General features: G+C 41.1%; 1 long non-coding RNA gene across 1 annotated transcript; it reads right to left on the reverse strand.

The window, feature by feature from the left end:
- Nucleotides 1–13,171: 13,171 nt before the first annotated feature.
- LOC309659730 lies at nucleotides 13,172–34,457 on the reverse strand. Its single transcript, XR_014262918.1, has 2 exons — nucleotides 20,834–34,457; nucleotides 13,172–14,169 (listed from the first exon to the last, which is right to left on the reverse strand). It is a non-coding gene; the product is annotated as an uncharacterized lncRNA (long non-coding RNA).
- Between the last annotated feature and the right edge of the window lie 37,632 nt (nucleotides 34,458–72,089).

The raw sequence follows: 72,089 nt of genomic DNA on the forward strand, positions 1-72,089 counted from the left end.
CTGGAGCAGCCTCAGCCATGGGAAGAGCTACTGCCAGCCCAAGAGTGAGGCCAGATACTAGATGCCCCAGAGCCAGCTCAGCAGACCAGCCAGGACTCCTCCCTCCTGCCCTCTAGGCTATTTCAGGCCTTGAGAACATCCTGAGTTGGGTTTTCTGTTTTTAGCAACCAATCACATCCTAATACAGGGGAAACAGCAAGTGTTTAAAGATATACTGGCACCTGACAGAGACTTGAGGATTGGGAGAGAATGGTAAAGGAGTAATATCTGTATTGATTCAAGGTCGTCTAATGGCATGTATATCCATCAAATAAGGTTAACTTAACGGCATACAACCCTCACTTGGGAAGTATTTGTCCTAGGTCGGGAGAGATTGATGGCTTAACAGAAACAAAGCTTCAATAGGCTATGCTTGACTTTTGTTTACTTCTTGATAACTTTTCTCAATAAGAAAATCCAAAGTGCACGTTGCCAGCTGCACTTCAACTCCCATAGGAGTCTTTGAAAGTGTGGGCTGGGGATGGGGGAAGAATAACTTATCAAAATAGTGTCTGTGCCTCTGGCATTAAGCATGGAGCTCTCTGAGCATTTCCTAAGTCATATCCTTTAATATAATCATTTTATTTGGGGGAATCTAATCTTAAAAGTAGAAAAAAACTATGCAGAAATATTTTAAATTTCTATATATTTTATGATAATGAAGTGATCTAAATGCCCAGCAGTAGGAGAAGATTAGGTAAATTATAGTACATCCACTTGGTGGCATATTAGACTACTAATTACAATGATGTTTCCACTAACAATACAATGCCATATAACCACTTCTCTATTAAATTGGTCGGTGGAATATGCAGAAAGAAATATTATACAGTATTTTTTAAACCTTTTGACCACAACCCAGAATAAAGAGTTAACTGGAAAAAAAAAATGCCCAATCTAAAAGTGGCTAGCTATGTTTTATTCAGGGACCTTACTGAGGACTGTAATTGGGGAGGCAGCCTCTCAGATAGCTCTGAGGAACTGTTCCAAAGAGGTAAGGAGGAGCTGGGATATATAGGAGTTTTTGCAGGGGGATGGGGGGGACAGTAGTGGAACATCAAAAGATCACTGCTAATCACAAAACGCAGACATCTCAAGTTAATGATTTTAGTGCTTTTCTACCTATGGGAAGATGAAAGAGTCTGGGCTCATTGAAACTATTCCTTTGATATGCATCTGAACTATCTAGGGTCAGTATCCTGTTTTTCCTCCATCCTGAGTCCTGAACTCCCGGCAGGGCGCATCGTGGTTGGTGGTAGTGCCCTGGCTGATGGCTTGATGGCAGCCAACGTTTGTTGTTTACTGGAATGACAGACAACCCTCTCTGTCCACACAGTTCATTTTGCCTCTTAACCCAGGACATCTTATACATACTTTTATTACTAACACAACGGCTGCAGGAAACCACGCTTGCCAATGCTGGGTGTCATGCATTTTGGCATTTTATATGAGTTTCCACTGGGTCTTTTCCAGTTCTAGTTAGACCCACCACATGGGTTTCATCACCAGTGATGGCTCGTGACCCTTCACGGATTGAGCATGATCCCAAAGATGGAAAAAGAACAAATGACAAAAACGTATGTCTAGAAAACATGCTTGGGGAGAACGTGCCAAACTGTCAACAGGCTTGCAACTCCAAGGGATTTATTTATATTTTCCAATTTGTCTCTAATAAACTTTACTACTTTTTATAATAGAGATAATATTGCCATAGTAATTCTTAAGTTGTTCCCAAGGCTTCTCCTCTCCAAGCTAAGTAATCTCAGTTCCTCGCAATCCAATAAATTCACTTTATACCTCCTGATAAACTCCTGAGACCAAAGGCAGGGGTGGCAGCCAGAACCACAGGCAGCTTGTGAACCTGAACCACACCCTGAACAGCTCTGGGCTTTAGCACTTCCTGACTCAGTGCCCCACGTGACCACTGCTGAATTATGTACACTTTAATGAGGAGATTGATGTCACAGTTATCTGAATCCTTGACTTCTCCTTTCCTTCCTTTCTTCCACCACAATCTTATTGAGTGCCTGTTATGTTCCAAATACTATTCTAAAGCTATATAAAAATATGTTTGTATTTTTCAGTTTTTCTATAATGAGCATGGATTTCTTCCATAGTTAGAAAAAAATACACATTGTTTTAAAGGAAGACCTTAAGACATAGATCTTGCCTTCAGGGTGCCCACAGCCCAGGAAAGAAGCAGTCAGGTAAACAAATATGTCAGTATGGGACTTACCTCAGTCCCTTGCACACTTCCTGCTCCAGCCAGAAAGTGGCTCCTCCGAGTAGCTTTTAATTATTAGAGGCAAAGGGGTTTGTCTTTCTCCTTGCCCAGGACACCGTGAAATTCGTCTGACTCCCATCTCTGCCCCCCACTCCTTAAATCTCCATTTCCATTTGCTGGTTGAGAGAGAGAGAAAGAGCAAAAGTGGAGAGAAGAAAGAGAGAGAGGAGGGAGAGAGAGGCGCCTAGCCCAGCCAGAGCTGTTTGGATCTGAGGTGGATTGTACCTTGGCCGTAAACATCTGACTGAGGTTAGTGTTGGGGGAATCCTGTGGTGCTGGGAACACCTTGTAACTTTGCACCCTTCTGAGCTTGAACAGTGTAACGCAGGTTAGGTGGTCCATCAGAGTTTATTTCCCTGGTTTTCCAAGTGTGTCGTGGATGGCCTGGCTGGTGACCTCTGGAGGAAAGAGACAGCGGCTCCATGTTGGTCTGGCATCAATGACTGCAGCCAGATCTTTCTGGTTATTTTCAGGTTTTCTCAGTTAATGAGTAATGTTCTGATGGTAGCTTCTCTTCAGGACATTAACTTCTGATTCTGGTATTTCCCCGAAGAGGTTCAAACAAGTTCGCAGACAGCAAGCTGGATAAGTCACTAGAGAAAACTGCGTAAGACTCTTAAATCTATGCTCCAATGGCCGCTGCTCCTGGAGAATAATTGATTTATCACCATCTTGTTGAAGGAAGTGTCTGTTTGTTTTCCAACATGGGCGGCCTGTCAAAATGTAATATAACGCCAGGGGCAACTCCAGTCAGTCAGGGATATTTTAACTCAGCAATTCCTTAACCTTTTGGACTCTTGCTGTAATCAGAAAAATTTCCCCTCAGCATATTCTTTTAATAATCCCTTGGACACAGTCGTGGCAGATTGTGACACGTCTAACCATCACAGACTGCCCGGCCTGAGTGTTCACACAGCGTATGTCCACCTTCCAGGGCCACGGTTCTGCTGAATCGTGTTCTTCTGATATTTGTGGGGCTGCTCAGGGAAACAAGAGGTGTCCAGGAGGCTGGGAGGCAGGTTTCAGGGTTCTGGAAAACCTGGCGAAAAACATTTCTCTCCAGTGCCTCTTTTGTTTGCACCTCATGATAAATATTCCTTTGGCCGTTTTATAAACAGACTGCTAAAATGTCACCTTTTTAGAAGTGTGAGCGGCTCATTGCAGAGGACTGCTGGGAGTCAAGCAGACCAGGGGCAGGAGGTGCCTTGGCCTGAGTTGGCGATTTGACAACAAGCAGGCTGTTTGTCCGAAGAGTTGGCCAGGACTGGAAAATTTTAAGGTACCATCTTTCACGCAGACAGAAAAAACAAAACAAAGCAAAAACAAAAAACCCTGCTGATCCTCTGAAAGTCAAACAGGGGTTTCTGGGTGCACTTCCGTCTCCATGAATGTCTCTCTGTCCTGTGTGTGAGAAGCATGGAGGACAGAGCAACAAAGGTAGTCTTAGAACCTGGAACAGGAGGGGCCAGCTGGTCTAGAAAGGGGGTAACCCCACTCTCCTCCCCCAGCCTTGTCTCTCTTAGGAGCAATAAACAATAGCTCATGGAATGAAGCAGACAGATAAAATGGGGTATTTACCAACCCAAACAGCCGGTCTGTAGAGTGCGAATGAATTAGGTCATCTTGGTAATACATTTGGGATCCCCAGAAGCTGAATATATTGTGAGACAAAGGAGCATATTATTTGAATTCACGCTTGTTCGATTACTGCAGAAATTAGTTGTAACTGGTTTCAGGCCCATCCAGCCCAGAGAGAAGATGGAGCCTGTCCTGGTTCGCTCATTAACACACCATTGATGGAATTCCATCTGAATTCCAGAAATTCCCCGGAGACTCATAAAATATACCTTAGTTGCTATACAGGACACGTTGGAAACCGGGAAAATAAAAGTCTTAATCTGTAAACTGAGGAAAAATACTGGACGCCTCAGGAAAGGAAAATGCCCAGGACTTCCTAAGCTAATGGGAGCTGGTCCTCCAGACCGAAAGCCTGTTTCCATTCAGTGGCTCCCAAGGCCTTATGTTCAGCAGGCCCAGATTTTTCTCAGCTCAACGGAGCAATGCTTGTTGACAGACACACCTGCTTTACATCTGAATGGTTCCGACGCAGCAATTTTTCACTGGAAGCTTACAGATTATAGTCACAACCCATTGCCTCCCATTGGTAATGAATGATTTAAGAGCGGTGCTGTCCCATACAGTGACCAGCGGCCACATTAAGGACTTGCAATGTGACTAAGTCCCAGCTGACATGTGCTGGAGGAGTACAATACACACCCGGTTTCAAAGACTCAGGACACACCTGAAAATGTTGCCTAACTCAGTGACGTTTTATATCGATTACACGTTGACGTGATAATGTTTTGCAAAGAGTGAATTAGATAAAGTATATTATTAAAATTAGTTTCACCTGTTTCTTTTAATCCTTTTTAATGAGGCTCTTAAAAAATTTAGTCACTTATGTGCATTATAACGGATAGCACAGTGTTAATGGTTTCATTTCAAGTGTGTAAAGAGTCATCAGCTCCATTTCCCACACCCCGTCAAAAATCTTCTTTTGGTCTAATTTTGAAGTCCTTTTAGTGAAACACCAAGCTTTTTTTGTTGCCAGAATTAGTGACAACTTTCAAAATCCAGTGGCTTTTAAAATGGGCAATGACTACTCAGTAGATGTGCACTAGGAAACCAGGAAAGAAACATTGGTCAAAGGGACAGTCCCACAAAGATGTTTCCAGTCAAACATTACATTTTCTTCACCAACCTCTTTCCACTTCTCCACCTGCCATCACCCCAACAATGCACAAAATGGAGGTTTGTCTGAGCCCCACTGCACAGGTCTGACACAAACAAATAATTGTCTAAGAGTTATACCAAAATTTTACATACCAATAGGGCTGGATTCCTTTCAGACATAAAATACTATGGGCAAAAAAAAAAAAAAAAAAATACTATGGGCAAAAGGAACACGGGAATTAGTAAAGAGACTCTAAACCTGGAGGCAATGGAAGGACATGATATCCATGAAATCCTGCAAGTATCCAGCCATTCACAGCCATCTCTCTCTGAGGAGACAGTGTCAGCACCTAAGAAAGGTCAGATTCCAAAATTTCTGCCTAGATAAATTCATTTTAATGCTCTTTACATATTATCACTCCGTCAAGCTCAGAGGTACATGAGAAAGAGCCTAGGAAGAAGTTGAACCAGAAGGATACTGTATTCAAGAACCAAGATGCAGGGCTTCCCTGGTGGCGCAGTGGTTGAGAGTCTGCCTGCCAATGCAGGGGACACGGGTTCGAGCCCTGGCCTGGGAAGATCCCACATGCCGCGGAGCAGCTGGGCCCGTGAGCCACAATTACTGAGCCTGCGCGTCTGGAGCCTGTGCTCCGCAACAAGAGAGGCCGCGATAGCGAGAGGCCCACGCACCGCAATGAGGAGTGGCCCCCACTTGCCGCAACTAGAGAAAGCCCTCGCACAGAAACGAAGACCCAACACAGCCATAAATGAAATAAATAAATTAATTAATAAAAAATAAATAAATAAATAAATATGATCAATTAAAAAAAAAGAACCAAGATGCAGATTTGGGGGAAGTGAGGGATTAAGTGAAAGTCTGCTAACTGAAAAGTGAGACCTTGGAAGTTCCCAGCCCCGTACTCCAGGAAGTCAAGGGAAGCTTATAAATACCACCAAGCTGGAGATCAGAGGATCTTCTCTGGAGAAACTGAACCACCACAGAATAAAGATATCCAGAAATTGCCTTTTTTAGGGTCACTGTGAAAAAGCCAGATGGCCATACAATTGCCCCACAGTAAAGCCCACCAACCAACAAGCTCCATTCAAACACACAGTGTAGCTTAAGCTGAATTACAATATCCAAGGATGACAGCCTTTTAAGGAAAGCCTCTGGTATGAAAGGGAAAAATCAAAATTAAATATGAAGCCAAAAGTTAGAGGAAAAAGAGAGGATACAAAAAAACAGAATAAAACTTTAAATCCAGAAAGAGAGAATAGAAAAAGAAAATACTGGAAAGGAAATTATATATTAAAAACTAATAATAATATAAGAAAACTTATCAGAACTGAAGGACATGAGTTTTCAGATTGTAAAGGTCTAAGGAATGAATGAAAAAGAGCTATGTATCAAGGCCCATCACAAAATTAAGGGTCTCCAATGCTAAATAGAGGCACTCTAAATCGTCCAGAGAGAAAGCATGTCACATATAAGAATTGGAGGTCAGAATGACATCAGATGTCTCAACCACAGCATTTAAAAATAAAAGACAATAAAGCAAGTTCAAAATTTTGATGGAAAATTATTTTCAACCAGGAATTCTATACTCAACGCAAATTAGTATCTTAATATGAGGATAAACTAAGGACATTTCAGACATGTTGTCTCAAAAATTTACTTTTGATGCTTCTCAGAAGCTACTAAAGGAAATGCTTCATTAGGATGAGATAGTAAACCAAGAAAAGAAGAAGACATGGGGTCCAGGAAACAGGGGAACAGGGAGAGAAGAGAAAGAGAGAAGAGGGGACTCTGAAAGAAATATCCCTGGGAGGAAAATGGATTGGATGGACGGACTATGTATCAAGTTTGACAAAGTGGGGCATTGTACTGAGAAATGTCTTACAGAGCTATTTGAGGTATGGGAAGAGGTGTGGGAAGACCTAGCTAGTAAACAAATGAAATGAACAAACAGAAAAAGAGACACTTAATAACTCCAGATAAAGCAAGTTTGTAAAGGAAAGTTGTGTGTGTGTACTATAATTGGGATTTACCTGCATCTAGTAGAGAAGGGGATAAAAGAATGAGGGGCCTAAGAGAGACAGAATCCCATTTATTATAACAATGTCTAAAATCATTATCCTTGATTCTGGGGAGGAGAATTAAGGGAGAAGGAAGCGTGAGTAACTAGGCAGAAGGTGATGTCACTTGCTGAGACAGAGAGCAATGGAAAATAAGCAGATATGGGGAATGCGGAAGCACTAGTTTGTCTGCTTAATTTTGGACATGTTGCATTTGAGGTGCTTATAGGTCATGCAGGTGGAGATATTGAGCAGGAAGGGATATACTGGATATACTGGTCTGGAGCTCAGAAGAGAGGACCAGGCTGAGGACATCTAACTGAAGGTGGTATGGGTATGTAGATGGTAAATGACACTGCTGACGTTACCTGGGTAGGGGATGTAAGGTGAGAAGAAAATAGGGTCTAGGAACAATTCCTGAAGAATGACACAACATCAGGGTGAGAGAAGGGGAATGCATCTGGCAAAGGAGATTGGGAAGGGAGGTAGGAGAGGTAGAGAGTGTGAGAGTGTGGCTTCTTCATGGAAACCAGAAGACTTCCGGACCTAATACGAGGGTAGACCCCACTCCCCATAATATGTTCTTTTCTAGTTGTACTTTCCTTCCTGTACTATAATGAGATGAAAATTTATGCAATCTATTCATTTGTTCATTGAATAAATATTAAATGAGCACCTACTATGTGCCAAAACTGTTCTAGGATGTAGATACAGCAGGTACAAAACAGACAAGGCCTGTGTTTTCATGAAGTTTATCTTCTAGGGGGGATTAACTGGTGGAGATAATAAGGAAGGAGGAGAGGAAGGGAGTGGTCAAGGGTGTGAAATGCTTGTAAGGAGTCAAGAACGACGAGGACTGAAGAGCAGCCACAGGGTTTAACCACATGGAGCTGAGTTCACAGGAAACATTAGTGTGGGGGACAGAAACCAGACCAGAAGGGCTAAGGAACAAATGATGAACCCATCAAGAGAGGAAATGTGGACAACTCCTGTGGGACGAATGAGCAAGAAGGGTGGGAATAGAACAGTGCCTGCATGTATCTTCTTACGGGGAAGACTTCAGTCAGGAGTGATTGCTACATGTTTAACAGATGACAGGAAGGATCCAGTTTTGAGAATAAGATTGAAAAAGTAGATAAAAATAAGGGCAGATACTGAGTAACGTGAAATTTCTTAGAAAAGGGGTGGAGGGAGGGACCAGAATGCATTTAGAGATTTGTCTTTGAAAGCAGAAGGGACTTCCTCCATCATATTAGAGTGGCAGAGATTTGAGGAAAATGGTGAAATTCAAATAGCAGTGACAGAAAGTGTGTTTGGAGATGTGAAACATGTGCATGTTTAATTCCCTGACCTTGAGGGAGGGGCATTCATTGTCTCAGGAGGAACAAAAGAGGAAGAGAATGAGAAAGGCAGGTGGAAGTCAACAAGAGCATTCAAGCAAAGGCACTGGAAGGAGAGGAGGCTGAGGGCCAGAGATGGGACGCTTGAATCACTGAATTTAAAAGATTTGTGGGCAGGGATGGGTGAGCTGGAGTCTAGGGAAAGATCATTGGAAATGAAGTTCAGGAAGTGCGTGGCCGAGGAACTGAATGATCCTGCAGGGTGGTGCTCGTGTGGCCAGGAGGATGGGAGGAGATGGAGTGGAGAGGAGGGCGGGGCCAGGGTCCTCAGTGCCAACGCCTTTAGGTGACTGGCCTGGTTCCTGAGAAGTGAGACTCCACTCAGGGACTAAAAGGGGAAGAGGTGAATCCCTGAACAAAAATCTTGGCAGTCGGAAGAAGGTGTAATGCATCCTGGGAGGAAATCCCCAAATGTTGGCCATGGGTTATTGACTGTGGTCCTAGGTAGACGCTCTGTGTGAGACCAGCCTGCCTCATGGGACCAGCCCTGGAGTTGAGCCCTGGGACTTGTTGCTCCCTTCTACCGTAAGGCCCCACGGTTTTCACTTACATGGTACTTCACCGTTTAAACAGTTCACCCAGAGGCCTGGGTGTTGTGTCAACAGTGGCTTCTGTCTTTCGACAAAAGCCACAGGTCTCAAGCAGTGTTTGGGGCAGGTCAGGCTTGTGTCCCTTAAGCTGCAGGTAGAGGGATGCAGCCCTGACATTTAGAACAGTGTTTCTGAATAGTGCTGTAGCTTATACCAGAATCACCCGGAGGCATGTGACAACGTGGATCGCTAGGTCCCGCCCGCACCCAGAATTTCTGTTTCAGAGAGTCAGGGGTGGGGTAGGAGAATTTGCATGCCTAACAAGTTCCCAGATGCTGCTGCTGATCTGGGGACCATATTCTGAGAACCACTGGTGTTGAGCACTGTTTCTAAATTCTGGCTGCACTTTGGAATCACCTGGGGAAATTTAAAAACTCATGTGGTCTGGAGTGAGGCTTGAAAATCAGGAATTTTCAAAGCTCCCCGGATGATTACAAGGTACAGTGAGTGTTGAGAGCCCCCGATTTAGAGTATGGGCCCTGCCTGAGAAAAGCACATGGGACAATTGATTTCTTCCACTCTTCAAGCAGCCGTAGATAATTACTTAAGCTATTTGGACAGTCACTTTCCAAGAGATAGTTCATATAATGAACTACCATATCTGGGATTTATTTCCTTATTTGACTTTGTGGTTTTTTTTTTTTTCCAGATCATCATAGAGTGTGGTTTTCTAGTGCAGAGGGGATTGTGATATTTGTTTATCTGATAAAGATGAATCTGCAAATTAAAGGGACATTGGAAAATGTGGTATATTTCATTTCATTAATGGAAGTGACATGGCTCATTAAGTCCCACCAGTAAGTTTCCACTTGAAAACTGTGTAACTTCCTGGTCAGGCTTGTGGGGCTTTGTGTCCTTGAGAAACACATTTCACTCCAAGAATTTATAATTTGGAACCCACAGAACTTGCTTCTAGGTTGTCTGCTTTAAGGAGCTAATAGCAACCTGGACAAAAGTGCTATGCAGTGGTTTTTGCACTCAGGAAGCCATCATTTTTTTTTTTTTCCTATTTCTCAGTTGATGTATACTTGGCTAATTAGTGCTCTGCTGTTGACCAGTTATAGCTCCTTCTCTAGGGTCCATGACTCTGGAAGTTTAGAGTTGTGGCCAAGTTATAATGAGGTCCTTCCAGTATTCTTATAATCAAATTACATTAAACAAACTTCAAGGGCTAACTCCATATTCCTCAGCACTTTTTTTCTTTCTTTCTTTTTTTTTTTTTTTTAAAGCCTCCAATGTAACGTTGTAAAACCTGTTTGCGGTGCTATTGAGAAGTATGGATTTTGGAGTCTGAATAGCAGGGTTTAGTTCCTAGCTAAAGCACTTTACTTTTAGGATAAATTACATAACTTCCCTGAGTTTTCATTTCCTTATCTGTAAAATGGGAATATTAAATGACCTGGCTTAACTACTTCACAAGTTATTGTATCAAAAGACACCACGCGTGGGAACGCTTTCTGTAAACTGTGAAACAAAATACAAATGTTAATTGATGGATTTCTACCACAGTGATCACAGAATGTAAAATTCTGGAAAGTGAGTTCTTAGGGACAATTGAGGCTTCAGTGTAAATATTTTCATTTCAATTAGAGTGGAAACAAACACACTTTCCTCCTGTGTTCAGCGATCCTGGGACCAGACCAAATAATTTACCTGCTTGCTCCAGGAAGTATTTGCTCCTGGAAAATAAGACTGGGAGCCAGTGAAAATGACTTACTTACCAAGCGTTAACAACTCGCCCATCAAGACTCTTTAAGACCCTGTCCTGCCTGTGCCCAACAACCCAAAGCTACTGTGTTGTAAACTCTGCCCAATCCGTTTCCTGCCTTCCAAGACTTTTATCCCCAAGTCATTTATCCCTCTTAAAATCCTCTAAATATCCCCCCCTTGAGTTTCCCCTTTTGAGACACAATCTTGTCTGTCAAGGTGATGTTCTCTCTTATTACAATAAATCTAAGTAAAGCTTGGTTTTTCCTAATTAACAGGTTTTTCTGGTTAAAAAAAAGGAAGTTGACACTATTGTTGAAAATCTCTCTATCTGTATATATGTATGTCTATATATATATGTATATCTATATCTATATAGATATGTATATATATATGTAGTATTCCAACTTTCTTCCATAGCAGGGATGGCTTAGTATGAAGAACATAAAGGAATTTAATCTATTTCCAGATGCTATTCAGTGCCCTAGATGATCTTATAGATGATTGATTTTTCATCTAAATGCATTGTCCGCAAAACAATGATTCCAAACCTCTGGATAGTTGAGCCTTGGTGAAGTGAGAGCAGAATGGAGTAGGATTCAAAGCTGGCTGACTCAGAATATCTGGGACTGGAGCCCAGAAATAAGATAATTCAAGTTCCATGGGGCTTCTGCTGCTCAACCAGGGCTGAGATATTTGGTGTAATGTATTATTAATTATGCAGAGTTGAGGTTCTCAAACCCCGATGTACATAAAAAAATCTTCTGAGGAGCTTATTAAAAATGCAGATTCCAGAGCCCCATCCCCAGAGATTCTAATTCATAGGAATAGGGTGGAGCCCCAGAATCCAAATGCTGATTAAGCATCTATAGTCTTCTATAGCTAACATTTTGAGAAGTGCTGATTGATGTAGGGGAAGTAATATTCTCAGAGCGGCAGGAAACTGTTTATGATTAAAGTCTTTAGATAATAGCAAATAATGAGATACCATTTCCTGAAATAACACTTTTTTATTCCGGGCTTTATTTTCCTCATCTGCAAAATGGGATTGATAAGATTTATTAACCATAAGACGTGCCCATTTTTCTCTGTGGCAGGACCCTGACTAAAATCTGCATAATGAAGGAACAATTGACAAACTTATTAATTAAGATCCTGTTTTGAACTATATTGTGTTAACATTGCTAAACTTCTTTAAATTCAACGTGTTGCCTTGAATAAAATACCCATTCTCTAGGAATACGTCAAAGTATGTATAGGTTTCTCAAATATATTTGATTTTTGTTCATCTTGGAATTTGAACTTAACCAGTGTTTTCATAAGTTCACAAGTAGCATACAAATTCTTAAGTTAACAAACAATTGAGCTACTAAAAATACCAGGTACTATAGGATATGAGTAGAAGAGATGTGACAGGGGTGTAATAATTATAAAATAAGACCAACCATGACAAATAAACAACAAAAAAGTTATGGGTCCAAAGGAGAGGGGACAATTACAGGAGAAGATGGCACCTTTAAAAAGTGAAAATTATGGTATGTGAATTATATCTCAATAAGTCTCTTATTAAAATGCATATTTCGACCCCAATACCACTTCTGGGTATATATCCAAAGGAGTTGAAATCAGGATCTCAAAGAGGTATATGCACTCCCATGTCCATTGCAGCACTATTCACAATAGCTGAGATACAGAAATAACCGAAATGTCCATCAACAAATGAATGGATAAAGAAAATATGGTATGTTCATGCAATGGAATACTATTTAGCCTTGAAAAACAAAAGAAGGAAATCCTATTATATGTGACAACATAAATGAACCCGGAGGATATTATGCTAAGTGATAAAAGCCAGAAGGACAAACACTGTATGATTCCACTTATAAGAGGCATCTAAAATAATCATATTCATAGAAGTAGAGAATAAAATGGTGGTTGCCAGGGGTTGGGGAAGGGGAAAATGGGGAGTTGTTCAATTAGTATAAAGTTTCAGTTATGGAAGGTGAATAAGTTATAGCAATCTACTGAAAAGCATTGTGCCTATAGTTAAGAATACTGTATTGTGCACTTAAAAATGTGTTGAGGATGGATTTCATGTTGTGTTCTTACAATGACAACAACAATAACAACAACAAAGAGGTACAGGGAAACTATTGGAGATGGTATGTCTATTACCTTGACTGCAACAAGTGTTTCACAAGTGTATGCATATTAAATTGTATACAATTTATTAAATTGTATACATTAAATTCATTAAGCTGTATACATTAAATACATGCAGTTTTTGTATATCAATTATACCAAAATAAAACTGTTAAAAATGAATATTTGGGAAAGTATAATAAAATACAACAACCAAGATAGAAGTTTGTTTGTTTCCTATATAAAACAAGCCCCAAGATAGTCAATTCAGGACTGATGTGGTGCTCCATGGGGTCAGGGAACCAGGCTCTGTCTTCCTCAGCATGTGGCTTCCATCCATGGTTTAAGACGGCTACTTGAGTTTCAGCCACCACATCTGCATCCCAGCCAGCAGGAAGGAAGAAGGGGAGGGCAAAAAAGGTATGGGTCTTTTCCCTAAGGTACTTCCCAGAGGTTGCACACATCACATCTTACATCTAATTGGCAGAATTAAGTCACATGGCTCCCTAACTAAAAGGGAGGCTGGGAAATGTAGTCTTTATTCAGAACAGCCCTGTGTCTGGCTAATATTCAGTAGGAAAAGATTGTCTCTTATTAAGAAGGAGGGAGAGGACAAATTGACAATCTCTGACACATGGACATTCTGTAGAGGGCCTTGAATATCATGTTAGAATAGTTTGTACTTAATTTTTCAAGCAATTTGGAGACAGTAGCTTATTTTGAGGCAAAAAGCAACATTATTTTAGGGATATAATCAATCTCTGGCAGTGATGTGTAAGATGGATCGAAATGAGGAAAAACTAGAAGTAGGGAGGCCAATTAGATGATCACATTAGACAAGCAAGAGGTAATGTAATGTGGACAGATTAGGACAGCAGTGGGAGGACTAGGGCGGAGACACTCAACTGAAAGAGAAGAACCAGAGAATTTGACAACTGAATTTATCATGCATATGGGCAAGGAGGTGAGAGAGATTGCCAAAGTTTGATCACGACTTCTCAGAATGGGGGTTCACAAACTCAAATGTCTATAGGGATCCCAAGGGTCCAATAGATAAGTAATTGAGCAAAATGTACTCCCACCTCCCCAAAAGAAGGCAAGGAAGTAGGTGGGGGTCTTCTGGGTGCCGAGCATCAGGAAAGCAGTTTAGGCCCATGGAGGCATGTAGCTCAGATTCTGAACACGACTGTTAAGTACCCTGTTAAGGAAGTATAAAATACCAGACTGTGACTATGTAATCACTTCTACCCTCAGCCCCTAAGATGGGTATTAATTATATAATAAAGCCAGCATTTTTTTTTTTTGGCCACACTGTAGGGCATGCAGGATCTTAGTTCCCCAACCTGGGATCGAACCCATGCCCCTTGCAGTGGAAGCACAGAGTCTTAACCACTGGACCACCAGGGAAGTCCCCAAAGCCAGCATTTCTAAATGCCCTAAAAATACATAAGAGATAACATTTATGTACAGTTTCGTGGTTTTTAAAGTACTTTTTAAAAAATCCATTTAATTACTCCCTTAAATGTAATTCCCATTTCACGTGTGAGAAGACTGGGAAATAGTCACGTTGGATAACAGTCAACCTGGTGGGAAGGGTTGAGACCAAGATCCTAATCAAGGTCTTCCTACCTCCTAATCCCAAGGTCTCCCACCTTTGCTACGTGAATGAGCAGGAAAATGGACGTTTCTAGATTGTGTGTGTGTGTGTGTGTGTGTGTGTGTGTGTGTGCGCACACTGTGCACTGTGGTTATTGCAAAGAACTGAGAATGCCCCCAAGTGATCTGGGAATCATGATTAACTTGTCATGTTAGAAGAACTGTTCCAGTGTAGATGGGTAGCCAGTGTTCACTGTGATATGAGAGCTGTCTCTCCAGCTGGGACACTGAGCCCTGGTGATGTCTCTAACCTTCCTAAATAACTTGTACATATTCTCTTGGTTGATGTGACAACTGTCTCCTCTTGTTGCTACTGATTTATGCAGGTGCTTGTTGCTGCTGATTTTTCATGGTGTTCACTGAACTGGCTGAGACTCTGGATTGGCTCATGGCCCATCTATGTTAAACTCTTCCTATCTAAACTCACAAAGAAATAAACCATGCTTTGAGCTTCATTAAGAGAATTAAAACTCTGCTAACCTAGAATAAAATATATCTGGTAAGTATAGAAAAGATGAAGTGTGCTGCAGTTATTGATAACATGAGGAATTTGGGAACAGCCCAAATATCTCATAGTAGGGCCTTATGTGTCCTATTTATTTATCGTTATGAGCAAATAATGATAGATCTACCCAATGAAATGTTATTTATTCATTGAAAACTGGTAGTTATAAAGACTACATAGCCACACAAAACAATATATTATATAATGAGGGGGGACGAAGCAGTTAAGAAATTGAATGTGCCCTGCAGTTTTTATCATGTGAAGAGGATCAGGATATGCCACCCCACAATATGCCACTTTGGCATAGTATTGCTATGAGCCGAAGGCAATAAAAAGCAGCAATACAGAAAGAGCTCTCTGCCCTTCCTTTATTTGCCTAAAAGCAGGATATAAATTTTGCTTTGTGAAGATGTTCCCCCTCCTCGCTCCTGGACCAGGAGGAGAACAACCATTATCACGGGAGACAGAAAGTCGGCCCTGAGATGGGTCTGCACAAACAAATCTTACTGAAATAACTTATCTTCCATTAGTTTCCCCATATATTTACTTTCTTACAATTTACCACTGCCAGGAGCCCAATCCCCTTTTCCTTTGTCTTGCACTTCCCTACAAATTTATCACCCTTTGTTAAAATGGTATATTTGCCCCAAATTCTAACCACCCCTCGGAGTCACTCACTACTGGGTTCTCCAGTGTGTATGAGCATTGCACACATAAATAAACTCTGTTTTATTTTCCTGTTAATCTGTCCTTTTAATTTGCAGAGCCCCAGACACTAAACATGAGAGGGTAGAGGAGAAACTTTTTCTTCCTCCACACATGTTAAATAAAAAGGAAAATGGCAGAAAGGAAATATACCAGCATGCTAATATTGGTTATGTAACATTCGTAGCACATTCAAACAGAAAAAAGTCTTGTCAAAGCAACATTTTGTAAGGACTGCAAATTAACTGAACACCAGCATCTCTACTGTTACAAACAGATTTGGTTTAGGTGTTGATCAGTAATAATACCTGGAGGGGTACTTTTAGGACTTGATAAGGAGAACAGAACTTGAGAATGACTGAACCCAGGCTATGAAGCAAGAAATATACACAGTTTTACAAGAGAGTTTACAAAAGCATGATGATGAGTCAGGTTCTGAAGTCAGATTATTTACTATTTGCAAGTTACTTAACCTTTTTGTGCCACAATTTCCTCTTCTTTAAAATAGAGATAACAGTAACTTCCTGCTGTTGCTGAGGATTAAGTAATACTGCCTGTATATGATAAGTACTCAGTATAAGCTACTAGAAACATTTTGATAATGATTCTCTTTCTTTTCTTGCTAAGAAAATGTTGATAATCCTTAGCCATGTGTAGCAAAAGAATGGCTGTATCAAGTGTTTGGCGACTTGATTGCCCCCCCCTCCCCCGCCCTGTTTGATAACCTGGGTGACATAGCCCTGGAAGTTTCTCTCTCTGGTCTGGGAGATCTGTGGTCTCTCCTTTGCGTGGAAAATTAACTCTATGTGTGGGATCCAAAATGAAGATGATTTCCACAAGTGGGCAGAAAAACAGACACCATGATATTTCCTATGAGACTCTGTCATATGCTCTTTCCCACTCTGCAGCACACAAGGGTATTACAGCTTTGACACGCACCCTGCATCACGTTAGGCATGAATAGTGGGTGGGATGGAAGGGCTACGGGTGAGTCAAATGCAGGAGGCAGAAAGTGTCAGGGGACAAAATAGAACGATGGACAAGCAGTCATGCCTTGTGACCTTGGGCAAATGGATTCACTCTGACCCTTAGTTCCTCTCCAGGTAAAATGAGGGGACACGGCTGGGTAGATTCCTTCTACCACTAACATTCTATGAGTCATTGCACCCCTCCCAGCAACCAATTCTTCTGAAAAGACAGAGGAAACACTGCGGGTCCTGATAGCCCTCCGCTGACTCATGTTATCCCAGGCAGATTGCAATGTCCCTCAAACCTTTTCTTTACCAGTTAGTCTGAGTAATACTCAAGGCTGAATTTAGGCTGGAGTTGGGAGCAGAGGACCTGAGCTCCCACTTGTACAGGCTGGGCACTCTTCATTTATTGGTTGTCTTCGCTGTCCTGGGCAGTTGCTGCCTCATCTCTGAGAGACTTTCATGCTGTTAACTCTGCCTCTTTCTTTCTCCCAGCACCCTGCGGAATTGTGCTGGCTGATTTCTCCATTTACTTTTCATAAGTTCAGTTTGCTTTTGGCTTTAACTTGGAGTTTTGGTGCTGAAAGAAAGGAGACAGTATTTCCTCCACCCAGAGCTATATTTTCAGGGCACAGCTGCCTAGACCCATGAGAAATAAGAGGAGGGGGAATTCCCTGGTGGCCCAGTTCTTAGGACTCCACACTTCCAGGGCAGGGGGCCTGGGTTCGCTCCCTGGTCGATTCCACAAGCTACACAGCCAAAAAAAACCAAGAGGTAGCTAAGAGATTGAGATCATGGGCAAATCCCACGCGGCTCCCTCCTGGTGGGAGAAGAACCCAGTGAGAATTTAATCTCTGGAAGGTGGAGTCCGAAGAGTTTTGTGGGTGGATGCTTTGTGCTGGTGTCTTATCAGCGATGGGTTGAAGGGAGAGCTCTTTTCTGGGTGATGGGTAGAGCTGCCCATCAGCTGCCTTGCTCAACTCCCAAGTTCCTGTGACTGACTGCCTGCGGTCTGGAAGAGGCCTTAATCTTTGACTGATGGGATGTTGGAACTAGAGGGTCCCCGAGAGCTGTTGGGCAGTGTGACCCTGAAGGCCTGTTTGGTGCTACCCTGGAAAACTGTAACACCAATGCTGATGCAGAACTCACTGTGGGAGGCCTTCTAGGTGGATTAGGGACCTTGTGATTTCATATGCATGTTGTGTGGTCAGTACACATACACCCACAGACTCGTGTGCAAAGCAGGTGACTGGAGAGTGGATGGCCTTTTTACCAAGGCATTTGAAATATTCTCTCCAGGACAGCAAATAGCAGTCTGGAAATAATAGCTACGTGTACACAGTATTTATTGAGCTCCTATGATATGCCAGGCACTTAATCAGGATTATATCATTTAATGTTCACTGTAATCTCATCAGGATGGGGCCACTTTTATCCACATTTTGTGGATGGGAAAACAGAGGCCTAGAAAATTTAAATAACTTCCCCAAACTCACCAAGCTACTAAGTAGCGAAAACAGAATTTTAATAGAAGTAGTCAGTCTATGGAACCCCTGCACCTGTCAAGAAAACTGAGTTGCTTCCCCACATGTGATCTCTGTCCCAGTGACATGGTTAACACCATTTATTCTACAATAAATTTCATTCATTGTAGATGAAGAACCAGGACTTTTGGAACCTTACTGCCTGGATTCAAATCCTGTTTTGCCATCTATTGATTGTTGTAATGTTGGATGAGTTTCTTAATCTCTGTGCCTTCATTTCCTCACCTATGAAATGGAGATAATAAGAGTGCCAAGTTGATGGGTTGTTGTGAGGATTAAGTGAGATAACACAGGTAAAGCTCTTGGAACATAATAAGTGCTAGCCCTTCTTATCATATGTTAACTATTTATTTTATGACAAACTGATATACTGATATATTTACGAATTTTCTACTGTATACCAGGTACTAGGTTCTTAGATGTAGGCAGAGGAGAGGGACAGGATCTTGTGGTTAAAGAGATAGGTTATGGGAAGGGGGAGACAGATATTTAAACCACTTATGATATAAACTGTTATAATCCACAGTGGTTCACTCAGAAAGGAGTGACAGGCAGGAGATAAAGCTACAGAGGAAGGTTTGGGGCCATATACGGCAGGACAAGGAAATCTTCTGTGCTAACAGGTTGGAACTTCATCCTGTGTAGGCAACCAAGGAGCTGGGGCATCTTACAAACAGGGGATGGCACAATCATTTAGGAGCTTTACTAACCTCTGTCTGAGCCCTGTTTAACCAGATATGAGCATAAGAAAAGATCCAACAGGAGAGGAATAGTTCTTACGAAACTTCTCTGCCAGATATTTAAAAATTCTGTTTGGAAGCTGATCTGTAAATTTTATATAAGAAGATTCATTGCACAAAAAAAGGACTTCAAATATTTTATATCCTGATCCCATTTGCAGCGTGCAAATGACTCTCATTGACTTAATATATTTGGTACCCACTAGCAGGTATAAAGAAATGCTGTATAAATAGGAACGTAACCCATGCTGCCAGGGGCTCCTCTTGTCAGGCAAGGATGACAGTGTATTCTCTTAAGAATATTAGATAATGCACGAGGCAGTTCCCTCACTCGGTATGCCAGAGGTTGTTTGAGTTGGGGACATAATCTCCAGGGAACAGGAAAAATTTTAAGAGTCAAAACTAGGGTTGGCTGGTTTTTACAGCAGTACACCCAACCTGTTTCACCAGTTCCAATCTGCATGGCTGATTAAGTGACTAGCATGACCAGCCAGGTTTTCTTTGCCATGTGTGCCCGGCTCCAGCACCAGGAGCTAAAGGAAGTGGAAAAACCCCAGGTTAACAATGAAATAGCCAAGGATGCGAGCAAGGATTCAGCATAAAATTGTTCATTACAGTGTTGATTATAGTAGTAAGAATGCCCACCAATTAGTAAAGTGTTTAAAAAATATTATAGAACACCTGTAACGCTCACTACTATGATTATTGAAAAGGATGACGAGGAAGAGCAGGGAATGATGACCACTCAAGCAGATGGTGCTATATCACAATGTCAAAAAACCCCCCACCAAGCTTCTAAGTTGATGGGCACAATAAAATCTTATTTCTGTAAAAGAAAATGAAAGGTTCATATAATAATAACTATTATCTCTAGGTAGTGAGATCATAGGCGATCTATGTTTTACTTTTTTGCTTATGCGTACTATAGTTTTCTAGAATGAACATTGATTAATTTTGTATCTAAAGTTATTTTTTAAAAAACAAACAAACAGGGCTTCCCTGGTGGCGCAGTGGTTGAGAATCTGCCTGCCAATGCAGGGGACACGGGTTCGAGCCCTGGTCTGGGAAGATCCCACATGCCGCGGAGCAACTGGGCCCGTGAGCCACAATTACTGAGCCTGCGCTTCTGGAGCTTGTGCTCCGCAACAAGAGACGCCGCGATAATGAGAGGCCCGCGCACCATGATGAAGAGTGGCCCCCACTTGCTGCAACTAGAGAAAGCCCTCGCACAGAAACGAAGACCCAACACAGCCATAAATAAATAAATAAATAAATAAAATTTAAAAAACAAACAAACAAACAAACAACACCTTCCTATCTCTTCCTGGTTCCTACCTACAGAGGTGGCAGCCATCTCCTATTTGCCTGTCTGGTGGCAGAAACTTAATCTCCGTCAGTTTGAGGTTCCCCGTTCTCACTGAGATCGAGTCTGAGTTCCAGGAGGCTTACGTTACGTCACAGCTCTGGGAAGGGCCATCTGGCTCTTGATAACCATCTAACTAGGCTGGCCCCTGCTTGGATGTGCAGCCTTCCCTCTCCTGCTCCTCATGTGTGAGGTTATCTCATCCCCATTGCGGACCTCTGGGCCTCTCCAAGTGTGGCTCGTTTTGATGCTCTCAACCCACTCTGGAGTCCACTTTTTGGTGCATCTCCCTTTTCTGCTTGGGAGCATGAGGGAATTCTAGGAGGCTGCTGTGGGCCATTGACCTAGACACCCCGCATAACCGTTTCCCCTCCTTACCTCTGCTTCTGACCAGTGCAGGATAAGTTGGGGTGGCTTATCACCCCTCAGGTTCCAACTGGAAAGTAAGAAGAGACACCTTCTGTACCCGAATCCCTCTAACTTTTCTGGGGTATCTATCATTCCCTTGGCTTCCACTCCCAGGAGGCAGCCCAGGAAAGGCAAGGCATAGGGTACCTCTTCAGGGTCCCAGCTTTTTATACTTTCCCTCCAGTCCTCTCCTCCCATCCACCCGGGGAATATTTTAAAGCTAGTTCTGAGGGTGGGAAAAACTGGCTGTGAGTCATTCCGTATTCTTTGGAGTCTCTTATCCTGTGCCCTGTGCTCTTTCTTGTTCCCACTGTGGGTTGGGCTTTTAGAACTACAAAGGCTTCTTTTCTCTCTGCTGGGTCATTCCTACCCCAAGGCAAAGTGCACTGAGCTTGAGTGGGAGGAAGGGCCATGGGGAAAATCCTGGGGCCAAGGTGGGGACCCAGTGGTTGATGTCTTAAAATATTATTCCACCACAGGGGTTTGATATGTAATGTTTGCTGAAGGCTTTTTTCAAAAAGCTTTTTATGAGTTTCTAAGAACATCACTGCTCCTATTCAGTCTCCCTCATTACATGATGATTAGATTATAAGGCACTGAGTTCAGATGGTCAGTACAATTAATTCCTTTGATCATGTCCATTTATTTAAAGAGCTGAGATAATTTTATCTTTATGTACTCTACAAGTGCTACTTCTGTGTACATTTGACATTAATTGCTATTAACTGAACTACACCATTTTCCTCTTGAATCTCACATAAATGCAATCATATAGTGTGTACCATTGTTGTGTCTGAATTCTTTTGATCAGCTTAATATTTGTGAGATTCACTCATGTTGTTTTGTGGATTTAAAAAAAAATTATTGTATAGTATTCTATTGTACAAAAGGCCAGAATTTATTTACCTATTCTCTTGTTGATGGATATTTGGGTTGTTCCCAATTCTGGGTTATAATGAGAAAAGCTGCTATGATCATTCTCATCCTTGTCTTCTAGTAGAGAGGGTATATGCCTGGAGTGAGATTGCTGGGTCTTAGGTTAGTTATATACTTAGCTTTAGTCTATAATGCCAAATAGTTTTCTAGGAGGGGTATGAATTTATACTCTCACCAGCAATGGATGAGAATTCCAGTTGCTTGACATCCTAATCAACAATAATTTGTATCATCAGACTTTGAAGTTAGCCATTCTGATGGCCGTATAACCCATTCTGATGGGTTATATCATTGTGTTTTGATTTGCATTTCCCTGAGGAGTAATGATGTTGAGCACCTTTTCATATGCTTATTAGCTATTTGGATGCCCTCCTTTGTGAGGTGTCTGTTCAAGTCTTTTGCCCATTTTCTATTCAAGTGTTTGTCTTTTCTTATTGACTTATAGGAGTTCTTTATACATTTGGATACAAAGCTTTTGTTGGATATATGCATTGCAGATATTTTCTCCAGAGCTGTGGCTTGCCTTTTCACTCCCTTATGGGTGTCTTACTTTTGATGAGCAGAAACTCTTAATTTTAATAATGCCCAATTTGTTAATTTCTTATGGTTAGTAATTTTTGTGTCCTGTTCAGTAAATCTTTCCTTAATCCAAGTTCATGAAAAATATTCTCCTACGTTTCTTCTAGGAGTCTTCACGTATAGATCTGCTAGCAATCTCAAATTAATAATTTGTGTTTGATTTGAGGTAAGAGGCAATGTTCATTTTTTCCACAGGGATATACAATTGCTATAACACTATTATTAAAAAGATTATTCTTTTGCTATTGTGTTGTTATTGCACATCAAGTAACTGTATATATGTGGGCATATTTCTGAACTCTATATTTTGTTGACTTATTTGCCTGTTCTCAGGCCAGTGTCACACTGTCTGAATCACTGTAGCTTTAGAGTAATTCTTGAAATTTGGTAGTGTAAACTCTTCAACTTTGTGCTTTTTCTTTAAGATTGTCTTGGCTGTACTAGGCCATTTGCATTTCCATATAAATATTATAAATTTCCACCCCAAAAAATCAACTGAAATTGGATAGGGATTGCATTGAATCTGTACATCAATTTGGGAAGAATTGATATCTTAACAATAGTCTAATCCAATTTCTAAGATTGTTGGGTAATTCTATGTATATTCAATCATATCATCTGTGAATAAAAAGTGTTACACCTTCATTTCCAACCTTTATATCTTTTATTTTTTTTCTTGCCTAATGCATGAGCTAGATCCACCTATATAATGTTTAATAGAAATGGTGATAGTAGGCATTGTTGTTTTATTTCTGGCCTCGGTGGTAAGGAGTTCAGTACTTTATCATTTATTTAATATAAGCTATAGGTATTTTATTGGTACTCTTTATAAGATTAAAGAAGTTCCCTTCTAATTCTAGTTTATTAAGAGATTTTATCATGAATGGCTGTTTAATTTTGTCAAATGCTTTTTCCATATGTATGGAGGTGATCCTATAATTCTTCCCCTTTATATTGTTAATTTGGTGAATTATATTGATATCTGAGTATTAAATCAATTTTGCAACCTTGTAAAACTTGGCTTGGTCATAATGTATAGTCTTTCTTATTTTTCACTGGATTCAATTTACTAATATTATTTTGTTTAGGATTTTAGTATTTATATTCTTAAGTAAGACATAATGGCCTATAACATTCTTATAATGTCCCTGGAAATTTTTGGTATCAGGGTCATGCTGGCCTTATAAAACTAGTTTGGAATTGTTTCTTTTTTTTCTCAAAAAGTATATATATTCTCCTTTGAATGTTCAGAAAAAGATTTACCAATAAATCCATCCAGGCCTGCAGAGTTTTCTGAGGCAGCTGGAGGATAAGGGAGGATTTTAACTTCAGATTCACTCTTTAATCAGTATTGGACTATTTATTTTTCCTATTTCCTTTGTGTCAGTTTAAGTAATTTGTGTTTCTCAAGAAATTTTTCCATTTCAACTATATCGTCAAATTTTTTGGTGTAAAGTTGTTACATTACCATCTTAAATTTTTAAAAAATATTTAGGATCTGTAATTATGCCCCCTTTTTTATTCTTGGAATTGGTAATTTATGTTTTTTGTTTCTTGATCTATGCTTGGGGTTTATCAATTTTACTGATCTTTTCAAAAATACAATTTTTAATTTTATTTCTGTTTTATTTCTATCTCTATTTTTATTTCTTTAAGTTTTGTTCCTGTCTTTATTTCCCGTCTTTTTTAAAATTTGCTTTTCTTTTTCTAGCTTCTTGGGATGGAAGTTTAGATCATTAATTGTCAAACTAAAGCTAAAAATTTCCCTCTAGGCACTGCTTTAGCTGTGTCTCAAATTTTGATGTGTAATATTGTTATTTCTTTGATTTTTAAAAACTTGTTTTTATTTTTTGAATAGGTAATGCAAGCACATAGAAACATGTACAAAAGTATATGCAGTGAAAAGTTTCCATCTGTATCACTTGGAATCTGGCAAGAAACAAACATTTCCCCCACTTAGATGGTTCATATGAAGATAATTTAATAAGAAATTATTACAAAAGTATCAATAAGACTGAGGGATCAAACAAGGGATTTAAATTATTGTTGATTCATCATCAGCAGGATGTCATTATCACTTTTAGGCCTGAAGGAACAAAATTAGGAAACGATGTTCACAGAAGCTGGTAAAAGTTAGAACCATGAAGGTAGGGCCCGCTGCAGGTACCACAGTTACGGAGAGGTGAGGATACTGCCAGAACTATTTCACCGAGAAAATAGGGAGTGGGATGAGAAATCTGGCTACTCTCCTCCTGTGCTTCCATCTTCTGCTATTGCTTCTTTTTAGCTGAATCCAAGCCAGTCTTTAGGTGGTGATCTCCAGGACAGAGAACTGGTCAAAGAAGGGTGGAGAATGAGGGGCTGGGGGAAACGATTGGAGAACAACAAGCACAGGAGATGTTCAGCGGGTAAGAATGGGGATGAAGCTATGACATAACTCTGCCCTGAATTGCTAGGGTTGTTGCATAATGGACATTTGTAAAGAAAGGCACTCTGGTAACTGGGGAAATCAGGGATCAAACGCTCTTTAACTCCATTCCAAAGAAAAGTAGGATTTGGAGGATCACAGAAGGTATTACCAAGACAGTGTATTACACACTGTTAAACACTGTCCTCAGTGTGCGATGTGTACCCACAGCAGTACACAAAATAGTACAAGGACTCAGTATTATAGGACGTTGAATCACACACTGAGAAATTAATTCTCTTTTTAATTATCCCTCAGTGCTTCTGATTAAATCAAGAAGAAAGTTTCCACTTGAATGTTTTAACAACTCTCTAATAAGAACAGACATCTCCCACTCCCCCACCCCTACGTTGCCCCTCCCCCCTCAACTATTGGGTATAAGATAGACTCAAGGATGGATTGTACAACACGGGGAATATAGCCAATGTTTTGAAATAACTGTAAATGGAAAGTAACCTTTAAAAGTTGTATAAAAATAAAAAGTTTAAAAAAAAAGAACAAGCCCAAGTTAGAGCTTTTGTCAAAGAACAAGATCAAGCTAGAAGTTAATAACACTGGTTTTCATGGCTCTTATTTTTATTTTTTTATTTATTTATTTTATTTTTTATTTTTTGGCTGTGTTGGGTCTTCGTTTCTGTGCGAGGTCTTTCTCCAGCTGTGGCGAGTGGGGGCCACTCTTCATCGCGGTGCGCGGGCCTCTCACTGTCGCGGCCTCTCCCGTTGCGGAGCACAGGCTCCAGATGCGCAGGCTCAGTAGTTGTGGTTCACGGGCTTAGTTACTCCGTGGCATGTGGGATCTTCCCAGACCAGGGCTCGAAACCGTGTCCCCTGCATTGGCAGGCAGATTCTCAACCACTGTGCCACCAGGGAAGCCCCATGGCTCTTACTTTTGAAGTAGCTGTCAGTTTATGGCAAATAATATTGGTTTTCCATGTATGGAAATAATGTAAAGTTTCTTTTGAAAAAATATGTATTTAGGTAAGAACCAATTCAGTTTAAAGAAAAATGTATAAGAGCACAGGAGGTAATCAGCTGTGGCAAGCATAGTGAAAGGATACTTAAAAGACTAAGTTTGGGAAACACAGCTCAATATTATTGTGAGGTGTTTATAGTTATCTACCAAAAAGTTTCTGTTCCAGTTTGTAGTGTTCCAGAACCTTCTCTTTCTTTGATACAGAAACCATTGTTGGGCAGGCAATGCTTTACTTCGTTTTAGGATAGTCTTTTTCCTTGCACATTTCTTCAGGTGCAGAGCATACAGTTTAAACCAATATTCAGGGCTGTTTAATTTTTTTTGTAGTTTTTGGTTTTATTTCAGGACTTTTAATAATAGACAAGTCTTTCTCTTTTCTTTTTTTTTAAATATTTATTTATGTATTTATGTATTTATTTACTTATTTTGGCTGCAGCAGGTCTTGGTTGCAGCATGCAGGATCTTCATTGCAGCATGAGGGATCTTTAGTTGTGGCATGTGGGATCTTTTAGTTGCAGCATGTGGACTTCTTAGCTGCATCATGCAGACTTGTTAGTTGAGGTATGCAGACTCCTTAGTTGCGGCATGTGAACTCAGTTGCAGCATGCATGCGGGATCTAGTTCCCCAGCCAGGGATCAAACCCAGGCCCCCTGCATAGGGAGCATGGAGTCTTACCCACTGGACCACCAGGGAAGTCCCCAAGTCTTTCTCTTTTCTTTTCCTTTTTTTTCTGAAAAAATACATCCTCCCTCTCTGTTCACATCAATGACACTTACAACAAAAACAAAGGGACTTCCCTGGTGGCACAGTGGTTAAGAATCCGCCTGCCAGATGTAGAGAATGGACTTGAGGACACGGGGAGGGGGAAGGGTAAGCTGGGACGAATTGAGAGAGTGGCATGGACATATATACACTACCAAATGTAAAATAGATAGCTAGTGGGAAGCAGCCACGTAGCACAGGGAGATCAGCTCGGTGCTTTGTGACCACCTAGAGGGGTGGGATAGGGAGGGTGGGAGGGAGACGCAAGAGGGAGGAGATATGGGGATGTATGTATATGTATAGCTGATTCACTTTGTTATAAAGCAGAAACTAACACACCATTGTAAAGTAATTACACTCCAATAAAGATATTAAAAAAATATAAAATATAGAAAAAAAAAAAGAAAGAAAGAATCCGCCTGCCAATGCAGGGGACACGGGTTCGAGCCCTCGTCCAGGAAGATTCCACATGGCACGGAGCAACTAAGCCCGCGTGCCACAACTACTGAAGCCCGCCCGCCTAGAGCCCGTGCGCTGCAACAAGAGAAGCCACCGCAATGAGAAGCCCGCGCACTGCAACGAAAAGTAGCCCCAGTTCGCCACAACTAGAGAAAGCCTGAGCCCAGCAACGAAGACCGAACACAGCCAAAAATAAATAAATAAATTTATTTTAAAAAAAAATCCTTTTGTTTCCTTCCTTTGTGTTCTTGCCCAAATATAAAGATCTTCATGGTTTACCTAGGATGGGCGATGGGAACCATTAAGATATTACTGGTTTTACCAAATCTATCTTTCCTGTATTTTTTTTTTTGGAAAGGGATAAGAGGATTTGACAGTTGAGGCTCTTAGACATAACAGCCCCAAGTGGGATGCCAAAAAAAAAGCTTTATTTGGTTCCCCCTTTGTATGTGTTGGTTGCCAGATAAATTATCCTAATAAGTGACATGCAAGGCAAACCCAATTTTAAAGATAATCCTGAAAAAATGTGGGATAAAGCAAATATAGTACAATGTTAATTATAGAATCTAGGTAGTGGGTATATGTGGGCTCACTGTAAATTTCTTTCAACTTTTACATAGGATTGAAAATTTTCTTAGCAAGATAGTGGGGAAAAAATCTTTAAAAGATCTATTTAGTGTTTTCCACTGGAAGTATGTAGGAAATAGGACCTTCCAGGTCTGTGTGCAATTTGGTGGTCTGTTTGGGCCCCTCAACACTGTCCAGCACAGAGCGGGGGGTGCATCAGGTGCTGCCTAGACTGCACATTTGCAAAGGCTGGTCTAGCGGTTACAAATTCCTTTGCCTTTCACAACCGCATTGACCCCAGCATTGAGCTGTGAGGCTGGCGGGCAGATGTCATTACCACCATTAGTCTCTTTTTATAAATAAGGAAACTAAGGCTTAGCAGTAAGTAACTGTTGATCCCAGGAGCTCAGCCAGACCTTCTGACACCCAGCCCTTTGCTCTTTCTTCTGTGTTTCTTTAGTCCCAGTCAGAATTCCCACCCCCACACTTTTTCTTTCTGGGCGCTGCTCTGTGTTATCAGGAAGACAAAAGGGATCTGATAGACCAATTCAGGGAATCTAGCTGGCCAAGGTGTTGGTGATTCTAAAGTGCTAAATATGCTTCTCCTCCCGAGAGTGTTTGTATTTTAAAGAAAAAAAAAATAGAGCAATCACTTAACCTTTCCTTAAAATTTTTAAAATATTTATTTATTATTTATTTATTTTGGCTGCTCTGGGTCTTAGTTGTGCTATGCGTGAACTTTTAGTTGTAGCATGCGGACTTCTTAGTTGCTGCATGTGGGCTTTTTAGTTGTGGCATGCGACCTCTTAGTTGCAGCCTGCATGCGGGATCTGCTTCCCTGACCAGATATCAAACCTGGGCCCCCTGCATTTGGAGCATGGCCTCTTACCCACTGGACCACCAGTAAAGTCCCAATAACTTAACCTTTAACTATGTAACACAGTCACAGCTAATGGAGACTGAGTCGGGGAAGGGCCAGGAGTAGAGGGTTGAGAGGGCGCAGCTGGCCAGGTGCAAATCATTCCTTGTAAGTAATCGGTGTCTGTCCACACAGAAAGCCAGCTTTGGTGAAACAAATCCATTAGCTAGGATTTTTCACATTGTGGTAGAGCAATTTAACGGCAGGCACACATCGTTAATTCTTTTTACATTTAAAATTTTGTGTTTGGGACAGAATATTCATCTTTTTAAGGATACTGATAGCCATCTAGACCTGACATGGACTTCAGTCTTATTTAGCAGCAAATAATAACTGTCAGCTCTTTGTAAACAGATACAGAGAAGTAGGTGCCCGTTTTTATTAAATGAAAGAAAGCCATCATTCTCTAAAAGCAAAGTTTGTGTGAACCTCTTTCTGGTTTGGCATCGCAGAGGTCCATGGACTCTAAGTGAGTATTGAATTGTTCAAAAGCAGAATGGGAAATGCCAACTGACCTGAGCTCGCATAACTTCTTTAACTCAAATCTAGCAGGCTTGTTGTCACACTACTGACACTACACAGAACAGTCTCTCACAGCATCAGGTGGAAAGCTCATTTAATCGGATTTGGTCTGGAAATTTTTCTGGGGTTTCACAACCTATGAAAAAAACCAATATATCAGCACACTCAAAAATCTGCAGTGAGATTGCTTTAAATATAGATATATTACCAAGATCTGAGACAGCACATAATGAAGGGTAAGTTTTCCAGCAAAGAGAAGAGGAAGCACAACCCCTTGTGGGAGCAGAGTACCACCCCTGGATGGAGGTAGTGGATGTAGGGCTTTCTCAAGATGTGCTCCCCAAGCCTCCACCCCTACGAGATTTTTATCAACTTTATTGAGATATAATTCATATATGATAAAATTCACCCATTTATAGTGTACAAATCAGTGGTTTTTTAGTAAATTCACAGAGTTGTACAACCATCACTACAACCTAATTTTAGAACGTGTTCATCATCCCCCAAAGAACCCGTGGACAGTAGCAGTCACTCCCCATTCTCCCTCTCTCCAGCTCCCAGCAACCTGCTAATCTGTTTTCTGTCTCTATGGATTTGCCTGTTTGGGGTATTTCATATAAATGAAATCATAGAATTTTGAATCATACAAAATCAAATCATACAATATGAATATTTCTGTCCCCCCTGCAAATTCATTTGTTGAAATCCTAACCCTCAATGTGATGGTACTAAGAGGTGGAGCCTTTGAGAGGTAAATAGTTCATGAGAATGAAGCCCTCACGAATGGAATTAGTGCCCTTATAAAAGAGACCCCAGAGAACTTCCTCGCCCCTCTTGCATGTGAGGACACAGCAAGATGATAGCCATCTGTGAACCAGAAAGTGGGCTCTCACCAGTCACTGAATTTGCCAGTGCTTTAATCTTGGACTTCCCAGCCTCCAGAACTGTGGGAAATAAAATCTGTTGTTGAAGCCACCTAGTCTATGGTATTTTGTAATAGCAGCTTGAATGGACTAAAACAATTCTCTTGTATGAATATTCCATATTTTTTATCCATTCATTGGTTTGTGGACATTTGGATTGTTCCTACTTTTTGACTGTTATGAATAATACAGCTATAAGCATTTGTGTACAGGCTTATTTGTGGACATACGTTTTCATTTCTCTTGGGTATATATCTAGGAGTAGAATTTCTGGGTTAAATGGTAACTCTATGTTTAACATTCTAAGGAACTGCCAGACTGTTTTTCAAAGTGGCTGCACGATTTTACCTTATACAGTGTATGAAGGTTACAATTTCTCTACATCCTTGCCAACACTTGATATTCTCTTTTTTATTATAGCCACCCTAGTGGGTATGACGTAGTGTCTCACTGTGGGTTTGATTAATATTTCCCTGAAAAACCAATGGTGTTGAGAATGTTTTAATTTTATTGTTGAATTGTAACAGTTCTTTACATACATTGGATACAAGGCTTTCCCTTCCCTTCCCTTCCCTCCAGAGGGTAGCCCTTACCACCTAAACTAGCAATTACAAGAAAGAGCAAGAAGTAGATGTGAATTCTAGCCTACTTAAGGATTACCTTGCCTTGTAAGATGTGGAGGTGGCCTACCTATGTGGGGGCAGGCTGGGACAAGGCTGTTCTCAAGAAGCATTTTGGGGCCTGTGCAAATGCTTGGAAGGGAACTGAGTATAAGCCTCAGATATCTACACCAGCAAGACCAGAAGAGATGACATTGACCAGGAAGATTCTGAGTCCAGAGATCTCCAGTTACCAGCTGCTGCCATAAAAGTCCTAGTGTGGACTAGGTCAAAGTGTGGACCTTGAACCGGAAGCACCTACATCACCTGCGAGCTTATTAAAAATACAAAATCTCACCCCAGACCTACTGAATCATTTTAATAAGAATTCCACTGATCTGTAGGCACTTATGATGATGCATAAGAGAATTTTCTTCTCCTGTCCTCAAATTTCCAGGTAAGGGCAGACAGACCCAAACACACAAACCCTCAGTGAGTTGATATCCTCTAATGTGAGCATCTTGGATCAGCACAGGAGTAAACCAAAGAGAGTATCTCAGGCCGGGCCTGGGACTGGGAACCACACTAATACACCTACAAGAGGTTAACTAAGGCCTGAAAGTTTTATGCCCTAGATAGGTGGCCACATGGATTGGGCCAGTCTTGTGAACTATCTTTTTTTCCCTTCCTCTTTTTTCTTCTTCAACTATTATCCTGCTATAGAAAAATTTCAGGAGTCTTATCTTGGATCCATACAACTGTGTCAAAAGATTTATTCTCTTTTACCTAACAGGGAAAACTGCCTTTACTTTCTTGGCTCAGATCCTCTTGGGAGTGACAGGGACCTTGGAGATCATCTAGGTTATTCTCCAATTATCACCAAGCCAAAAAGCCCTGGAAATTGGCTGCTTCCATGGAACAGTCATTGCACTCTTTGCCAATGGAAAAGCGCTGATGTCACTCTGTTACTAGCAGTTGGCTGCCGAGTGGTAATGATAAAAGGGGGCAGGCTAGTTGAAAGCATGTGGATAGGTGGAAGGGAGGGCCAAGGTGATTTATATGCAAGTATAACAGAAAGAGTGCTAAGCTGGTGTTAGCTGTGTGACTTTGGGCATGTCTTTAATCTACCTGGGTTTTACTTACCTGTAATAAACAATCAAAGCAGTTAACACTTACTAGGTTCTTAATAGTTCACGTGAACTATTCACGTCGAATTTTCACAACAGTTTATGATAGATCCTGTCATTTCCTCCATTTTACAGATGAGGAACCTGAGGCACAAAGAGGGTTACTTGCTCAAGGTCACTCAAGTAAACCCAGGCAGTCTGACTCCAGAGTCTGAGCTCTGTCAACGGAGAGGGTCGGATTAGATGAATGTTAAAGACTCTTCCTATCTCTGCTATTAATTTTCTCTCTTGTTAAACTGGGATAATAATAGAGTTGTGAAGATCATGAGATAACACAGATTAAGTGCTTAGCACAGCGCCTGGATCATAAGTGCTCAGTAAATGTCAGCTATTACTATCATTCATACTCTTACTGTTACCACTGCCATTTTATGGAACAAATCACTCTTGCCATCTCCTCAACAGCTGCCGGAGTGCACAGCCCAACTGAACCTATTAATAAATTCAAGCAGTGGGTCAATTCAGTCATAAAATCAAGCAAGCCTGAACTGATGCTGAAGTGAATTGCCTAGTTAAATAGTCTTAAGCAGTGCTATCCAACAGAACGTTCTGTGATGATGGAAATGCTCTCTATCTGTGCTGTCCAATAAGGTAGCCACTAGCAGCATGTACCCATTGAGTGCTGGAAACGTGATTAGTGTGACTGAGGGACTATTTCACTGTATTTAATTTTACTTACTTTAAATTTCTAACTTAATAGCCACATGTGGCTGGTGGCTACCATATTGGGCCACTCAGGCTAAGGCCTATCTGGTAGCCAAGAACACTTGGTAAGAGAACTCGAAAGTGCCAGGAACAAGAAAGGGAGTCGGAAGCTCCTCTGGCCACAACTCTGTTTTGTTACAGGTGCCTTAAAGAATCGTGGATATTAGAATGCTCAGGCTTTAAAGGATTCCCTTCATCTATTAAGTGGGGATGTGGATATTTTAAGGGTGAGAGGCAAGGTGGTGGGAAGAAAGAAGACAATTCCACTTTCCTCACTGGGATACCCCCAATTGATTCTGGGTAGAACTACATTCCTTATTACTATTAAAAATTATATGGTGGTAGGGGCTTCCCTGGTGGCGCAGTGGTTAAGAATCCACCTGCCAGTGCAGGGGACACAGGTTCAAGCCCTGGTCCTGGAAGATCCCACATGCGTGGAGTAACTAAGCCTGTGCACCACAACTACTGAGCCCGTGTGCCACAACTACTGAAGCCCATGCGCCTAGAGCCCGTGCTCTGCAACAAGAAAAGCCGCCATAGTGAGAAGCCTGCGCACCACATTGAAGACCCAAAGTAACCAAAATTAAGTGAATAAATAAATAAATAAATTTATTTAAAAAAATTATTTGGGGAGGGATAGTTTATACCCACACTATGTAAAGCGCCATGACAGTCCATCTTTCAAATGCTCTGTTTTACTACATGCAGAAACTAAAAAGTTATTTCAAGTTGTGGCTTGAATGATTAATTAAGAAAAAGATAATCAAAATGGTTGATCAAAGTATCATAGACCTGGAAGGGGCTGTCTCGTAAGCATGTCCATTACAAACTGGCATCTTAGGGAAGTCACACACACATCCCTGGGACACAAGTGTGACACTGTGCCTTGCTTTTTGGACTGACTGGCTTTGGATCGGAGAGGAGAACAGTCAGCCAGGTGGTGATAACACTGCCCTCAGCTCTCACCCTGGTCCTCTGAGGATCTTACCCACATTTTTTAAAATAAATAATTTTCTGATGCTATAAGGATAGCAGTGAGCCCATTTCCATCTAAGTCTGTAAACACGTGACTGCTTCCCTGGTACAAATTACTAGACCTTGTATCATGTTCTGATTCTAAATATTTTGAGCAGAAGAAGTCCCCCACCCCTGCTCACTCCCCCCTACCACCAATGAATAATTCACTGGCTGCCAAAATTTGCAGAAGGCAAAACTGAAACCTAATGAGGCTAGCTTGTGTGAAACCAATTTTTAAATGATAGTAATTAAGAGAGTTTTCATATAGGAAAGGCTTTGTTTAGATTGAAAAGTTAAAAGCCACCGCCAGAAACACAAGGGTCTTGTGCATAAAGGATTCTCTTTTTGCCGCCCAGCAGTCACTGCGGCCAGTGTGTGAGCAGTGAATGCTAACACAGCGGTCCGCCCTGGCGTTTTCCCTACTTCGCCACTGTCTTGTGGCGTCCCCCTCGGAGAGTGCCTTGCACCAGGGCTGCAGTCTCTCAGGCTGTCTGCAAGCAGACACCAGGCCATCTGTCCTCTCGCCTTCCACCCAAACACAGCTGCTGGGCTCTATCCCAGCTCCAGCCATCTGGAGGAGGAACAAAGGCCCCTCTCCTCACCCTCTCCCTGGCTGCCGAGGGGAGACTGGGGAGTCTTGGCACCGTCTTGGCCTCGGTGAGGAAAGGAAAATGGAAGAAGCAGTCATGTTCCCTCCTAGTGGTCAGCAGCTCCTCCCCCTGGCTCTCGGGGTCGATGAAACCCTTCATTCATGCCCCAGACATGTGTCAAGATACTCTTGCAAGTGTCAAGCCCTGGACCAGGCTCTGGGGACTCGAGAATGAGACCCAGCTTCTGGCCTCTAGGAGCTCACAGTCTGGTGAGGTTGATGGACGTGTACACAGTCAAGTCCTCTGTACGCAGAAGTGAAAGGTTGGAGGAGCCAGCAGAGGGATGCTTGACCCAGGCGAAGGGAGCCAGAGAAGGGTTCCCACGGCGGGGCATCCCAAGGGTTCGCACTGGGCACCAGTAAATCAGAATGGGGGAAAGGCTGGCCCAAGCAGGAAATGTATGGAACCCTACATGGTGGGAAGAGGAAGATGATGAAGGGAGAGGACAGGGAGAGCCAGATTCTAGTGGTTCTTGATGTCAGTCAGAGGATAAGGGGAGGCAGTGAAGGGCTGTGAGCATGGGAGGCTCACGGTCAGATTTGTGATTTGTGATTTGAGAAGATTCTTTAGACGGTGGGGAAGATGACAGACATGAAGGAGCGAGCCTCATTAAGACCAGTCACGGTAATCCAGGGGAGAAATCGTGGTGGCCAAACGAAGTGAAGAAGGAGATGAAGAAATTAATTTGAGGGAGAAATCATCACTAAAAATGCTAGCTCGAAACCCTCCAAAACAGGTCCCAAATAATTTTTAAGTTCAGAGTAAGCTCTGCAAAGGAGCAACACAAAACTACTCTTCAGTGTTACTGAACTCAGAACTACTCTTCAGTCCCATCTGAGAAGAGTGACCTCTTCTCAGATAGGAAAGAGCTTGACCATACAGGGATAGCTGTTGCCCCAAGGGGCCCAAGAGCCACCTGGCAGCCACAGACAGTATAAGCTGGCATGTCAGGCTACTCTCAGAAAGGATATTTACCAAGAGGTATCAGACTTGCTGAAATGCCTCCAATCTCAGCTCAAGCATTTACTTATGACCTTCGTGCCAGTTAGGCCCTCAAAGCCACCAGGAGAGACTTCCTTTCTGAAGGCAGGCTGTTCTGCTGGTTACACTCAGCTCTGGGGTGCTTTTGGCCTCATTGGGGGAAATCTCAGGGCAGCGGAGGGCAGCCTCTCAGAAGAGCGGCTTGTCAGTCACTGCCCCTTTCCCCTTCTTGCCTGCTGCATGAATCTGCCCACAAGATTCTGCATGTCAGAGGTCCATGGTCTGTTCAGTTTTTTAATTTTTGTTTAATTAAAGGAAAAGAAAGTGAAGGCCCTTTCTGTTCTGATGCCCTTCATTCCTGGTCTCCTTACAGCACGTGGGGTCATAATTTCACAGGAAGAATCAGGAGCCAAAAAACAGGGTTAGAAATTGGTTCCTCTTAGAAAGGCAGGGACCAAATGTTAGTGACAATCTGATTTAAGATAGAAGAGGAAACAAAAGATGCCACAGTTCCATCCCTTAGATCTATGCAATGGGCTCAATACTGGTTCCAGGAGAAAGACCCTGAGGCCTGGCTCACTGCTCAGAACCTCAGTTTCTAATCATAAAAAATACTTCCAAAGCACTTTATTATGTGCATATTTTTCCATTTTTTTAAGAAACGTGAGGCGTGGAGAACTATAGTAGGTCATAGGTCTGGCAGCTAGATTAAAATACTCTTTAAGACAGTGAAAACTCACACCATTATTTTTCCTTCTCGGTGATGAATCTTAATTTCCATTCTGAGGAATTCTTTTTCACTTTTAACACATAAAATTTTAAAATTACAACTGCTAAAAATAACCATGGGTAGATTTTCCATTCCTTTTCTTCTGTTTCTCGAGCCCTTGTATCACAGCTGCTTTCCTGTAAGGAGGATTGTTTGGGTTTGTTTGGTAAGTTTTAAAAGAATATATTTTCTGTTGCTTCCATTGTTGCATTTTGAGCATCTTCTGTTATTAATGTTACCCTAAATTAGATATTGTAGAAACAGTAGATAAGCTTGTTCATTCAGCTGATTCATAATTTCTTACCTAAAAAAAGCATATCAGTAGTTTTAGAAGACATGATAAATTAATACTACAATATAACCTTCAAAACAGATTGCTGAAGGGCCCAAGGATTACCACTTAGTGCCTTCGTTGAGAAAGGTTTTTTTTGTTTGTTTTTTTCCTTCTTGGTGTTATTCCCATATTTTAAGAGAGTAAAAGAGAATATTTTCTGTCAATCTTGTTTCTAAAATTCATGCTGTTTTTAATCCTCAATGCATCGATTTTGAGAGCGGCGATCTTTGTAAAGTCCGCTCCCTTCCCTGGGTCTCAGTGTCTGTATCCTGAGGGGAAGTAGGAGAGGTAAAAGATGTATAATGTCTCAAGAGTTTTAATGTTCTATAGTTTCCCCATTTATTTATTATTTTTTTATTTTTGGCTGTATTGGGTTTTTTCGTTTCTGTGCAAGGGCTTTCTCCAGTTGCGGCGAGCGGGGTCCACTCTTCATCGCAGTGCGCGGGCCTCTCACTATCGCGGCCTCTCCCGTTGCGTAGCACAGACTCCAGAGGCACAGGCTCAGTAGTTGTGGCTCACGGGCTTAGTTGCTCCGCGGCATGTGGGATCCTCCCAGACCAGGGCTCGAACCCGCGTCCCCTGCACTGGCAGGCAGACTCTCAACCACTGCGCCACCAGGGAAGCCCCAGTTTCCCCATTTAAATGCTCCTTCTTTATTCTGATAGAATCCATACTCTTTCTCCTATCACAGTTCCCGAGTGCCTGAATGCCTGCACTCCCCACTTACACCTTCCCCCTGCTGCGGGCTCTGTTATCGTGGGCCTTGAATCACATTCTTTCAGCCAGAGAACACGCAACAAAGTTTGCCCTCCAAGAACCTGCATACTTTTGTGGGACCAGAAGGGCAAGTCACATGACTTCCCTTGCTTGTCTGGAAATTGCTCCGTCAAAAGATTTCTCAGCATTTCTTTCACTTCATTTATTCCAGATCCTTCAAATCCCACATTGTTCTCATGCTCACAACTTCAACAGATGGTCTTCTAAAAGGAAAAATATGTTGCGGTGTTCAGTTCCCCTCTTACATCCCTCACTTACCTACCCTTGAAGTCTTTTTCACATCCTACTCTCTTCTAAGCTTATATGTATATAGATATTTTTCTTTTGATGTGGTGACCCCCTCAACCATAATTCCTTATTCTTTTTTGCTTGAAGTATAAACTGGTCACTCCCAAGACAAACTCTGCAGGCAACACAGCTCTACACCTTCAGACGAATGCTGAGGCTTTCATTATAATAGTCTTATTTGTTTTCTGTTTAAAAAAAGATGTTTTAGGAGTTCCAAATCCAGCTTTCTAGGAACAAAACATAGAAGCATGAAACCAGGGTATTTTAGAGGAAGCAGAATCCTTTGAGGTGATGCCATGGGGTGGCCCCATTTTACAGAGGAGAAACTGACAGTCTGAAACTGGGAGACTCAAGGTCTTGTTATGAGTAGTGGCAGAGTTCAAACCGGAAGCAGAGACAGCCGCGTCTCAGACCAGAGTCATCTCTACCTTGGTTTCTTCAACTGTGAAGTGCAAAGGGTTACACAACCATAAAGTGAAGTACCCGGCTCACAACAGGATTGAGAAAGATAAGTGAGTTAATATGGTAAGTACTTAGTGTCTGGCACAAAGTAGCATTCCATAAGTGTTAGTCTATTATTAACAGAAGTACTAAAGACCCATATTGTAGGGAAAGGATGCCTTATATTGTCATTGTGTGAATTTTGTGGAAACTTTTACATTTCTTTATTCTATGGAGTTTCTGTTAGAAATTTGAAGGATGGAATTAGGCCCCAAATGATGATACTGATAAATTCACATAAAATATAATAATAATAATAATAATTTAAAAATTAAAAAGTGTCACAGCATTAAATATGTTTTATAAGGTAGATGACATTACCAAGGGCATAGAGAAACCCTTGATAATCCGTTTTGTTTTGTTTTACCTTTTCTATCAACTTTCGGTTTTATAATGGTTTTCTCCAAAAACATATACTATATTCTTGAATATAATATCTTCCTCTATTTTTATTCCTCATGTTTTTTTTTTCTCTTCTTTTCCATCATGGTTATTCCCCACTGAAAACAAATTTAGGGGCTTCTAAAGCTTTATAACAGCAGCTGTCTGTCCTTTCTATAACCCGACAATGCAATCTGTTCATCAAACATGCACCTAACTCTGTTTTTAGTTATAATATTTGTTCCCTTATCCCTCTGATATTTTCATTCTTAAGATGGAGTAGACGGGGGATAGTGGCGAGAAATCTTCGAAGAGGAACGGCTTAAAATGAAAGCACTTTAAAATGTCAGTGTGTCAAGACTTTACAATGTGATGTTCATGGGATATAAGTAGAAGGAGCCGGAAAGACCTGAAAAAAAACTAAGTTATTTGCAAAGTGGTTGAAATGCGGTATACATTTAGAATTCCCTTTCAAATGTCAAGTTTGTGAGAAGATTTTTGAATGCATGGCTATTTTACATATGCATAATAATTGATAAAGATATCCTGAGGAACAGCAGATTAATTCTGGGGTGTAAGTTTGGGCCTGACTGAAGTCATATAACCACATCATGTCTTAAAAATGGAGCAAGCATTATGAATGAACCCCTCCTTTGCTGAGAGGAGGTGTATGGACAGGGATGGGACAGTGGTTGAAGGAGAAGTGAATCAGCCTTGAGGGACTGGATCAGGAGACTGACTGAGTGTTAGGAAGTGCACTACGGCTAAAGCCCTCACAACACAATCTCATTCGCTCCTCACCACACCCTGTGAGGTAGGAACCATGACCCCATTTCTACATGAGGACACTGGGAGTTATCCAAGATCATTCAGCTAGCATATGAGACCCAGTGAGATGGGAAAGGCACAAGAAAAAGGAAGAAGTATTGTCCAGGGTGGGTGGAGGCTGGGGGGTGTGATTGTCCTTGACTCATGGTCAGGCTTGTTGAAGGCAAGACAGGTAAGGAGTGAGGCAAGGGCAGCTAAGAAGCCAGGAAAGAGTCTGGAGCTGAGATGGCACAAAGCAGCGACCACTGCCTCAGCCAACGGAGTGTCCAACAGCATCTAGAAGTGCAATTTCGAAACCATGAAGGGGGTGGGGATGGGGAAAATATGAAGAGATACAGCATTTTTTTCTGATGTGTGATAGATTGCTCTGGCTTTAACTAGGGTGACTATAGGTTGGTTTTCTGGGGTCACTGTCAGTAGGTGAGGTGGAAAACTGCAGGGGTCCTAGTGGTTCTCTTCCTGTGATCTTTGCTTTCTCAACCAGTCCCTCATTGGCTGCTAGGATGTGAGGTCAGTATGAGACAATCTTGCACACGCTAAGCTAAGCCACGTCAATGACAGACCCATTATTCATTTAGACCAGATGATCACCATCTCTCTAGAGAGACAAAAGCCTGACATTGCATGATGAAAAAAATTAGGGGTTTTTCCACCCCCAAAATGGATAAGTTTTTGGAAAATGAGGAGACGTTGGATGCATACAGACATGTATCCATATGTGCATATACGCATGTTTACACTCAGGGATGCGCACACACACACACACACACATGCACGCTCACACATGTACTTCTAAAATGGACATTTTAGCAGGAACCAGCTTTTATTTTAAACACAATTTTTATTTTAGGTCTTATTCAAGGTTGTGTTCTCTTGGAAGCACTCTCTGAAATGAAGGTTAGTGTGCTGGATGTTCATTCAGTAATGGTTTTAGGATCATCATTTGTGAAAAGGGGGAAAGAAAGTGTTGGGAGAAACTAGCCCCACTGGCCACCTGACAGCCTCAGCCAACCCTACAGGGAGCTCTGGAGCTAAAATGGGCCTTCAGGGTGTCCCATGTTAGGTCAAAAGGCTGGGCTTTTCTACTTCCACCTCAGTCAATCACTGGATATGAGCCGCCCCAGGAAGGGTCTGTCCCCGGGAGAGGTGGCTCTTTACAGCCGAGGTTCACCCTACAGAGGCTGACAGCTAAAGGCTGTCTGCCAACTGCCCTCCCAGCAGCAGATGCAACATATCCTTCCTTTGAGAGAGATGGGGGGGCCCATCAGTGACATCGCTATGGAGCTGGTTCTAACTGACTGTGTACACTTGGGCAGCTTACTTTGTCCCTCTGGGTTTCAACTTTATCTCCTACAAAAGGTTTGGTTGGGTTTCCTTCAGCTCTAAAATTCTAAATTTTTCAAATCAAAATCAATTTTCAGAGCCAGACTTCTACCTTGTCTTTAGCAAATGGAGAGATGGAGAAAATAATTTTCATTACCTATGTTATAGATACACAGGTAATGAAAAGGTATACACATATATATATATAGGTGGAACGTCTTCTTATTCCTTTTGTCACAAGAGGGATTTGGCCAGAAAGTACAAGCAAGAGAAAAAGTGGAATTGATTAGATAAGAGTTCCATTCTTGGCAGCACTGAAGAGCTACCAAGGTGGCCATATAATGTGCCTCTAGAATACAGACCACAAAATTCAGGTTGTTTCTTAAGCCTTAGATGCTCCAGGCTCTCTACCTGATGGTGATTACAGTTTCCTCTCTCTCTCACATTATGGTGATTAGGATCAATTGTAGGAACATTAAGGAAAAAAAGTAACCTTCTCATTTCTTCCTTTATCAGCCAGCCCACAGGATCTTCCACCTCCTCCCCAGCTAGGTTTTTCAAGGCTCGTGTGGGCATCTGCAGTGTGGAAAGCAGATGGCGGTTTTCTTGAATCTGCCTGTTCTACTTTAACAGCCTCTTTGCAAAAAGCTAACCCAAAGAGTATGCTGCAGGTAGGGTCAGCATGAGAAAACAGTGGATTCAGGTCATCTGAGAACATGGGATCCCCAAATACCAAGATGATGTGAAAAGAATTTAAAGGCAGAACTCACTGTGGAAACTTTCGAGGGTCTATTGCTGGGTGAAATACGCAACATGGTAAAACACACGCAGGAAATGTGGCTCTGGTGTTTTTTTGGGGGGGGGAGGGGGTTGTAGAAATGGTCACCCATTTGTAGGTAGGAGCAGATTGGTAGGGGAAAGTTTTGATGTCTAGTAGAGCTTACCATTTTCTAGACTTCTGGGCATATCTCTGTCTCATGGTGAGACTCTCAGGATGGACCAACTTGGTTGCTGGTGTTTGTTTGTTAAGAGAAAATGGTTAGGGCAGCATGGATGGTGGGGGGGAAGGGGCGATATTATAGGATTCTGGGGTGAAGAAAGATAGAATGCTCCGTGGGTTTTCAAATGCCAGTCTGCAGGCTGGGATCAAGCTGGCTGCTTCAGAGTCACTTGGGGAACTTGTTAAAAATAGACATTTCTGAAACCCATCCTCAGAAATGTTGATATAGTAACAAATTCTCCTGTTTGAGCCTGACATGCAGTTAGGTTTGGGAACTACAGGAGTAGTTAGAATGTAACACTTAAATCACTGGAATTCATCCATTATTCAAATATATGGCTATTAAGCATCTTCTATGAAAAAGTTGCTCAGTTAAGTTCTGTGGGATTTATAAATATGTATAAGACATAGGCTGCCTCAAATCCCTTTGAACATGAGCAGAGGACTAGCTAGGTAGGCAGGTAGGTGACAGACAGGGATGTTCTCAAACATGAGTTTACAGTCCAGAGGGATGCGAAGAATAGAATGGAACTATCATGCCAGGGGAAAATGAGCAGATGTTTTAAACCAATTTAGGAAAGAAGAGGGAGACAGCTTGGCAGATTTCCCAGAAATGGTCCCTAGTTTAGATGTCCAAGATGTCTTGGAGAAGACAAATATGAATATCAACCTCACAAGTTTGCAGAAAAAAATTCAGTGAAAGCACATATATAGTCCTTAGCACAGCATGTGATAATCATTAATAAATGATGGATATTAATAATTGTAGGAGATTTAAAGGGCTGTGAGCAAGTTCCTTTTTCAAAAGTAACACTCCCTCTCTGCCTATAACAGTGCCTATAATTCCTTTACTGAGTTTGGAAGTCTTATTGGGAAAGGCTTTTATTGAAGAAACTATTTTGAAAGGCACATGCCTTAAGCTTTTAATAGTCTAGGAAGAAGGAGAAGAAAACTAGGGGACAGTGACCCCATGGAAGGACAGAAGTCAGAAAGGAGTTGAGGTGGAGTCAGAGGCCAATTTTCATATATCCAACATGATTACTGTAGAAGCTGTCCTCCTGAAAGTGGGCCAGTGGCCCAAGGCAGCTGGTATGGCCTACCTACGTGATCATTCAGAGCCCAGGCCTCCTCTCCCTTAACTGCACCTATTCCTCTCAACAGCTGACAGATGGTGAAAGAGACTATGGGGAAGGTTCCTCTGTTTCTTAACCACCTGTCTCTTGACTGAACTCTGTTGCTCAAACTTCTTTCTTTGGTGAGAATCAGTCCCTTGGCCCATCTAGACATAAGTCGGTGGGTGGGGAAGGCTGAGAAATATAACCCCTAGCTGGATAAGGGGACTCAAGACTCTTTGAGTCTTGAGGGCTCCTGAAAATGTGACAGCACATTCACAAAGAGGAGTCAGAAACAGAGAGACATGGGCTTAGCCAGCAAGAGAATGGGCTAAAGTCAAGAAACAGGTCAACGTACAGATGTCAAATAAATGAGCTTTCTCAGGGAGAAGAAAGTTGTTAAGCTAGGGTACCAGTTGAAGAGAAGAGGAGAGGGAAAGCAGTTGGGGAGCTTATAAGAGAGTAGAAGCCCTGGCTGAAAAGATGAGGAATTTGGCTAGAAGAAGATAGGGAGGCCAAGTATATGTGACGAATCCCCAGATGGAAATTGGATCTTCCATTTGGTGTAACAAGCATGGCTGGTTGACCACCAAAGATTCACGCTCTTCCTGACCAGCTGGAGGCTACGTTTCGCAGCCTCCCTGCCTCTTACACAGAGATGGGCTCTGTGCTTGGTGCTCACCAATGGAGTGTGAACAGAAGACTTTTGTAAAAGGTCAGATGAGCCAAAGGGCCAAGATGCACACGTATCTCCATAGAGTCTGTTTCTCCATTTGCCAGCTGCTAAGAGGATGAAGAGGAAGAAGGAGCCACAAGGTGAAAGGGCCTCTGAATGATCACCTGGAAGCCATACAACCTGCATCGGACTGCAGTGGGAATGGGACAGAAACTCTGTGGTTTGAAGTCTCTGAGATTTCAGAATTGATCTATTTCAGCAGCTAGTTTTACTTAACACATATAAAAGGTCAGAGGAGGCCTATGGGGAGCAGAGGCAACTCAAGAATCAAGGTGATGACTCCTTTGAACTCTTCTCCTCTATAAATGAAAGACCGAAGGCTGATAAATACAGCTGCCCCTCATGTCTCTTTAGGCAGTCACCAAGGCCAAGTAAAGGGAAGCTTCCCTCTCCTCCCTACTGCTACCCTAGGTTTCAGGCTCAGGCTTTTAGAGGATTTATTTATCTTCCTTAAGGGTTCCTTTTTTTTTTTTTGCTTTTGGCCTGCCACGGGGCTTGCCAGATCTTAGTTCCCCAACCAGGGATTGAACCCGCGTTCTCCACAGTGAAAGTGCAGAGTCGTAACCATGGGATTGCCAGGGAATTCCCTCCATCTGTCATCTTTTAAACCACTTTTATTCTAGACAAAAATGTTGGAGGATAGGAAGGACACGGTGTGTTTTAACCTAACTTTTTGTGGGGAAAGAGGGGATAAAGGAACAGGATCAGATAAACAGGGGAAAATCTTAGTTGTAAAGAAAAGGGCAGTGCTATGCTAAGAAAACATTGTCAAATCTCGGACTTTCGTGTTTGCTAAGTGAGGTAGTTGTTTAATTAGGCTACTATGTCGATAGGTCTTAAGTGGGTAAAGCTGGGCTTAGAGTTCAGTTTGGGATGTTGCTAGGGAAGAGCTGAGTTGAGTTAGTTATTCTGCGTGAAAACAGTAAGAGAGGTGAGAAAGAGAAGAGAGACAGCAAAATCCTGAGACGCCAGGAAGGTTTGTGGGACAAGAGCATTAGTGATGTTCTGTTATGGGAGGGAGATGGAAGGCTACACCCATGAAACACTACTGTTCAGTGTTAAATGATCTGGTCACGCCTATGTAAGTTCCTATCTCTTCCCATGTTTTTAGTGGATTTTCACACCAAAGACACCTTCTGTGGGAGGTTTTTCAGGGGTGCCCAGGGAAGGGCTAGAGTTCCACAAATGAGCTGGCAAACTGAGGATCAGGGACAACATTGTGCAGGATGGGAGATGACCTGTAGACAAAACTGATCCAGTCGAGTTTGGAATCCTAGGTGGCCATCCATTCTGCGTCGACTGAGCACCTAATATCTGCCGGGCACTATTCTAGGACAGGAGGACAATGCCTTGAACAAAATAGATAAGGTCTCTGAGAACTCACAGTCTAGTGGAGTGACAGGCAATACATAACTGACCAAATAAACAAATGAGAAAACAAAGCAGGGGGTGTGGTGGTGAATGGAGGCCCTACTTGAGAGTGGACCGTCACCTTGCAGAGGCAATGTTGAAACAGATTATTCCCATCAGGATTTGCAAACATCTTAGGCGGTGGCGATCCGGGTCTCCCAGGAGCAGAGTGACCCCAGTACATGTAGGTTACAGACCAATCCCTTACTCATTTCTCTTGCTTACTCCTCTCCCTCGTCTCCTCAGGGAGGTATGCTCTTTCTCAATGGACAATAAACCTGTCCTGAGCCCTTCTTTGTATGCCACGGAGAGACGTTTGCTTCTCAGAGGATGAAATCAAGATTGTCGCTGAAGGAGGGGTTCACGGATGTTGCTTCCCTCAGGTCCCTAAGGAAAAGGCGGTGAACTGCCAGTTTGAAATGATTTGATCCCACGCTTGCCTAGAGTCAGAAGAATAAAGCTAACTAGAAGACCCCTTAAGCTCCTCAGCTGTTCCGAGGGAAAGATGCACTCCGCCCTCCCCCAGAGGGCAGACTTCCCGGTAGGCAGAGAATGACATCCTTGCGAAGCAGGCAGTGCAAGGGCACCAGCTCTGGTTCTGAGAAACTGCTGAGCCCACGCTGGCTGCCGAGCTGCCTGCCAGAGTCTCGGGCAACGAAAAGAAGGGGCTCCATCTAGTGTTGTTACAAAACAAGACCAAAGACATTCTGACCGGTTTATCAGGTGAACAAACACACCCTGTCTTCTGGCAAGAAAAGAGTACCCAAAAAAGCCAGAGCCGCTGGGTTGTGGGAGCTTAGCGTAAAGTAGAAGCCGGACTTCACCACTGGCTGGGGATGGACCCGGCAACAGAAAGAAAACTAAATCGTCTTACCCTCTTGCTTATCAGTGTTTCCCCCTAGAAGGGCAGACCCCACTGCTACATGCAAACTCACCTGTTATAAAATCAAGATCTGGGGACTCGACAACACCCAGAGGAATCTGGAGAAACACACAAACTGGGTCCCGTACGTACGATTTTTGGAGACTTTGTACAAGTATTTGTAATTGATGGGTCATAGGGTTTGCATATTTTCAACTTTAGTTAATAATGACAAACTGCTTTCCAAAGTGGAATATAACAATTTATGCTCTCACTGATACTGTATGAGGATTCCCTTTGTGCCTTACGATCTCCAAAACGTGATATTGTCAATCATTCTCATTTTTGTCATTCTGATGGGTATGGTCATGATACCTCAATGGTGTTTGAATTTGCATTTTCCTAATTAGTAGTGAAGCTAAGAACTTTCCATACATATTTTTTTTCTATTTGGATATCCTTCTTTGTGAGTTACCTGTTCAAGTCTATTGGCCAGTTTTCCATGAACTTTTTCTTTATTATTTTTACTAGTTTTTTAGATATTCTGATTAAGAGATTTTTATTAGTTATATACATTGATATATATTCCCCTCTCAGGGTCTGCTTTTTCATTCTCTTCATGGTGTCTCTGGATAAAAAAATGTTCTTAATTTTAATGGAATCTAATTTATAAATCTTTTCTTTTATGGTTTGTTTTCTGTGTCCTTTTTAAAAAATATTCCCCTACCCTGATGACAAGATGATACTGTCTTATGTTATCTTTCAAAAGCTTTATTGCATTGCTTTTGCATTTAAGCCTGCAATCTCCGGAATCTGAAATTTTGTTGGTAGGAGGTAATACTCATGTTTTTTCCTTCCATGTGGGTATCCAGTTGTCTTAGGTCTATTTATTGGAAAGACCATCCTCATCCCACTCTTCTACAGTGTTCATAAATCAAGTGTTCATTTGTGTTTATGTTTTAGAATGATCTATTCTGTTCCATTGTTCTACCTTGTCCCAATATCAAACTGTCCTAATTACTGGAACTATATTATGTCTTCATATCCTGAAGAGCTATCTAGTCCTCTCGCCAAATCTTCAAGTGTCTTGGCCATTATTAAAACTTTGTATTTTTGATTAAATTTAGAATCACAAGATTGCATTAAGTCTGTAGGCTACTGGAGAATTGACATTTTTATAATATTAAATATGCCATCAATAAATTGGACTATTTGTATAGGTCTTTTAAAATTTCTCTCAATGATACTTTTTAATATTCCACATAGAAGTCTTGGACATTTTTTGTTAGATTTATTTTTGGGTGTTTGATTTTTTATCCTTCTGTAAATGTTCTTTTTTTTAAATAGATTTTATTTGTTGGAGTTTTTGTTTAGCTTCACAGCAAAATTGAGCCGAAAGTACAGAGAGTTCCCATATTCCCGCCTCCCCCCACCCCCAAATCCCAGTTTCCCCTTTAATTAACATCTTGCATTAGTGTGGTACCTATGTTACAATTTATAAACCAATATTGATACATAATTATTACCTAAAGTCCATAATTGACATTAGTGTTCCCTCTTAGTATTGTACAGTTCTTTGGGTTTTCACAGATGCATAGTTATGTATCCACCATTACAGTATCACACAAAGTAGTTTCACTGTCGCAAAAATCTTCCTTGCTCCATCTGTTCGTCCCTCCCTCTACTCTAACCCCTGACAACCACTGATTCTTTTACTGTCTCCATAGTTTTTCCTTTTCCAATATGTAATATAGTTGGAATCATACCATAGGTAGCCTTTTCAGATTGGCTTCTTTCACTTAGTAATATGCATTTAAAGTTCCTCTATATCTTTTCATGGCTTAATAGCTCATTTCGTTTTGGCTCTGAATAATATTTTATTGCCCAGATTTACCACAGATTATTTATCTACTCACTTACTGGAAAACATTTTGGTTGCTTCTAAGTTTTGGCAATTTTGAATAAAGCTGCTGTAAACATTCGTGTGCAGGTTTTTGTGTGGGCATAAGTTTTCATCTCCTTTGGGTAAATAACAAGGAGTGTGATTGCTGAATCCCATGGTAAGAATATGTTTAGTTTAGTTTATTTTCTTTTTTAAAAATTTTTGAATTTTATTTAATTTATATTTTTATACAGCAGGTTCTTATTAGTCATCAATTTTATACACATCAGTGTATACATGTCAATCCCAATCTCCCAATTCATCACACCACCACCCCCACCCCCCACCGCTTTCCCCCCTTGATGTCCATACATTTGTTCTCTACATCAGTGTCTCAACCTCTGCCCTGCAAACTGGCTCATCTGTACCATTTTTCTAGGTTCCACATATATGTGTTAATATAGGATATTTGTTTTTCTCTTTCCAACTTATTTCACTCTGTATGACAGTCTCTAGATTCATCCACATCTCTACAAATGACCCAATTTCGTTCCTTTTTATGGCTGAGTAATATTCCATTGTATATATGTACCACTTCTTCTTTATCCATCCGTCTGTCGATGGGCATTTAGGTTGCTTCCATGACCTGGCTATTGTAAGTAGTGCTGCAATGAACATTGGGGTGCCTGTGTCTTTTTGAATTATGGTTTTCTCTGGGTATATGCCCAGCAGTGGGATTGCTGGGTCATGTGGTAATTTTATTTTTAGTTTTTTGAGGAACCTCCATACTGTTCTCCATAGTGGCTGTATCAATTTACATTCCCACCAACAGTGCAAGAGGGTTCCCTTTTCCCCACACCCTCTCCAGCATTTGTTGTTTGTAGATTTTCTGATGATGCCCATTCTAACTGGTGTGAGGTGATACCTCATTGTAGTTTTGATTTGCATTTCTCTAATAATTAGTGATGTTGAGCAGATTTTCATGTGCTTCTTGGCTACCTGTACGTCCTCTTTGGAGAAATGTCTACTTAGATCTTCTGCCCATTTTTGGATTGGGTTGTTTGTTTTTTTAATATTGAGCTGCATGAGCTGTTTATATATATTGGAGATTAATCCTTTGTCCGTTGATTTGTTTGCAAATATTTTTTCCCATTCTGAGGGTTGTCTTTTCGTCTTGTTTATGGTTTCCTTTGCTGTGTAAAAGCTTTGAAGTTTCATTAGGTCCCATTTGTTTATTTTTGTTTTTATTTCCATTACTCTAGGAGGGAGATCAAAAAAGATCTTGCTGTGATTTATGTCAAAGAGTGTTCTTCTTATGTTTTCCTCTGAGAGTTTTATGGTGTCCAGTCTTAATTTTAGGTCTCTAATCCATTTTGAGTTTATTTTTGTGTATGGTGTTAGTGAGAGTTCTAATTTCATTCTTTTACATGTAGCCGTCCAGTTCTCCCAGCACCACTTATTGAAGAGACTGTCTTTTCTCCATTGCATATCCTTGCCTCCTTTGTCATAGATTAGTTGACCATAGGTGTATGGGTTTATCTCTGGGCTTTCTATACTGTTCCATTGATCTATATTTCTGTTTTTGTGCCAGTACCATATTGTCTTGATTACTGTAGCTTTGCCGTATAGTCTGAAGTCAGGGAGCCTGATTTCTCCAACTCCGTTTTTTTCTCTCAAGAATGCTTTGACTATTCGAGGTCTTTTGTGTCTCCATACAAATTTTAAGATTTTTTTTTCTAGTCCTGTAAAAAATGTCATTGGTAATTTGATAGGGATTGCATTGAATCTGTAGATTGCTTTGGGTAGTATAGTCATTTTCACAATATTGATTCTTCCAATCCAAGAACATGGTATATCTCTTCATCTGTTGGTATCATCTTTAATTTCTTTCATCAGTGTCTTATAGTTTTCTGCATACAGGTCTTTTGTCTCCCTAGGCAGGTTTATTCCTAGGTATTTTATTCTTTTTGTTGCAATGGTAAATGGGAGTGTTTCCTTAATTTCTCTTTCAGATTTTTCATCATTAGTGTATAGGAATGCAAGAGATTTCTGAGCATTAATTTTGTATCCTGCAACTTTACCAAATTCATTGATTAGCTCTAGTAGTTTTCTGTTGGCATCTTTAGGATTCTTTATGTATAGTATCATGTCACCCGCAAACAGTGACAGTTTTACTTCTTCTTTTCCAATTTGTATTCCTTTTATTTCTTTTTCTTCTCTGATTGCTGTGGCTATGACTTCCAAAACTATGTTGAATAATAGCGGTGAGAGTGGACATCCTTGTCTTGTTCCTGATCTTAAAGGAAATGCTTTCACTTTTTCACCACTGAGAATGTTGTTTGCTGTGGGTTTGTCATATATGGCCTTTATTATGTTGAGGTAAGTTCCCTCTATGCCCACTTTCTGGAGAGTTTTTATCATAAATGGGTGTTGAATTTTGTCAAAAGCTTTTTCTGCCTCTATTGAGATGATCATATGGTTTTTATTCTTCAATTTGTTAATATGGTGTATCACATTGATTGATTTGTGTATATTGAAGAATCCTTGCATCCCTGGGATAAATCCCACTTGATCATGGTATATGATCCTTTTAATGTGTTGTTGGATTCTGTTTGCTAGTATGTTGTTGAGGATTTTTGCATCTATATTCATCAGTGATATTGGTCTGTAATTTTCTTTTTTTGTAGTATCTTTGTCTGGTTTTGGTATCAGGGTGATGGTGGCCTCATAGAATGAGTTTGGGAGTGTTCCTTCCTCTGCAATTTTTTGGAAGAGTTTGAGAAGGATGGGTGTTAGCTCTTCTCTAAATATTTGATACAATTCACCTGTGAAGCCATCTGGTGCTGGATTTTTGTTTGTTGGAAGATTTTTAATCACAGTTTCAATTTCATTACTTGTGATTGGTCTGTTCATATTTTCTATTTCTTCCTGGTTCAGGCTTGGAAATTTATACCTTTCTAAGAATTTGGCCATTTCCTCCAGGTTGCCCATTTTATTGTCATAGAATTGCTTGTAGTAGTCTCTTAGGATGCTTTGTATTTCTGCCGTGTCTTTTGTTACTTCTCCTTTTTAATTTCTAATTTTATTGATTTGAGTCCTCTCCCTCTTTTTCTTGATGAGTCTGGCTAACGGTTTATCAATTTTGTTTATCTTCTCAAAGAACCAGCTTTTAGTTTTATTGATCTTTGCTATTGTTTTCTTTGTTTCTATTTCATTTATTTCTGCTCTGATCTTTATGATTTCTTTCCTTCTGCTAACTTTGGGTTTTGTTTGTTCTACTTTCTCTAGTTCCTTTAGATGTAAGGTTAGATTGTTTATTTGAGATTTTTCTTGTTTCTTGAGGTAGGCTTGTATTGCTATAAACTTCCTTCTTAGAACTGCTTTTGCTGCATCCCATAGATTTTGGATCATCGTGTTTTCATTGTCATTTGTCTCTAGGTATTTTTTGATTTCCTCTTTGATTTCTTCAGTGATCTCTTGGTTATTTAGTAACGTATTATTTAGCCTCCATGTGTTTGTACTATTTACGTTTTTTTCCCCCCTGTAATTGATTTCTAATCTCATAGTGTTGTGGTCAGAAAAGATGCTTGATATGATTTCAATTTTCTTAAATTTACTGAGGCTTGATTTGTGACCCAAGATGTGATCTATCCTGGAGAATGTTCCGTGTGCACTTGAGAAGAAAGTGTAATCTGCTCTTTTTGCATGGAATGTCCTATAAATATCAGTTAAATCTATCTGGTCTATTGTGTCATTTAAAGCTTGTGTTTCCTTATTATTTTTCTGTTTGGATGATCTTTTCATTGGTGTAAGTGAGGTGTTAAAGTCCCCCACTATTATTGTGTTACTGTCAATTTCCTCTTTTAGAGCTGTTAGCAGTTGCCTTATGTATTGTGGTGCTCCTATGTTGGGTGCATATATATTTATAATTGTTATATCTTCTTCTTGGATTGATCCCTTGATCATTATATAGTGTCCTTCCTTGTCTCTTGTAACATTCTGTATTTTAAAGTCTCTTTTATCTGATATGAGTATTGCTACTCCAACTTTCTTTTGATTTCCATTTGCATGGGATATTTTTTCCATTCCCTCACTTTCAGTCTGTATGTGTCCCTAGGTCTGAAGTGGGTCTCTTGTAGACAGAATATATATGGGTCTTGTTTCTGTATCCATTCAGCAAGCCTGTGTCTTTTGGTTGGAACAATTAATCCATTCACGTTTAAGGTAATTAACGATATGTATGTTCCTATGACCATTTTCTTAATTGTTTTGGGTTTGTTTTTGTAGGTCCTTTTCTTCTCTTGTGTTTCCCACTTAGAGAAGTTCCTTTAGCATTTGTTGTAGAGCTGGTTTGGTGGTGCTGAATTCTCTTAGCTTTTGCTTGTCTGTAAAGCTTTTGATTTCTCCATTGAATCTGAATGAGATCCTTGCCGGGTAGAGTAATCTTGGTTGTAGGTTCTTCCCTTTCATCACTTTAAGTATATCATGCCACTCCCTTCTGGCTTGTAGAGTTTCTGCTGAGAAATCAGCTGTTAACCTTATGGGAGTTCCCTTTTATGTTATTTGTCATTTTTCCCTTGCCTCTTTCAATAATTTTTCTTTGTCTTTAATTTTTGCCAATTTGATTATTATGTGTCTCGGCATGTTTCTCCTTGGGTTTATCCTGTATGGGACTCTCTGCACTTCCTGGACTTGGGTGGCTATTTCCTTTCCCATGTTAGGGAAGTTTTCAACTATAATCTCTTCAAATATTTTCTTGGGCCCTTTCTCTCTGTCTTCTCCTTCTGTGACCCGTATAATGCGAATGTTGTTGTGTTTAATGTTGTCCCAGAGGTCTCTTAGGCTGTCTTCATTTCTTTTCATTCTTTTTTCTTTAGTCTGTTCCGCAGCAGTGAATTCCACCATTCTGTCTTCCAGGTCACTTATCCGTTCTTCTGCCTCAGTTTTTCTGCTATTGATTCCTTCTAGTGTAGTTTTCATTTCAGTTATTGTATTGTTCATCTCTCTTTGTTTGTTCTTTAGTTCTTCTAGATGTTTGTTAAACATTTCTTGCATCTTCTTGGTCTTTGCCTCCATTCTTTTTCCCAGGTCCTGGATCATCTTCACTATCATTATTCTGAATTCTTTTTCTGGAAGATTGCCTATCTCCATTTTATTTAGTTGTTTTTCTGGGGTTTTATCTTGTTCCTTCATCTGGTACATAGCCCTCTGCCTTTTCATCTTGTCTATCTTTCTGTGAATGTGGTTTTTTTTGTTCCACAGGCTGCAGGATTGTAGATCTTCTTGCTTCTGCTGTCTGCCCTCTGGTGGATGAGGCTATCTGAGAGGCTTGTGCAAGTTTTCTGATGGGAGGGATGGGTGATGGGTAAGAATATGTTTAGTTTTATAATAAACTGCCAAATTGTCTTCAAAAGCAGCTATACCATAACTGATGAATGCTGCTCATTCACCAGCAATGAATGAGAGTTCCTGTTGCTCCACATCTTTGACAGCATTTGGTGTTGTCAGTATTCCAGATTTTGACCATTCTAATAGGTATATAGTGATATCTCTCTGTTGTTTTAATTTGCAGTTCCCTAATGATATATGACATTGAGCATCTTTTCATATGCTTATTTACCATCTGTATTTCATTTTTGATGAGGTGTCTCTTCAGATCTTTTGCCCACTTTAAAATCAGGTTGTTCATTTTCTTATCATTGAGTTTTAAGTCTTCTTTGTGTGCTTTAAATAATAGCCCTTTATGTGTCTTTTGCAAATATTTTCTCCTAGTCTGTGACTTGTCTTCTCATTCTCTTGAGAGTGTCTTTAGCAGAGTAAAATGTTTAAATTTAATGAAGCCCGGGTTATCAGTTATTTCTTTCATGGATTATGCCTCTGTCATTGTATCTAAAAAGTCATCAACCAACCTAAGGTCATCTAGATTTCCTCCTATGTTATCTTCTAGGAATCATAGTTGTGTGTTTTGCATTCAAATCTATGATCCATTTTGAGTTATTTTTTGTGAAGGGCATAAGGTGTGTGTCTAGATTTTTTTTTTTTTTTTTTTGCATACAGATGTCCATTATTCCAGCCATTTGTTGAAAGGAACTATCTTTGCTCCAGTGTATTGCCTTTGCTCCTTTGTCAAAGATCACTTGACTATACTGACCACTCCTTCAATATTGTACAGGGTATTTACCTCTTCATGTAAACTTTAGAATCAGTTTTCCAATATCCACATAATAACAGATTTTGATTTGGATTGCATTGTATCTATAGATCAAGTTAAAAAGAATTGACATCTCGACAATATTGAATCTTCCTATCCACAGCATAGATTATCTTTCCATTCATTTAGTTCTTTGATTTCATTTATCAGAACTTTGTAGTTTTCCTCATGTAGATCTTGTACATATCTTGTTAGATTTATGCCTAAGTATTTCATTTTGGGGGGTACTAATGTAAACGGTATGGCATTTTAAATTTTAAATTCCACTTGTTCATTGCTGGTACTAGAAAAGCAGTTCACTTTTGTATATTAACCTCGCATCCTGCAACCTTTCTATAATCACTTATTTCTTCCAGGAGATTTTTTCTCAATTCTTTCTGATTTTCTACATCTATGATTATATCATAGACAATACAAGACTAACATGCAAAAATCAGTTGTAGTTCTCTATACTCCAATGAGTATATGGAAATCAAAATTAAAACCACAATACCATTTATAATCACTAAAAAATTAAATACTTAGGTAAATCTAATAAGCCATGTACTGGACTTGTATGCTAAAAATGCTGGTGAAAAAAAATTAAAGACCTTACAAAATAGAGGAATGTACCATGTTCATCTTCAACATAGTGAAGATGTCAATTCTCCCCAAATTGAACTATAGTTTTAGTTCAATTCCTAACAAAATCCCAATAAGAATTCTTGCAGATATGGGCAAACTTACTCTAAAATGTATATGGAGAGGCCAAGAAACTGGAATAACTAAAACAATTTTGAAAAAGACTAAAGTGGACTGAATTGCTCTACCTGATTTTTAGACTTAGTATATAGCTACAGTTATCAAGAACGTGTGGAATCGGCAAAGTGATACACACAAGGATCAATGGAACAAAATAGGTAATTCATAAGTAGAACCTGTGCACAATATGGCTGGCTGATTTTTGACAAAGGTGCAAAAGCAATTCAAAGAGAAAAGATATTCTTTTTAATAAATGATGCTGGAGCAATTGAATACGTATAGGAAAAATAATAAAAAAAAAAGAACCTTAACCTAAACCTCATACTTTGTGCAAAAATCATCTCAAAATACATCATACTTTAAAATATAAAACCATAAAACTTTTAGAAGAAAGCAAAGGAGAAAATCTTCAGGATCTAGGGCTAGATGAGGAGTTCTTAGACATGATACCAAAGCACGATCCAAAAAAAAAAAAAGGCCAGTTGGAGTTCATGAAAATTAAGAACTTTGTTTAGGACTCGGCTAAGAAAATAAATGCACTAGATACAGACTGGGAGAAAATATTTGCAAACCACGTATCTGACAAAGACATATCTAGAATATATGTATATATATTTAAACTCAACAGTAAAAAACAAACAACTCAATTAGAAAATTGGCAAAAGTAATGAATAGACATTTCACCAAAAAGGATCTCGATGGAATTATGCTAAGTAAAAAAAGCCAATTGTAAAATGTACCGTATAACTCCATTTATACAACAGTCTCAAAATGTGAAAATTGTAGAGACAGACAACAGATTACCAAGGGTTAGAAGATGATAGGAGAGGAGGATGGGTGTGAGGCTGGCATGAGGAAACTTTGTGGTAATGAAATAGTTCTGTACCTTGATTGTGGTAGTGGATATATGAGTCTACACATGTGATAAAATTTTACAGATTGCACACACACACACACACACACACACGCACAACTGATGCATGTAAAACTGGTTAAATCTGAATAGGTCTGTGTATTGTACCAATGTCCATTTCCTAGTTTTGATATTGTGCTGTATTATCATTGGGGAAAACTTGGTGAAAGGTACACAGGACCTCTAAACTACTTTTGCAACTTCCTGTGAATCTATAATGATCCAGAATGAAAAGGTTTTTTTTTTTTTTTATTGAAGTATAGTTGATTTACATTATTGTGTTAATTTCTGCTCTAAAACAAAGTGATGCAGTTATACATACTTTCTTTTTTGTATTCTTTCCCATTATGGTTTACCTCAGGATATTGAATATAGTTCCCTGTACTATACAGTAGGACCTTGTTGTTTAGAAAAGGTTTTTTTTGAAACTACATTTTTGTACTGGTTTTACTCTTTCTTCAAAATCTTTACAGAGGATGCCAACAAGTGGCAAATTGGGGTGATTTACATTTGTACTATGTATTCTTCACAACTTGATGACAGGGGCCCTGAATTGAAATGAAATATCTGCATAGCCACCTGGCAGAGGAAGGGGGGAGGAAATCAAGAATTTGGGCTAGGACAGGGAAGCAGTATGTACAATCATTCCTGAAAGGGATTTTTTTTTCAAGTGTTGATTTTTTTAATGATCTTGAGTAAACGGGAGTCAGGGCAAGGCAGGCAGTCTTACAGAGGGGGTGTCTACAAGTGAAAGGGCAGGAGGGGAACCCCTGGAGGCAATAAAGAGTGAGGGTAACAAGAAGAGTTTAGAAAAGAAGAATTCACCCAAAAGACAAGGTGAGTGGAGAAGGCTATAAATTCAAAACTGAAAATGATCTGAAGAGGCAGTACTTGATAAAGTTATGGGGCATTTTAATTTCTCACCCACCAAACAGACATAGAGAGTCTCTGTTGTAGTTTCCATGAACCTCTGAATAGTATTTGTTGAGGTGAAAAAGAGCTCCATAGAATCCAGAAATATTTGACAATGTGTATTTACCATATAAATCTTAAAGGGAAAATATCCTGTTTCAACAATGTAATTGCTGCCTGATTGTCTTGTCTTCTGTTACCAAGTGAGAAAAATACAAATTGTTTGTTTGTGATTGTTCTATGGTGTTCTAAAAATATTTGCATTACCCTCAAAGGGATAATTGGATAAAGACAAAAGTGGGAGAAGCTTGGGCAACAGACATGACTGGGTTAGAATTCCAGCCTCACCACTCACCAGTCTGAAGACTCAAGCTCCCTGAACCTCAGTCTTTTCAGATGGAGACCTTCTAGGGCTGTTGTGAGGGTTACAAGCAATGTATGGAGAAGTGTCTAGTACAGTGCCTGGCACACTGTTGGCATATGGCCATTGATAAATATCCTGATTCTTACGTTGTTATTATTAATGAGTGAGTCTTCAGTATAACACCGTTCACTATAAAGTGTCCCTTTGTGTGCGTTGACTCTTTCTTGGGCTAATCCAAAGGAGACTAGTTACTGATAAATCACAAAGACCTCCATACAAAACAATCTTATTTTATAAGACTGTCTCCTGGAGTGGATCCCAAGGATAGAGTTACAAGGAGGTCTTACAGCATTTATTTCCCCAAACAAATTGCAAACCTTACATAGTAGTACACTGTATTAATATAATAGAAATCATATACTGCAGATCATTTTTTTTCTCCTAGAAATCCAAATAACATAGCCATAAGATAATCATGAAATAGTTAATAGATTTACCCAGAATACTACAGGAAGTCAAGGCAAAAATCATGCATATTTTTGTCCCTCAGAAAAAAACCCAGGTTTTTCCACTTCTTGACAAAGATTCTTTACTTGACCAAACTTCAGTCAGTCTCCTGAGCCTTCTCCTGGGCTCATCTGTGCGCTTCCTTTTATCCAGTTTTAGCAAGAAATCTGCCAAGACATTTTACCAAGAACCTCCACCCTTCACATCCGACTTCTCTGAATATCTGATCAGGTTCCTTAACCTCCACCATCCCCCAAGTGATGTCTGATCACCCTGGCTTGTCTTCAGCAACAATCCTATTAGGTCCATTTAGCTAGAACTTGCTTTACCCCTGAGGTTTCTTCTAAGTGATTTTTTATCCATTGACTCCCACTCTGCTCCTTGGCTATAAATTCCCACTTGCCCATGCTATGTTCAGAATTGAGCCCAGTTCAGTACTGAGGTCTCTTCCCCACTCTTGTAATAGCCCTGAATAAGATCAGTTTGTACTGCTTTAACTACAGTCCAGCTCTGGTTTTTCTTTGACATTCTCAAATCCCAAGACTTCCCATAGTGCTCTGAGTCATGTAGGTATCCCATGAATTCACTAAATATCCCCAAATTTTTGTGGGATTAAATTACATAGTATTACTACAAATCTTTGAAATGGAAAAAAAGAATAAATTTCCTGAAAGAAGTAACTATGGTTGTTCTCCCACCACCAAGTTCAATGTTACCCTTCTAGGCATTCATCTTTCAGTCATCAGCGGGTCCCCTTTTCTTAACTGAACCCCAAATTACTCCCTCTCAGGCTCTTGTTCATTCACTTTGTTATTAAGACTTCTCAGATTCCCTCGTGGTTCAGGAACCCAGTGAACCCTGGAACATTTGGCTGTACTGAGTCTGCTGTCATGTTCCAATGGCAATGGAAACAGTTTATATTATAATTTCAAAAAGAGAACAGCAGGGAAAGTTTGGAAAGAACAAGTTCTCAGGGAAAGTCAGGGAAATCAAATTAGCTGGGAAGATTTAATTTTCACAAAAATATTGCCTTTACCCCGAGCTCTCTCTGAGGTCTGCTCTATAAATGAACTAAATCTATGGAAGAAAAGTGCGGTGGAATTTGATGACAGAAAAGGCATATTATTTTTAAAAATTAAGGAAAGAAATCATGACTCCAGCTCTTTTCATAATCATAAATAGTCATTGCCTAGACCCATAAAATCTACAGTGGGAGAGACCTCAGAGATTATATAAAATCCAGTCCCATCATTTTATGGATGAGAATGAAATCTGAAGGTGTGACTGAATGTTCTCACAGTCACACAGATCCTTAGCACCAAGCTGAAGGTGAAAACCCAGGACACCTCATCTGTGGGCCAGGATCTTTATGTAAAGGGCAGCCACTTAGGTCGCTGTATTAGTCAGGGTTCCCCAGAGGAACAGAACCAATAGGATACATACAGATACACGGAAAGAGATTTATCATGAGGGATTGGCTCACATGACTGGAGACTGAGAAATCCCACGATCTGCTGTGTACAACTGGAGGCCCAGGAAGGCTGGTAGTGTAGTTCCAGTCTAAATCTGAAGGCTTAAGAACCAGGGGAGCCAATGGTATAATTCCCAGTCGGAGTCTGATAGCCCTAGAACCAGGAGCGCATCCAAGGGCAGAAGAAGACAAACATCCCAGCTCAAGCAGACAGAGCAAATTCACCCTTCCTTCATCTTTTTTGTTCTATTCGGGCCCTCAATGGATTGGATGATGCCCACCCCCATTGACGAGGATGATCTTCTTTACTTAGTCTACTGATTCAAATGCTAATGTCTTCCAGAAACATCCTCACAAACACAACCAGAAATAATGTCTTATCAGCCATCTGGGCATCCCTTAGCTCAATCAAGTTGACACATAAAATTAACCATCACAGTCACCATAAATACGTCTTGTTTTTAACTATGTCTTGTATCTCCTCTTGTAAATCCAATAAGAACCTCAAACTTAACGGAAGGGTGCCTTGTTTGTTGTGTTTATCATTACATCCAGTGCCTAGACTAGTTCCTGATAGCTAGTAGACAATCTGTATACCTGGTAGACATCACAGAGGGTGAATATTAAGCCTACTCTCAGAGGTATACCTGCCTATTCTAGGCCTGTGGATCAAACTTTGTCAATGTAATCTTGTAGCGCATTGCCCTTTGGCAGATTAAAATGGCCACACATTCTTTGACAATATTCCAAACGGGAGGTAGGTCTAAGTCCCCTTGCTCCAGAATCTAGTTGAGCTCTGTAACTGCTTTGACCAGTATAATACATTGGAAGTGATGCAGTATCTATTTCCAGGCTGAGGTTTGAGAAACTGGAAACTTCTATTTGGAACTTTTTCTTTCTGGGTGTCCTGAACCACCATAGAATATCTGACCAACCAGAGACCATCCTGATGGAGAAACTATGTATAAGTGCTTTATCTGAAACCCCACTGAGCCCTGCTTTACAGGCTACTCTGCCAAGGCACCAGACATGTGGGTGAAGCTGTCTCCGACCCTCCAGACCAGCCATCCACCAGCTGAGTACCACCCAGTGACCTCAGTCAATGCCACGTGGAGCAGAAACATTGTCCAGCTAACACTGCCTGAATAAGAGAGATAATAAAATTGTCGTTGCTTTAAGCCATATGTTTTGGAGTAATTTGTTACACTGTAATAGGTAACCAGAATAGGCCCTACCAAAAAACCAGAAACCCTCTCTGTGCCTTTATGGAAGGTTTAATTAAGAATATGTTTGGCTGTAAATAACAGAAAACCCCGTTTAGTGGCTTAAACCAATAACAGAATTTCAGAGCTGGGCATCCTGGAATGGCACAGCTTCTCCAGGCTGCCAGCAGGGACCCGGGCTCCTTCTCGCTTCCTGCTCCATGCAGGACGACCACTGCCTCTGCTGCCACTGCACCAGTGTTCCAAGACAGTAACAGTAGGTAAGGGAACAAAGGCCTGGGAGATTAGCAGGCAAATCTGCTTCTTTTGAGGCGTTTTTCTGGAGGTCTCATTTAATGACTTTCCCTTACAATTCACTGGCGATACTCGGTTCACACGGGCTACCTCTAGCTGCAAGGGAGTCTGAGGAGGCAAGAACTTTTAATACAGCACACTGTCACCCTCATAATGATTGAAGTTAGCAAGGAAGAATAGGTACTGTATAAGCAATTAGTGTAAGTCACAAGGAATTCTTCCGGTCCTGGGGCCACAAACTGAGAAGGCGCTGCTTGCTACTATAGATCCTGAACTCCTACAGAGAAATGGTTTAAAGCATAAATTTCCTTAGAAATGTAAGTGAGGGCACTTGTCTTGAAGCTGAATTTTCATAGCAAGTTCACTATTTGTTTGTTTGTTTGTTTTGTTTGGTTGGTTGGTTTTTTGTAGGGTTTTTTTTTTTTTTTTTTTTTTTGGTTAAATTCATCTGTACATTCATTTGGGATGGCTTAAGGATTCCTATGAATTTTGCAGGGGAGAGTGTCCCCGCCCACTGCCAACCACCTTTTGGAACTGACATTATCTTCTTGGGCGGGGAAGCACCAACAGCCATCGCTGCTCCAAGGAATGATTTGAAATTTGTTCTTCCCAAAAATAAAAGGCCTTAATAACTAGGGCAACCCATAACAATCATTTCTGTACATCTTTGCATAACAAATGAACAAAGATGCAAATCGGCTTTCAATGGCACCCATATACACAAAAACTCATTACAAAAATGAAGGCTTGTCATGTTTGGAACAAAAATTTTTTTAAAAAAACAACCTCATCTGAAATCCAAATACCTCACAAGCACTTGAATGTGTAACATGGCCTAAATGTTAATGAAGCAATTTGGCTCACTCAGCTGGATGGGCAACAAAAGAAACCCTTTTCAAGACACAGCTGTCAACAATTACACTTGGTGGGGTGGAGCTGGCTGATATTCAGCATCTTAAAACTCATGGAAATGTGGAGGCTATTTGACTGAATCCATTCCAGACTCCAAGGAAGACAGTAAACCCCTCTTACAGGAGAGAGCCTTTATTCTGGCTAAGAAGTGCTCCTTTGAGAATTACTCTCCTAACCCCAAAACACACACACACATGCGGATCTAGCAGATGTGTTTGAATTGAGTGGCCCTCTGACCACAGATCATTGGACCAGGAGTAACCCCTGGCCAAAGGGAGATAATCAGATTCTCTTTCCTGGTAAGTTGGAGGCGAATATTCAGAGAAAGCCCTGTGATCTCCATCAGTCTCCTTGAGCAAAGGACATGGGAACTTGGGATCTAGAGAGTGACCATCTTCCGCTTTGTGCACAGAGACACAAAGAGCCAGATGGGAGAGAAAGAAAAAGTAAGAGGTAATTATGGGGAGTAAAAACCAGACTAAAAACCAATGGGCCCCAGAAAGAGACCCCCAGAGTGGCCGCCTGTGTTCCCAAATACCTTATAGTTCCTGGGTATTGCCTGCCCCTCCCCCCCACCATGAGACCCGACCGCACTTCCTGCCCTTGGTCCCCTGGCCCTCTCTCTGATCCGTCCATTATGACATAAGCTGGTTTGAATGGTTTGGCAGAGGCTGTCAATTGCTTCTCCAATCTTCATTCTTCCCTTCTTCCTCACTAACTGGAACCAGTTTTATTCAGAGCGACTAAAAAGACCACAATTCCTCTTAGTTCAAAGCTGGTGGATGGGATCAAGTGGGCTCGTGAAGGGGTTAGTCCTCCTCTTCTTTTTCTCTGTTGCCCAGGGCAGAGTTGAGGCAGACAGTATTTTCTTTCTCTCTGGAGGAAGGGAGGGAGGGCAGATCCGTATGGCCGGTGGTAGGCCAGGCCTAGGTTAACTCCCTGGAATTAACATCTTTCTAACATCTAGGAAGGAAACCTTTCATCCTAAAACTTCTGACACTAACATCTACACAGGACTTAGAGATTGCAAACTCATTCTGTTTATATAGTGCACAGGCACTATTTTTGTCTGCCCAGCACTTGGGCTTGACCCTTCTCCCCTTCTCCACTCCTGTGGACATGCACGCAGTCAAAACAACCATAATTGTACCTGGTGACCCCTGCCCACAGCTGACTGGCCCAGGGGTGGGGCAGTAGCAGTTCTTCCTTCTCCCTTAACCACCATCTGCCCCTCAGTTGTTTGTTTGGCTCAGGGGTTGGGTACCTAATCCAAGCTCTTCCAATCAAGTCCCTTTTCCAGCAATTTTAAGTTTATACTAAGAAATCACAGTTTCAGTGTGACAGCTTTTTTCTATGGCCAATCCCAATCCAGAGATAACAATTTTAAGGATGATGCTTTGGGCATCTACTCTACAGATATCACGGTTGTGTTCAAGTAGGACAAATCCAGAGAGCGCACACCACTTCCCTTCAATCCACTGATCATTTGGAAACAGGAGCCACATGATTGTTCCAAGTTTCCCTTTTTCAAAAAATAAGATATGATTCGTATACCATAAAACTCACCATTTGAAAGTGTACAATTGAGTGGATTTTAGCATTTACGCAGAACTGTGAAACCATCACCACTATCTAATTCTAGAACAGTTTATCACCTGAAAAAGTAGCCCCATACCATTAGTACTCACACCCCACTGCTCCCTACTCCTAGGCTCTGGCAACCACTAATCCATTTTCGGTCTCTGTGATTTTGTCAATTCTCCACATTTTATAGAAATAGAATTACACAATATACAGCCTTTTGTGTCTGACTTCTTTCACTTATCGTAACGTTTTCAAGGTTCATCCATGTTGTTGAACATATCAGTACCTCATTTGCCAAATAATATTCCTTTGCAAATATATACCACATTTTGTTTATCTATTCATCCATCAGTGGACACTTGGGTTGCTTCCACCCTTTGGCTATAGTGATTAATGCTGCTACCAACATGGGTGTACGAATCTCTGATAGAGTTTCCGTTTTCAATTCTTTTGGGTATATACCTAGAAGTGGAATTGCTGGATCATATAATAATTCTATGTTTAATTATTTCGAAGAACAGACATACCGTTTTCTTTTATTCTTTTTGCCCCTATTGTTAAAGGAATTATTTTTTTATTGAAGTATAGTTGATGTACAATACCATATAAGTTACAAGTGAGTCATAATTTGAAAGGTTATGCTCCATTTATAGTTATTATAAAATATTGGCTCTATTCCTCGTGTTGTACAATATGACCTTGTGGCTTATCTTATACTCAATAGTTTGTACCTCTTGTTCCCCTACCCCTATCTTACCATTTTTGTTATAATAGAATTATTTTCTTAATTTCATTTTCAGATTGTTCGTTGCTAGTGTATAGAAATATAATTGATTTTTATGTTGATTGTGTTACAAATTCCTTTTTTAAATATTGAACTTCTGATCTTGGGTGTGGGACTTGCAGAGTCGTTCTTTTCCTTCTTCTTCTATACCAGCCTTGGGATGGCATTCCCTCAATCCCTGACTGCTGCCTTGATCCCTCCCAAGCTAAAAATCTAAGTTTTATGGACTGAAAAAAGAACCTGAAGACATTCAATATCCCAGCTGAAGTCATAGCATCTTAGAAGTCAGGAGTTCAGAGTTAACCCGTCAGTTAAACCCCTGAGACTCTGCAGATTTAGGGGTAGGATCAGGGGATTGGTAAGCTTTTCAGCATCCTCAGATGCAGGGTTGGCCCAGAAGACTCTGCTTTGGGCTTTTAAATAAGAAAATATGGCATAATGACTCACAGATTGTTAGACCGTAGAGATCTTCTGGAGCCATGAATCTTAAATTATTATATCTTGATCCTTCCTCAGTCCTGCCCAAGGCCCCCATCCTCTAATCCCCCACCTCCAATGGAAAGACCCACCTTAAACCAGACCTCAGAGTCTCAGTAAATATCCCAACTGACCTTCCTCCTCCAAGACACTATTAGGCTCTGTCCAGGTATCATTCTCCCTTACCATAGCAAGCAATCAACTCAACTTTGTCTTATTGACACTTAGTTCCAGTGCCATTATGGGGAATAGCATTCAACAAGATAAAGACTTAAAGGAAATAGGCAAAAATTAAATCTATTAATGAATGACAATAATGTTATTTTCTAAAATATCAATTTGGGTACAACTGGGGAACATTGAAAGTAATGATTGTATGGAATCGTTAATTTTCTTAAGTGAAATAATGGCATTTGGAGATGTGAGATGAAGGGTTTAGGGGTGAAATATCATGATATCTGCAACTTATCTTCAAATCAACAAGAATAAAAAAAGTATATAAATATTTTCATGCACACACATATAGAAAGAAGGAACTCAGATATGGCACATGTACATACCTAGAGAGAGACAGAGAGGAGAAAGTGAGTGTATATATATAGCAATATGTTAACAATTATTAAAAACTAGGTGGAGTGTATATGGTTGTTTTTTGTTACTAGTTCACCTTTTCCATATGTGTGAAAATATTGAGGGAATAAAACTGTTAAGGGAATAAATGGTCAAGGAAGGGAAAATTGCCCTCCTACTTCAAATGGGGACCAAGTAATTTTATTTATTTTTAGAGCCAAAAAAGATTGAACTTTTCTCCAAATAGAGCCCAAATAACTTTGTTATTTATTTCTCTAGCCTTTTCTCATTTGTGGAGGTATTTGCAGTTAACCATTGAGAATACAAACTGTCCACAATAATCTTAACTTTAAGCAGAAAGCTTTTTTTTGGTTAATAACCCTTTTTGGGACTGGTATATAGTTACACAAACTGTGCCTTGCACAACAGGGCAACTTCATGAAGATCCACCGGAGATGTTCAAGGAGGATGACCAGTTCACCCCGGTTTGCCCTGGGTGGTCCCAGGTTTAGCACCGAAAGTCGCACCTCTGCTGTTGGTCACTTTACATGCAATGCAGAAGGCCTGGCTATGTTTCACAATATTGAACAATGATGAAGAGGGCAGAGCACATCCTTGACTCTTTACAAGCCTGCATTAGCATGCTGTTCTGTCAATGTGATGGTTCTGGCTCTATGTGCCATCCCACTAGGCCACACCTCTCCACGTCAACAAGTGCTTTCCAACCATAAAGTCTAGCCCAAAGGGGTGATGTCAATGCCAGGGACACTGTTCAGAAACTATGACATATACTTTGTTGGGCATAGACTGAAACCCTCCAATATAGGCAGAACAAAAGGCCAACACCACCAGCCAAACAGGTGAAACTTATCATGTAATAACTGCTACTTTACCAGAGAGAAAATGGAGATCTGGAGAAGTTAAGCAATTTGCCCAAGGTCTCAGAGCTTGTAAGTGCAGGGGCAGGATTCGAGACCAGGTTTGCCTGAGCCTAGAGTTCCTGATCCTAATCACCCTATTCCTGCTCTGCACTGAATGTTCATATTACAAAAAAAAATCATATGTTGAAATCCTAACCCCCACTATGATGGTGTTAGGAGGTGAAGCCTTTGGAAGGTGCTTAGATCATGAGGGTGGAGCCCTCATGAATGGAATTAGTGCCCTTATAAAAGAGGTTCCAGAGTGCTAGCTTGCTCTCTCTCCACCATGTGAGGAAACAACAAGAAGTAAGCCTACTGCAACAGGAATAGGGTTCTCACCAGAACCCCACCGTGTTGGGATCCTGATCTTGGACTTTCAGCCCCCAGAATCCTGAGAAATAAATTTCTGTTGTTTATAAGCTACCCGGTGTATGGTAATTTGTTATAGCAGCCTGAACAGACTAAGACAGTTCCCTTCCAGCTCATCATGTTTCATGAGCATTGAATTTATCTTACTGGTTCCACTTTCCCAGGAAGAGTTTGCATTTTTTACAGGAATTTATAAAGACAGGAACCTCTGAGAAAGGAATGCACATTTGCAGGGGTGGCATTTCTAACAGCACAGAGCCGTGGAACTCTCCATGCCTATTGGATGGGCATCCCCTCACAGCTGGGATCCACAGCCTCTTAGCACAGTTAGTGTGGAGGAGTAGCTGAGAGCCACACTTTGGAATGAGATAGACTTGGATTCAAGACCTTCCTCTGCCCCCAAAAGCAGTGACCTTGGACAAGACATTTAACCCCCCAACTGTAACATATGGATAATTATAGCCCTTAAAGCATAAAGTTACTGTGAATTTAAGTAAGGTAGCTCACGTAAAGGACTGAGAGCCTGGCACATTGTGAGAGACTCTTAGGAAAAACACTCTTTCTAAAATGTCTACTACATTAAGTGAAAATCATGTATTCCATTTTCGTCATAAGATAAACAAACACATTTAATGTATGTATCTTAGTGGAGCCAAGTCACACATGGTTCAAACTGAGAAGAGAGTCATATTTTTAACATTTAAATATGAAAAAAATAGATTTTAAAAATTCAGTTAAAAATTAGTACTCAAGTCTTTTGAAGGAAAAGGTGATCAAATATAATCCTTAACAATCTATCTAGTATCCCCTTGTCTCTTCTTCCTGTTTTTGATGAACCTCATAGTTTCCCAGCCTTTCAGCTCGCTCACCCCAAAACCCTCCTCCTCATCCCCAACCCAGAAGCTGATGATGTAGACTTTGACAAATCCTTTCCATCTCCTCCTCTCCCCACCCCTCCTCCTACTTCTTTCCCTCCTCCTCCAGTTTTCTTTTTTTTTTTTTTTTTTAGCTCCATCCTTCCCTGTCCATGCTTTGATTTTACTGCATAAAAGTTTTGGAATTATACATATATATATATTTTTAATTAATTAATTAATTTATTTATTTTTGGCTGCATTGGGTCTTTGCTCTGTGTGGGCTTTCTCTAGTTGCGGTGAGCGGGGGCTACTCTTCATTGCGGTGCGCGGGCTTTTCATTGCAGTGGCTTCTCTTGTTGAGGAGCACGGGCTCTAGTCGTGTGAGCTTCAGTAGTTGTGGCACGCAGGCTCAGTAGTTGTGGCACGCAGGCTCAGTAGTTGTGGCTCGCAGGCTCTAGAGCACAGGCTCAGTAGTTGTGGTGCACGGGCTTAGTTGCTCTGCGGCATGTGGGATCTTCCCGGACCAGGGCTCGAACCCGTGTCCCCTGCATTGGCAGGCAGATTCTTAACCACTGTGCCACCAGGGAAGCCCTATATATTTTTTTTAAGAAACATAAGAAACACACTGAAGTATGTGGGAGTGAAATAACATGATGTTTGAGGTCTGTTTTAAAATTCTTCAGAAAAGAAAAAAAGAAAAAAGGATAAAGGAAATAAATGTGGCAAAATCTTGATAATTGTTAAATCTGGTTGATGGGAACATGGGTGGTTTTTTGTTTTTAATTATTTTCTCTTCTTTGTGGAGGTTAGAAATTTTTCACAATTAAAAAGATATCTTAAGTCTTGGACCAGTGCAGCAGAAAGACTCTCCACAAAGTGGGAGGGAGGCGGAGGAGAAGCAGGAGGGAAGCATTTGACCTGGCCATTTCATGTACTCTAAGAAGCCAGGAGAAGAGGACATTTGTGACCATTCTGACCTTAGTCCATTTTACCTGAGGGGGGTCTAGGAAATCTCCCCAAACCATTACCTGTGGTTACTAGGGATCGAATTGGGGTAAAGGGGAGAAACTCTGACTTTTTACTTTGTACACTAATGTAATATCCGATTTTTTTTTAAAGAGCAACTAAAAGAAAAGCTTTCTTTGTATTCTGAAATCTACCTCCCTGTAACCCTCACACCCTTGGTCTATTCCATCTTCAATCAAGAGCTCTTCAAATAATTGAAGATTATTAAGGAACCCATATTGAATGAGGAGCATTTAATGGACACTTGAGGTCCAAGGACTTAACTTGCAAAAGCTCCTTATCAACATGTGCTCTGTATGCTGTGCATTTTTGACAGATGCTTTAATGTAATTATTGCCTTTCTCACGGAATGTTTTTCTAGCTTGGCTGCTTCCCTCTTAAATTGTGATTCCAAAAATTAAATGTAACACTTTACATCAGTGTTCTCAACTGAGGGTGATCTTGCCTCTCAGAGGACATTTGGCCACATCTGGAGACATTTTTGATGGTCAGGACCTGGGGAGGGTTCGGAAAGGTATGTGGTTGCCATGGGCATCTAGTGGGTAGAAGCCAGGGATGCTGTTTGACATCCTCCGATGCACAGGACAGCCTCCACTACAAAGAATTATCTGGCCCAATGTGTCAACAGTGCCAAAGTTGAGAAACTCTGCTTTACATTAATGTGTATCCAGGGTCCAGTAGAACCATTACATTTTAAGGTCAGGACACTTTCAGAACAGCAATTCATTTTGCTACCCATTTTCATAACTCTATCACACTCGTGCTTCACATCAAACTAATGTTGAAGAAAAAATTCCTCCGTAAGGAATGATCCCACCTCCTCCCTCATCTTACATATACACCACTGATTCTTTGAACGCAAATGAAAACTTCCTTTGCTTTTTTAAATCCCATATTGCCGACTCCATTCAATGGGAATTATTTTCCATGTAGGATATAAGTTGTTTATCCTTCCTTTGAATAAGCAACTTTATGTTACCTTTGTTAAGACTATTGATAGAAAATCATTGACCAGCATAGGGCCAAGGTTGTGTGTTGTGTGGCATGTCAAAAATAACCCTCAGCTGGACACAGATATGAATCACTACATTGAATGTGCTATGTTCAACCAGAAATGACTTGGGAAAACAGTCATCCAAATGGTCACGCCATCTCACTGACAATGGTATCTTCTGTGGACTAAATTGTATCCTGCCCCAATTTATATGCCAAAGCCCTAACACTCAGTGTGATGATATTTGGAGATGGAGCCTCTGGGAGGTGCTATGGTCTGAATGTTTCCCAAAATTCATATGTTGAAATACTAATGCTCATCCTGATGGTATTAGGAGGTGGGGCTTTGGTGAGGTGATTAGGTCATGAAGGCAGAGCCCTCATGAATGCGTTTCATGCTCTTATAAAAAAGGCTGGAGAGGGACTTCCCTGGTGGCGCAGTGGTTAAGAATCCACCTGCCAATGCAGGGGACATGGGTTCGAACCCTGGTCCGGGAAGATCCCCCATACTGCGGGGCAACCAAGCCCGTGTGCCACAACTACTGAGCCCACACGCCTAAAGCCCGTGCTCCACAACAAGAGAAGCCACTGCAAGGAGAAGCCCGCGCACCGCAACGAAGAGTAGCCCCCGCTCGCCGCAACTAGAGAAAGCCCGCGTGCAGCAACGAAGACCCAATGCAGCCAAAAATAAACAAAATTAAATCTTAAAAAAAAAAAAAAAGGCTAGAGAAAGCTCCTTTGCGCTTTCCACTTTGTGGCAATAGACTAGTAATTCGACAGTCTGAGGCCCAAAAAAGGGCTCTCACCAGAACCTGACCATGCTGGCACCCTGATATCGTCCTTCCAGCAGTAAATTTCCACTGTTTATAGGCTACCCAGTTTATGGTATTTTTATTATAGCAGCTGGCACAGACTAAGATAAGAAATAATTAAGTTTAGATGAGGTCATAAGGGTGGGGTCCTCACGATGAGGTTCCTGCCTTTATAAGAAGAGACCAGAGAGCCCTCTGTGTGTCTGTCTGTCTGTCTCTCCCTCCTCCCCACCCCTGCCACTATCATGTGAGGACGCAGGGAGAAGGTGGCTGTCTGCAAGCCAGGAATAGAGCCCTCCTCAAGAATCAAATCTGCCGGCACCTTGATCTTGGACTTCACCACCTCCAGAGCTGTGAGAAATAAATGTCTGTCATGTAAGCCACCCAGTCTGTAGTATTCTGCTGTGGCAGCCTGAGCTGACTAAGACAGTATCCTCTGACACAGGAAATATTTTACTATTTCTATGTCATTTGTAATCTGATAACCCCATCAACAGGTGCAACCTGAGATTCCTTCACAGTGCATTTCCCACTGATTTGAATTTCAGGAAAGGTTCTCTCCATGGCTGCCTTGTCTTTTTGTTTTATTTCATAGAATCCATGATGCTATTCATTATAAAACACCCCATTATTTTGTGTAGTATGAGAATAAAAGAAACTGCCCAATGTCAGAAAGTTGAGAGAGATGCAAGACACATCCAGTTTAAAGGGTTGGAAATGTTAAGAAGTGTGTTTTGTAATCGAGGACCATAGTGGCCTTGAGTACCAGGTGTGGCTCTAGGAGGGGAAGAGAACCAAGCACTTTCAGACCGTGGGATGGGTCTTAGACCTGAGAGTCCCTGTCTTACTCTGAGCTCCTTTCTCGAGGTCCACATTCAGAGAGTAGCTCTTTCCTCAGGGGTGCTAATGGCGCAGAGATCACTTCGCTATCCCCATCCGCTGGGGAAAAGACTGTCGCTCAGCCATCCAAGTATTGACTGATGAAGGTTCAACAAGGTGTTTTTTTTGCTGCCTGGGCAAAAAGATGTCATGAGATCTGTCTGTATCTGACCAGTGACTTTAATGAAATGGGGCCCTTCCCATTCCTGGCTTGAAGCAGAAGTGTTCCCTTGTGGGTAGACTACAAAAGAACAGGTCTGGAAATAATGGAGATGAGGCGATTCATAAGGAATGGGAACCAGCTTGGCACTCGAATATATTGCACACACTCTGGAACAAGTCCACACCAGAGCTGAGTTCTGAAGCAGCATTTTCCCCCAGATTCTCTTGGCCAGGCACTAACACTAAAGTCCAGCACCCAGATTAACAGATCATCAGGGGCTCTGGGTCATGAGGGGAAGTGGATACATTCTGATGGTGATGGCAAAGCAGTGAGGGTTCCTGTGTTGTTTTCCTCTAATACCTTGTTAAAAACCAACTCAGGATTCTGAGGCCCTGAGGCACCAAGGGAGCCTCTGCTTTTGCTGGAGAGCTGTTCTATTCTCAGTCTCCCGGAAGAGGCCCTAGGCAGCTGGAGTTCCCAGGAGGAAACCCTCTGCGGCTGCGCTCCGGTCCCTGGGCTGGGAGGCTCGGAAGCAGGTGACCTTTAAGCATCTCTCCTTCCAGAGTCTCTCACAGAAAGATCCAGTTGGTGCTGTTTTGCAGTGCTCGGGCAGAGCCAAGGACCTTCCATCCCCGATGCTCTGGGCCCCTCCTCGGAGTGCGAAAGGTCCCCGCCTGCAGCGCCTGCAGGGACCGGGGGCAGTCAGGCTTCTCACGCTCTCTGCTTGGGTGGCGGCGCTCTCTCCCAGTGCCTTTTGCTTTTTAATTGAGAAGCACCCCGCACTTCACCATTTCACCCTTGGGGGCAGCAGAAACGAGCATCGGTGACCCCTGCAAACCGAGCCCCGCATGTTGTGAGCCAGCCAGAGGGACCTCGTCTCCAGCAAAACTGGCAGCTACAGAAATCCGTGGGCGGGCGGTGCGTTTGCTTCCTCGTGCTTCCCCACCGGGGCTCGCAGCTCTGCCTCCACACACGTCCCAGCCGGGAAGCTGCCCACGTGCAAGGCGAGGGGCCACGGCAGTGGCTTGTTTCTTGACCAGAGCCACTGGGGGTTTTGTATTTCTAATTTTACTGTTGTCATTTTGCCAAAGAAGCAAAAAAGCCTATACCAGAAGTGTTTTAACTGTTTAGCAATGTACCTTTTCTCCGCCTGACAACCCCAAAAGACAAATCCGGGAGAGCATGGGGTCGGGGGGGTGGGGAGGAACCACAAAGTAATAATAGCACTTGAATGCTACACTGCAGCCTGCAGCAGCACCTCCGCTGGAGGTCGATTTGGAAATTTGCAAGAGAGTTTTTTATTTTACCATGATGGGGGAAAGGGGGCTCCTGGCTTTTTTAGCGGATAGGCTCCTTTTCCAAACAAGAAATATTTTTCTGCATCCTGTATGACTGTCCCACTGGACAGTCCTGTGAATGAGAGATCTGTTTATAGTTATACATGCATCAACCTAACTTGATCACACAGCATTTTCTGCAAGGTTTTAATATACACTGAGATTTTGGGTAATGTGACTAGAGTACAAATGGATAGAAGGATGTACTTTGTTTTGTACAAAATTTCACCAGGATTGTTCGCTATTTTGGAAAAATCACATGCAGTGTTTGAACACTGGGTCAGTCTGCATTTGTACCTTTGACATTCTTGGTGGTTTTACGTACAGGTGCAAAGATCTGGCTCTTTCATGTCTTCTATTGTGATTGTGGCTGAGCTCTCACTTGTTTAAATATATATATTATTCTACTCTTAGATATTACCTTCCTTTTACTTCTCCTAATAATATAGTTAGGATC

Source organism: Balaenoptera physalus (assembly GCF_965194825.1).
Source record: "Balaenoptera physalus genome assembly, chromosome: 4".
Taxonomy (NCBI): domain Eukaryota; kingdom Metazoa; phylum Chordata; class Mammalia; order Artiodactyla; family Balaenopteridae; genus Balaenoptera; species Balaenoptera physalus.